Genomic DNA, 72,089 nt, shown 5'->3' with positions numbered 1-72,089 from the left:
GAACATTTAAGATCTACTCTCTTTGCAACTTCCAAGTGTAAAATAGAGTATTGTTCACTATACCAGGCTGTATATTCGATTCTCCAGAACCTTTCTGTCGTATAAGTAGAACTCTGTGCACTTTGACAAACACCCCCCCATTTTGCCTACCTTCCAGTCCCTGGCAACTGCCATTCTACTTTCTATTTGTGTAAGTTCGGCTTTTTTAGATTCTACATATAAGACCATACAGTAAATATCTTCCTCTATCTGACACATCAGAATAATATCCTCAAGGTTCACCCACATTGTCCCAAATGACAGGATTTCTTTTTTTCCTATGGCTGAATAACATATCATGATATGTGTGTGTGTGTGTGTGTGTGTGGTGTGTATGTATGTAATATATATTATTATTCATATATACACATATAACATATATATGTGAGATATATATATGTATACACACACACACACATATATGTGACCATATATATATATATGTGACTATATATATATATATATATATATATATATAGTCACATTTTCTTTATCCATGAATACATCTAGGGACACTCTATCAATCATTATTGATAGAGTCACATTTTCTTTATCCATGAATACATCTAGGGACACTCTATGAATCATTATTGATAGAGTCATTCGAGTAGAATGATTTATTTCTTAGGCATATAAAGAAGGCTGAACTCTTTTAGGACTTATAAGCTCATAATAAATATAGATATTGTCAAATGAATGTTATTACAAGACTTGAATTACAGTGACTGCAATTCTCTGAAAAAATATATATCTACTTGTCTTTCAAATACAGAGATTTCAAAAGTTATGGCAGATTACCCCTCATTGAATGCTACAGACTTGAAATTGCAATTCACTGCAGGTTGCATACATAGTCATGCTGTGTATTAATCAAAGGGATTAGTTTAACCCATGATATTGTTAAAAATAATAGTTTAAGGAAACTGACTTTAACTCCAAGAACTATGTCAAACAGATATCTAGCATTGCTTGATCCCTAATCTCTATCGACATTCTTCTTATCCTTAAAGTTTGTTCTAAAGTTGTCCTCTCTTGCAGCTTTAGGCCTGGTGCAGTGTATGGGCTGGCTTCTCACAGGTAGGCATCATTAAATAAGATTGCTGGGTTTTAGGAACACACACACATACACACATGCACAAACTCACAAACGGTTAAATCTGAATCAGATAAACAATGGATTTTTAAGTATAAACATCCACGATCCTGCAATTATTCAATATTTATCAGAAATTCAAATTTAACTGAATTTCACATTTATATTTTATCTTACAACTCTAGTTTAAGTAACTTTTATTCCATAGTTTAAGGATCAGCACTAAACAGCTCTTCTTGTTGATTCTACTGGTTCTTAATCCCTGAAGCTGATTTTTAAATGTTTAAATTAAATTGATTCATTCATTGATTAGTTATTTAATGGTCCTTATCCATTCTAGAGAAACTCCCAGGCATTTTGGTTGCTTTTGAACTGCAGCCTTGCCAATTTTTTTACTATCCCTTCAAGTAATCAAAGTTCTTTCTTTGAACTCAGTGAGTTGGCTTGAGGCATGATATACACTGATAGAATTCCTTGAAGTGACTGACTTTCTGCCAACTTGCACTGCATAGTACCACCTGCTCCTGGGTTTATGTCACCACATTCTAACACCTTTTAAGATACACAATTATTTCATGTTGAATTCTCTGATGTCCACTGCCTAGCTGAGCTACACTTGTTAGCTGAGGCTATTACCCTTTGGTTCTGTGTTCTGGTTAATGGTCTGCTGTAGATAGCTGTAGACATTGCTGTATACTCAGCATATTCCCCACAAAATGGGGATGCTCTCTTACCTCTCTAATAATCAACATTTACAGAGTTTGATCAATGTATATTTGTCTTTCTTTCACTCCTACATTCTTCCGATGCATTATCATTTTTAATGTCCCTCCAAATGTGGACACAATGCACAGGATAACCTCAGGCTTAGTGCTCTTTCTACCATGTTCTGAGGCCTCAATGGCCAATAATAAAAATAGAAAAACCTATCTGACTGCAGAGCAGAATGCTCAGGCAATATTTTAGTAGCATATAAGAGAAAGAGTTATATTATATAGACAAGAGAGAGTCAAAGGAGCATGAAGAAATAAAAATAGAAGGCTGAAGATAAAAATTGATTACTGTATTTCATAGTGCTCTATGGAGTTAATTCTGTTGTAATCTCACATTTCTCTAAGGCCTTCCAAATTTTATTATTTGTACATGTTACTTGACTATATGTTTTCCACAGGTTCCATAAGCTTCTTATTGTTGCACATTGAATGCATGGCTTCGAATGACAGAGGGACAACATGGAAAAAATATTTTTCATTTTCTAAAGCTACTTAACAGAAATGTTTCTGATCACAATAAAAATAATATTTTGGACATATGAGAAGTTCTTTTCATCTCTATAAATGTCATTTCCCACTTTCTCACTGAGGACAAATGGTGTGGTTTTAATTATATTTATCTAGTAATACGGTGGGGATAATAAATATTTGATGAAAATATTGTCATGACATATAATGCAAGCTGTAATTGCTAACTCATCTGAACAAATAATTTTCTGGCAATATTTAATTCACAGATGACACTTACCTAAAGCTTTTCTAAAGAAATCTACCTTGAATAAGGCCATGGGGAAAAGTTACATTTTTGAATTAGGAAATATAATGGTACTTTACCTTATAAGAAAGAAATATGTATTACTGTAATTTTTTTCTCTTGCAAACCAAGAACAGTAACTCTTCATCTCAAGCTCTATTTTTAATCTCTCCTTTTCTTAGCCAGAAATTTAGATTTCGATTTTTGCCCACATATTAAATATTTTCTGTATTTTGTTAAAATTTATCTAAAATTATTTTGCAATTAGGAAGAACGAAGTCAGTAGAGGATACAAATGTTATGGCTTTTTATCTTCAGATGGACCTCTGACTCTCTCTAGGTAACTATAAAGGAACTAAATTATGGATTTGACGAATTTTATCTTCTATGTCAAAAGCATGACTTTTTCTTTTACTCTTATTAGCATTCTAAGACCAACCACATTAAGGGCTTAGAGCCTTCATAATACTTAAATTTTGCCTTTTATGAAAACAGGAAAAACAAATCTAATATTTACATTCGTATTTTGGTAGAAACCAATTCATATTTATGAATTAAATATATCCAATTAGCTTTTAAAGCTATTTAACTCAAATTGTGAATTATAAGCTAAGTTTTACATTATAATAACAAATCTTTAGACATCAATAAACCAGAGGGGATGTAAAAGGCATGGATATTGGTATGGGTATTGATAAATACAGGTATTATATATATGTATGTGTGTATGCACATATATATGTGTATATATATAAATACATATATGAAAGCTATAGGTGTGTGTTAAGGTGGACCTTTGACTTCTCATATATAAGAAACAAATTGGGTATACATTAGGAATATATGTAAACATAAACAAAAGAAAAACAAAGAAGTACCTATTCATACGATATAGATAAACTGATGTAAAGTTGAGAAAGAATAAACTGTAGAACTGAAAGTAGTTCACTTAGGTAGGGTAAAGGATCCTTCAAGGAAAATGGCATGTATTGAGTCTTATTGATAAGAATACAAAGTGAATATACTGGAGGAAGTGTTAGATTAGAATGAGTTATTGACTTAATCGACAATCGATTTTGAAATTTACAGCTGTAAAAAAAAAAGAGTATAATTTCGAAAGCTCCCTATTTTGCCTGATTTAATAATATTTATTTAACCTCTTTTATATATAATTTACAGTGTGTTTTCCAGAGATTACTGAGATACAAGCGGTGATGTACTAGAGCCAGCTCATATTAGCTCACTGGAGCCAATTATGCACAACTGTTTCTAACACCATTTTAAGTGACACTGCTTGTAGCTTGAAATTTGCCATGATGGACATATTTGTGGAAATCTATTTAAACTCAGGGCTTCTTTTTTTATTATTAAAAAAAAATTAATGGCTAGTTAAATGTGTACTTCTGTCTCACTGAGTTTAATAGTCATTAATTAATGTCTAAACTAATATGGTATATACAACAAAAATTTTCACTTGAGACTGTTTTTTATATTAAAATATTTTCCATTATAGTTTAGTTCTCAATAATGCTAATAATAAAAATTTAATATCTTACCAAATTAACTACATTAAATGATAATATAGTTTTCAATATTTGTATTTGTACCACAAAAGAAAATAAGTTCCTATGAAAGCAAATAAAAATATTTTTGATGATGATAATTAAGGACAAAACACAGTAGCTCAAAAGTAAACTTGAGTGTTATTTCAAATTTCTTGTCTTTTAGATTAGCACTAATAAATTAGATACAGTGATGCTGGTCTGTGCTGCAGTGGGATGTTGGAAAACTTTAAATCAAGTGAAAATTTTTGAAAACACAGTGAGGCCACTTGAAATTTGAAATATTCATGTTTATAAAACATCACGGTAAATAACTTATTTATAAAGAAGGAGCAGCCAAAAAGTTTGTCACCCTGCTGTCAGTTTATGTACTTCACAGAAATGTGGAAACTTTCAGAAACAAAACATGTGTATTCTGCAGTTATTGTTCGATCACTACAGTATGACCCAGATCTACAGCTGCTATTGAAATCTCTGATCATGGAACAGCCAAAATGCTCTTCTTCCTTCTGTCTGACATATGGTATTGTCTAACCATTCTGTTTGATTGCAGAACACGTTTTTATTTTATTTATTTTATTTTTACTTTTTTAAATTTCTGGGCTCTATGGCTATCACATTGGAAAATATTATTCATCTTGAGACAAGTCTTGGCATCCATTTGGGTTATCTAAATCCTGCCTGCAGAGATATCTTTCTAGATGACCATTATATCATTTTAAAAGTAGTTACCAACACAGTCAGCAAGAACAAAAAAAATATAATAAATCCTTTCCTATTTTGTTCTCATAGAGTTCAAAATGTGTGGGAGCCATGGATGCTTTTGACAATTAAACATTTTCTTATTTATCAATAACATAAAACATATATTTCCTCCCTTGCCTGTCTCCATCAGGGAGTTCTCAAAATACTTTAATGTCTGTTAACAGGGCCTTATGTCAAAGAAGTTCCATATTTTTCACACACCAATTTTTAAAGAAAAGACAGTGCTTTTTAGGTGATCCAATACCATTTTATTTCTATTGAGGAAGTCTATTAATCTCTCAGTAAAATTTTTAATAGGGTATTATTTTTAATTTCTCCTTTAACATTTTTAAAGTACAGTGGGTTTTTTTTCCCCAAAAAAGGTATTATTTATTGTTTAAAAGTTTATATCTATAACAGGCTAGAAAGAAACATTTTAAGTATTGGTATTCTGATGTGCAAGAAAGAAAACTGCCATCCTTATAAATTCAGATGTGTGTTACATTATATCTGAAAAGTGACTATGCCACACAGTATTGCCTTTCTTAATTTTTTACTTCATTTATACAGAGGTTATTAACTCATATTTTATAGATATTTTGTAGGGATTCATTTAAACTAGGGATATACAAGTTTTGAACACTGACTGGAAATAGAAAATATTTCATAAATCATTATGATCAGATTTTTTCATATATCTAGTAAAGAAAAGCATCATCAAACTCCAGTTAAAAGAGAAGTGAAAGGATAATCAGAGACTAGTTTACATTGCCTCAGAGTTCTTCAGGAAGGACTCACTTTATTATTGCACCACTTATTTTAGCTCTAAAGTCACAGAGGCACACACTGCCTCTCAACATATGTCTGTTGGCGAGTTCAACATATTTGTCTAAATTCAATTTCTATTCTTCTAGCTTACAGATAATGAAGACAAATAGGTTTCATATGTCAAATTCTGTCACTGCTTGGTGAGGACTGTTAAAAAAATCCATCACCCATTGCTTACAATCATTATTTTAAATATACAGAAACTTCTTCGGCTCATTGTTTTGTGTAAATAAGGAGAAAACATTTGGTCTTTGGATTTTTATATAAGCAGATTTTTCATCCTTTCACATTTATACATGCTTTTTAAATTAAAGTTTGAACTTTTTCTCCAAGATTATAGCTTAGGTTGTTGTCTAAGTGTTCATTTTGAGAAAAAAAAATACTTTATGCACTATTTTATTACATTGTTTTTATACAGACATTAAGTTTACATAATTTATTTTCCTCATTAACTTGTTTTATGGTCTGGAGAATTATTTTTAATTAAAATTTATAAGAATGCTAAATATATATTTGATGTTGGGTTGGGTTGTATATGTACTTTATTTATTTTAGATATTAACCCCTTATTGGATATATAATTCACACACACACACACACACACACACACACACATTTTTTTTGCCCAAAAGTCTAGTGCAGTTTGAGGCTTTATATGGCTTACTGATTTCTCTATTTATACCACACAAATATTCTCACATACTCAAGAAGAATTTTTGTCTACTCCCATGTTGAACTAAGCAACTCTTTTCAGCATGCATGCCTTATTATCATTTTCCCTGTTTCTGACATGTGCCACTCTTCCAACAAATGCCCCTGACTCATATTAACAACTTTAGTTATAAAGCAATTCCCTCACTCTTATGGGATGCATTTTGCCCCACCCCACCCATTCATAGATTGAAATTCTAACAACTGGGAACTCAGAATGCAGCTATATTTGGGAATAGTCTTTAGAGAGGTAATCGACTTAAAGCTGTATGAAAAGAATGGGTCCCTGATTCAGTACAACTAGTGTCCTTATAAGAAGGGGATAGGGCACAAGAAGGGTGCATTATTAGAAAAAAAAAAAAAAAGCTGTATGAGGATAGAGGGAGAAAGGGGCCATATGCAACTCAAGCAGAGAGGTCTCACCAGAAACCAACTCTGCCTGCACCTTGATCTTGGACTTCCAGCCTCCAAAACTGTGATAAAATGTACTTCTAATGTCCAAGCCTCTCAGTTTCTGGTACTTTGCTATGGCAGTTCTAGGAAACTAATACATTGATCAACCCTGACTTAGAAGTAGAATTTCTACAAAGTATGTTTCCATGTTCTTTCCTTTTTTTAAGCAATCACTCTTGGCTCATGCTGTCGATGTTCTTATGAATATTATATCCCAAAATGATTAATTACTACCCCAAATGTTTTATGAGTTACAGTTATTAAGCTGCCTTAAACCATTAGTGCAAATAATGAGGAGGGAGGTTCTTCATTAACTCCATTTGCAAGTCTCGTTCACATGTACATTTCCCTGTAAACCATGCTGGTTCAGTTCTACAAACATCTGTGTGCCAAGCTTCAATCTAGATATTAGGCTCCTAAGTGGTATTATTTAGACTCTGTGACTAGGAACATAGCCACATATTATTAGGCAACACAGAGAAGGGGAATCTGTATCACAGCAGGCTGCTGCCTCTGTTGAATGCAAATAACTAGTGACTATGAGTTTGGCAGGTGAAATAATGAGGAAATGAAAAGGGAACACTAAGAAGAAAGGCATGGAATTTCACTCTTTTCAATTCTTCTTGGCTAGAGACTAGCTTAGCCACCCAGAACTCACAGACAGGCTTTTGAGACATAGGCTTTCCAGCTGCTGACATTTCCTATTTCTGCCTCTCCTGAATAAATTATAGAAACCGCATTGAAATCTTTATTATGTAGAAGAAATTTAGAGTAGTAACATTTTTTGCTCTTCCCATATCTCTTTCAGAATCCAGGGACCAGCACCTGGAAGCTCTTCTCTTAACTAGAGGTTTTTACCCTGTGATAACTACTTAGGGGAGAGGAGAGGGTTAGAGTATGTTCCTTGTGATGAAAACCTTTATCCTTTCTCCATGTCCTTGTATAATCTTAGTCTCCTAAATTGATCTATTATTTATCTCACTTTATTCTTATAGAAAATGAGTTCCCAGTATGTGTATGTGGTCCTTTAACAGGTACCTAATTCATGTACATAAAATATAACACATGTACGTATAAATGTATATATAATTCTTATAAATAAAATTATTCTGAAAAAAAAGAGTAAGCTGGCCAATAAGTAATAGAGCCAGGAACCAACACCAATTCAGTTTCCTCCAAGTGGCTCATCCTTCTAAACCTATACTGTGCTTTCCACTTTATATATTACTTCTTTTAGATATCAAACTTTCCTTGTGATATTATTATAAGGCACATATCATTTATAGAAGGACCACCCTAGAAGGACCAGAGCAAATATTAGTCCATCATTTTCTCCTATGTATGAGAATTTTACTGGTCATTAAAAAGTAAGTTTACTCAATTACAGGTACTTTAAAGAACAACTACGGGTGTTAAGAAATACATATATCATTTGAAAAAAAAGATGAAACAAAAGTTAAAAAGGCTTTACAATGGAAAAATAACTTAAATTAGCAAGTCGTCTAATACAGACTAATCTATATTTCCAGCTGCAATTGACCTCATACATTTCATTTTCTTCTGGATGCCTTCCAGACAAACCAATCGACTCAGGAAAATCAAATTAATTATGTATCCTTCTCCAACCTCTTGAATACCATTTCTTGTTCATGGCATTATGCTCTGCTCTGTCACCAAACTAAAAATCTTGGAGTCATCTCTGACTTGTCCTCATATTCTCTCCCTTTTCAACACAGGACAGGGGGCATAAGTGAATGATACTTAACCCTCACAAACATATCAAATGAAACAGTAGACGACAGCCTTCATGTTAAGACTTAATGCTTTTTTTTTTAATGAACTGTTATAGTAGATTAAAAAACAACAGCAACAACATTTGTAAATCCCTACTAGTCTTTTTCCACTGCAACTTTTATAAACCTCTTTCTCTTGCTTTCATCTTCTCACTCATGCAGTTGACCTTCCTATACTCTTTTCCTCTAACCCTTGGCAATTCATTATAAATATCAATGTCTAATTACTTTCTCTGAAGCATAGATCTGATCATGTCACCTTCCTAAACTGAGTTCAGTTACTCTCTAGCTAAAGTACGGGGTGCATTGTACTGAGTGTTGGAACATTAGACTTGTACAAAGGTGTGAAGGGCCTTGGAATGTACACAAATTAACACCAATTAACATTAGGTTGTGTTTGTATGAGATGAAGTGCCTCCTGAATGGAATATCATTCACTGTGAACTGGCAATAGGCACAGCAACTGTGTAGAACACATAATTTTTCAGGAAAGTTGGCAGTTTCTATCAACAGTTAAATGCACAGACCCTTTTAGGAAACAATTCTATGTCTAGGAATGTATTTTGCAGGAATCCTTCAAATGCAAACAAAAGTATATTTTCAGTGGTATTCTCTGAGGCATTCATTCAGTGAATAGTATTGAGCACTTACAATATGTCAGGAGCTATAGCATGTACTAGGAATAAAATGATAAGCAAAATAGATCCAACATATACCTTCATGAAGATTATAGATTACTGAGTAGAAAAAACAAATATCCACACAGATGGGTAGATATAAACCATGAAAGTAATATGAAAATACATACTGCTATAGAACATAATGATAGAGTGTTTACACTAAGGTACACTAAGGTGACTACTGCTAAGTTGGTTACAATTAGGCTAACAATTCAATGATAAATAGAAGTATGGTAGGGGTTAGGATCGAGTAAAGAGAGAAACCTAAAAATAATGGAGCCCAGTCTGTGAGATCAGAAAAATATCCCCTACGGAAGTGAAAAGGGAGAGAGGAGAGAGAGAGAGAGGGATGTGTGGAGAAAAATTTTCAGATAAATGAAACTATATGTGCTAAAGTATGAGGAAAAAAATGTGGTGGACTAAATGAAGGTAATTGTGGCTTAAATAGCATATCAAACTCTGACAGAAACCCTTAAATATGATTAATAAAGATATATTATGTTACACCTAATATGCAATACTATGAACAGAGAGCGATAACAGATGATCTATTGTTAATTGAAAAAAAAAAATGAATCTCAAAATACTTGATTTAGAAAAAAAACAAATGTATGATAGCCTATGTTTATGAGACAGTGAATATGATAGCATATATTTGTGTGTATGTGTGTGTGTGTGTGTGTGTGTGTGTGTACAGTCAGTGATTTTAAATTCCTTCATGTATGAAAATATTTTGCCTTCATCATTATTTTTCGAGACATTCCATATCCTACATCATTACTTAACCCATGATGAAGTTTTTTCTTATGTTTGGCAGTTGTCTAAATAGAGAATAGAAATCAGACTTCAAATATTATTCAGAGGAATATGATTTGGGTATTTATTCCAGAATATGAATGTTTGAATTGCATTGTCAGTATTCACAAGATGTTGACCAATTTCCAATGTCCCATCTCTCTTTTATTCCAGATGATAAAATCAAAACTATACTGCCATAAAATCTGACTTTGCATTGTATAATTCTGCATCATTATAACTGAAACATTTAACAAAGCAGATGACAAAAGAAGTAGGTTTGAGTTAAAAATAATAACATACATTTGGGAGAAAATTAATTTTATTATAGACCACTTGACTGTGAATAATGGTTTTTTGTTTTGTTTTTAATTTTTTTTTTTTTAAATCTAGGGTTGGATTAGTCATTGCAACAACAACAAAAATGACAGGCTGGATTATCAATAGATAATGTTCTATGACACTTAACTGGAGATTCTTAGCCAAGTTGACATGTGGTACTGAAACTCGAGGGGTAAGTAAAGACAAATTCTTAAAAAATGGCTTAGGACCTCAGAGGCTAAAGTGGAGTCTGAATTTTTGCTAAAAAGAGAGGGGGGGACAGAAATTTAAACCAAAATTTATCGATTATAGGAAACAAGGAATCTATATCACACAAATTAAATAAGAGCAAAGAATTTGGGAATATACAAGCTGTGGTGAGGGTATCCACAGTATGGGAATCAGGTTATCCTTTAGTGTTTGTAAGATATATTGCAACACCTAAGATATGTAAAAAAATAAAGGCCCAAAGTGGAAAAGAGTCACTAGCACATAGATGGTATCTTAGGTCACTGGAAGGGATAGGCAGGGAGAGCTTCATAGAAGAAAGGGCCTAGTATCTACCTTGTTCATTCAACAATTACTTATAGAGCATCTATTATTGCATGGAATTATTTCCTTATGAGTGAAACAGCAGCTAAAAATACTGTCAACTAATGCACTTTTATGGAATTCATATTCTAGTGGATTAAAAATATTATGATAAAAACAAGTCTAGTGAGCCAGCAAAAAAGTATGGAAAGAGGCTACTAGAGAGAAGTGAGAAAAATGCAGAATAAATGTGTATCATTCTGAGGAAGGGAGTAACGAAGGGAGGGAGGGGGAAGAAGGATGATAGAGGGAGAGAGAGAGAGAAATAGAAATATTGAGAATAGAAAAATGTAGTCATCTCTACAAATGACTACATTTGTCAAATGAAAACAGATCAAACTGAAAAATGTCTCCCAGATTGCTCCCCGGGGCCTGGGAGGTCATGTGACCCAATGATAAGGGTATTGTTAATAAGTATAAGCACAATCATTATCATCCAATGCAAAAGACTGGTATGTACCATATAAGAAAACAACAGCTGAGTAGCTTCATAGGGAAGATAAGCATAAATGTGAGAAAAGATGCCCATACTCCAGCTGCAGAATTAAGAAGTATAGTTTATGAGCGTATATATGCCACAAGACTGAAAGAGCCAGGTTCCTTAAAAAAATGTCTTTGATTATAATTTCTCAGACCCTGTAATATGCAGTTTTGCCATCCTAAATGATAGGAAATAGCTCTATGACTCAACATTGTCTTGATTGCAAGAGTTTAAAAAACAAACAAACAAGTGAAGAGGTATACTGCATATTTTATTGTGCACCCACCCATAACTCAAAAGTATAGTGTGTCTATTTTAAGGTGGTTATTGATAAGCAAACAGAAAAACAAACAAAAATTTAACATGACTTGAGGTACTATGAAAGGTAAAATATGTAACATTCAAGCCGTAAAGAATAAATTAGACAGGCTATTGTTGTTACTGAACTGGCAAGATCAATGCATTAACCCTTACAAAACAACAAGAAGCATCTGAAGAACTTTGTAAGAATATTAATGTGATCACAGTGAATCTGGAAACCTGATTAGTTTGTTCTTTATTAAAAAAAAAAAAAATACTCAGCTTGTTGTGAAAGGTGTTGGCATTATCCCATAGCTAGTTTGACCCTGTAAGTAAAACATCATAAGATTTTTTTAGCAAACATGCATCCCAATGAGCCATTACTTTAGCAATGATATCATCTTTCATGTATTTATATCTGTTTCAGCATATGATACTTTGAATATGTACTGCTAAGATTTATTTGATAGGGTATTGTCTCATTTTTATTGCCTCGTCTAGTTTTTTTCTTTTCTTTCCTATAGATAATATAAATCAAAATCTTAGTGCCATAAAACCTAATTGAACATCTTGCAATTCTGCATGATTATAAAAGAATGCTATACATGAACAATGTTTTATGTATTTGAGCGGTTTATTTGCCTCTTTTGTAAGATAATACAAATGACAATCAGCTTAGGAACCACACATGGCAGATTTTCATGGTACTATTCTATCAGTTTAGGTGCTATATATGAAACCTGATGAGCCTAGTAATAACTTTAGAAAGAATGGTTATCAGAGGAGTGCCGATTTCAGCAGGAAAGAGAATCATCCACAACTGGCAATTTCTATAGACTGCCAAATTACCCAAAATTCTATTCTGCAAAGAGCAGTAATCTTTAATGTTCCAATAAAAAGTAATGCTTTTTTGGATTGCTATTGTTCTTGTAATTGTACACTCAGAAACTAATTTACATAATATTGCAATGGACCACAGAAAAGGTATTGATAAAAAAAATAATTTAAGGTGACCTGAAAGCCTTTTGTGCCTATGCTACTCTGTGTTCATTTATTCTTCATTCAATTATCAAGTACCTACTCTGTGCCTGGTACAACAAGTCACTGGGAATAAAGATATATAAAAGAAATACACTCCTAAAAGGAGTCCATGTTTTAGTGTTAAGACAGTAAATGGGCAATAAGAGCAGTGTGTGATATTTCTCACCAGAGAAGTATGTATCATGGATATTTGTGGGTAAGGATGGGAAGCTTAGGAGTGATGAGTCAAGGAAGTTACTCAGAAGAGATGGCATTTGATGAGTTATAAACAAAGATGAATAACTGGAGAGAGAAAGGGCATTCTATGTGGAAGTGTTCTCTATAGATTCAGGTGCTTGTTCAAAAACCTTTAACTCAGGAAACACTTAACCCATTTCAAATACTGTACTAGAGCTCACTCTTATACAAATCTATGTGCTATGGTGAGAGCTATCGATGCATATAAAATAAAACCATAAAATATTTGTTATTATTGAAAAGCTCAGCAAAATTTATCACCAAAACTAAGAATAGAAACTCAGAGATAACTTTCAGACATAATATTAAAGTTGCAACATTAGGCTATTGCAGAATGTTGCTCAGAACGAAAATCAATGTCTGCAAAATTAAATTTGCAAGGCAGAACAGTTATTATATTGAATTTAGGCTAACTAGTGATCAAAATCAGAAAATGAATTTTTTGTGTCCTTTTATTTATGGCAATAAAATTTCTAAGATTATTTTTGTTTTATACTCTCATCTCTACCTTAAAAAAATAAACTAGCTATCCTTAAAATCTGCTATCACTCATGACTTTTATTATGATTTTAGAGTACTGGTTCCATGAAAAACACTTTACACATAATCCATTGTGTATAAAAAAATATGATCCCCTTCTCTCTTCTTTCAATGCATAACTTGACTCAGAGGGCACTGTTTTCTTAGTAGTTTACTACACCTGTTATCTAACTTATTTTTAAATCACTTATTATGCCCTTTTGTTATTCCACCTTTATTTAGTTGTATTATCTAGTGTGAAATTACTGTTCATGTGAAAAATACACCTAATTCTAATTTATTTTTACCTTTCCTTTGCAATACTTTAATAGTATATTGTCTGTGGCAACATTATGAGTCTTGCCATTATTTGGAATTCATGCCACTCCTTACCTCGGATAGATCGTGAATGAGTAAAGGCATTTAACACGTAATACAACAGAATTGAATGTAACCATCTGTCCCCTCACCTGAACAATTTTAGTTTGGTCTCCATTTCACTCACATTATTTTAGATATTTTAAGTGATTTTTCTCATCTCTTTTCTACCTTTAAAAAAATCTCTTTATTGAGGTATATTTGATATACAAATAGATGACAGATTTAATGTATGCAAATTTGATGAGTTTGGATACATTTATGTACCTATGAGACCATTCCCATAATTAAAGTAATAAACACATCTAACACCTCCAAAAATTTCCTTCTACCCACCCTTTTTTTTTTCCTGTGGTAAGAACAATGAACATGAATTCTATCTTCTTAACAAATTTTAAGTCTACATACTGAATTGCTAACTATAAGCGCTATGTTGTACATTATATCTTTAGAATGTGTTCATCTTGCAAACTGAAAGTTTATATCTGTTGGACTACTCTCCATTTCCCGTTAACCTCAACCCCTGGAAGCTGCCATTTTGCTCGTTCGATGAGTTTGTCTGTTTTAGATTTTTTTTTATGTAAGTGTAATCATGAAGTATTTGTCCTTATGTGATGGACTTATTTCATTTTCTTGGCTCTGCATTGGAGTTTATCCACCTTGGAATTATCAGAGTAACTTTCTTCTGAAATAAAAATTAACCTGTCATTCAATGGCCATCTGGTTAAGAATACTAGATTCAAGACTAAAAAATTATCTTATATTGGCATTCACCAAAAGTAACAAAAATATGATACATAAGTAACAAAAAATTTAAGTTCTTTGAATTCAAAGAATACAATTCATCAAAATACTCATTGAGGTTAAGACCATAGTATAGATTTTCTTACTTGCCATTGTGTAATAATAGTTCTATTGAGAACTATTCTAGCACTGTTCTTATTCTAGCTTTGTTGCTATTAGTTGAATGAAGTTCAAGAACTTATTTTCTACCTCTGTCTCTTTCTGCATCTGCAAAATGTTAATATTTTGGGCAAGATCTCTGAAGTCTGCTTAATGCTAATACTTTGCCTCTATTTCTCTGTGTTGAGTTTTATTAGAAAGAGATAAACATAAAGACAATGGGAAAAACTGAACCAGAAAAAAATATTTTCTGGATGGAGACTAAATCAGGCAAGCAGATAAAATTGCAGGAGTAACAAAAATAATAGATCACAGACGAATGATAAAAAAAAAAAAATCTATGAGCTTGAGCTATGTTTATACTATCTCTAAATATTTTTACAAATTTATTTAAAAACAGACACTTCTCTTTATGTAGAAATAGGAAGGTTATAGTTGGGGTTCTGAGAATATGTCAGGAGAGTTAGACAGATGAAGCACAAAAGGTAATTTTGCCTACTAATCCATTGTATAAATACTAAAGCCATCATTACACTTAAGGAAATCTTTGCAGCATTCATCAAATTTAATTTCTAAAGCTCAACAAACTTCACAATTTTTCAAACCCTTTCACAAAAACTTAACCCTCTCTCCACTACCCTTTCCCCTGTCTTTCTCTCTGCTGCTCCCCAGAAGCTCTCATTTATTCTTCTGACATCTTTTCTCTCCATCTTTGCAAACATTTTTCCCCACAGGATTGACAAAGGACACATAATCTTTGAAACTTCCAGCTTGGGGTTATTGATTTTATTTTTCTGTAAGTCATATCTTCCCGCTGCTTGTCTCTGCTTAGCCAGCACCAAGCTTTCACGTATGTGAACAGACTGAAATGAATAAGCAAAATATTGACCTTCAAAGAATCATAAAGAACAGAAAAGCAGACCTGGGAAAACTTTACTACGTCCTCTAGTCTAAAATCCTTCCTTTTATAGATGGATAAATTGAGTCAGGATAGGAGAGGGAACTTGCCTAGGGTCAACCATATTGATTAAACTGAGTCAGATACAATCTTTCAAATGTTGTGACCTACAGGGTTTGTCATAACACAGTGAAAAGCACCTCCTGGAGCTATATTAAGTACTCTGATTCTCCTATGCTACCTATCTATGGGCTTCACTATATTCAGCCTCACATTTCAAAAGAAAATCTGGTGTTAGGAGATGTTTAAAGAGCCCTTAATAAAAAAACTTAATATCTGAAATTTGTTTATACCTGTTTCTGCTGGATATTGTTCATGGTGTTTCTTTTCTTATTTTGCTACAATTATGAAGTATAAACTCATCTTCCTTGTGCTCCTTGTAACATTTTTGTGCTCGTTTACTTGTGCCTGTTGGCACACTTGATCAAAAATCATGGTAATTAAATTCTGATTTTTTTCCCCTTTAGACTACATGTAGCTTGAATTTTGGTGACTGATTGAAAAACCTTACAAAATTTGGCTTGTGGTTATTGATTATCACTTCTGACTTTATTTCCACTGAAGAGACTGGGAATTCCTTCCTAGTCCCTTTACCATACTGAGTATATTTTCCATTCACTCTCAAACCAAGAATAAAGATTTTTGGGGCTTTATGCAGAAGTAAATTGTTAGATTGTCATTTTTGGTGAGTCCTTATGTTTATAGCCTGTCTTACGCATCTCTCAAAGCTGTAAAAACAGAACCTCAAGGTCTCCAGAATTTGGTAGGAAGTCTAAGACTATAATTAAGCTTTGAAATTCACTTATTTTACCAAAATTACTTTTTCGCTATATTGTTGGGCTTTGTGGATTCCTTAGCTTTGTGAAATATATTTTAAAAGTATTTATTCAGCATATTATTTGTTTCTAGTTCGATTTGTATTTTGGTTCTAAGTATTCAGTAACCCTGCTAGTGAAAATAGGATCACTGTAATTTCCACCGGGAAGAGTAGAATCAATTGCCAAAACAAACCTGATTAAAATAGAAATAGATCAAGCAGTCTGTAACAGGGATGAATGCTATAGCAAAGTTCAGTAGACTGGATATAAAATGTACATTTGGATCAAGACATTAATATAAATATTTGTAATAATCCTTTCACTAGAGAAGTTACAAAGAAAGTCAAATTATAGTACAATATGAACTCAGTGGTGATTTTCCATATAACTCCTTCAAGAATTATGGCAGTATGTAGGAAAATAAGCTCATCCATTCGAGAGCCTTTTAGGTTCATAGAAAAAATTAGTTCATAATGCCATGATTTGGGGTATCTGTAGGCCTTTGGGTAATCTCCAAAGAAGTGAAAGAGACAGAATATGCACAATCTAAGGAGAAGTTAATTGGAGGGGGCTGTGTTTGAAGGGATATCAGGGAATAGCATTTGGCAATCTATTATTCTTATTTTATTTCTTTTTCTTTTGTGTGTCATGCTAGATTTCTGCCTATAGCTGACTGCATTTCAGGGAAAATTAATTATGTTGGGTTTAACTATTCGAGTCTTATTTTACTCTACAATTTACAGAGAGGCAGTTGATTCTACACTTTGAATTATTATTTTTCTTTTATTATTAAATACAGTGTTTCTCTGCTATGATGTCGGTACTTTCAAAGCTCACTAATTATAATTTACTTAACTATTTCCTATCATGTAACTACAGATTTTACTTTTTACTGAACACATACATTTATATTTTTAATTTTTTTTCAGTTTGAAAGGTCTTACATATATTTGTATTTTTCTCGTGACATTGAAATTTGTATCTGAAGGGACATCTTCCATTTTACACACAGACATAAAAAGCTTCTGCAAAGCTGTGTACTTCACTAGACCACTGGACTCATTTTCAGATATTAACAGATGAGTGTATTCTTTGCATTTTCACTCACTTTTACTTTTGTTTAAAAGCAGTAATAATAACAGTACCATTGTTAATTAAATTGCTTCACCAAAATTTTGAGCATATGCTATTAGTTCTACTTTTAGGACACAAAGTCACACAAGAAAGATAACAGCTATAGCTCAACAGAGTTTATGATGTCTTGCTGGAAATGGATAAATAATTACAGTAAAGGGTACATATGCTATGCTCTGGTAAATATAAGGTGAGTATAAAATGATTGCAAAGATGTGCTTTACAGCGAGACAATTTCCAAATCTATGTGGATGCTTCAACCAGAACAAATAGCATGTTATAAGTGCTGGAGAGAGAAAAATCATGTCAAGTCGAAGAATAAGTTTAGTAGCACTACTGAGTTATGACAGATAGATAAGCCTGAATATAAAATATATTCTCTTATATTGTTTGTGCCATGTATAATAGAAGCAGTGAATGACCCTAATCTTGTCCATAACTTACTGTGTGTTTTCAATGGAAATGGAATTCTTAAATTTGTTTTGTTGTTGTTGTTGTTTATTTTAGAAAGAGTTCATCAAAGAAAAAATGATTTCCTATGATTTGTACCTGAATCATGTGCTTGGTAGAAAATCTTTTCATAACAGATGCGCTATATAAAGAATATCAGGATGTACTGAAATCATTCATATCCTTTCCTTTTGACATGATTGCTCAGTTAATTATATCCATCTTAAACATGTAAAGAAAAGAGAACAGATGGTAAAGGCTTAGTTAAAAAGAGATAAGTCCGTGAAAATAACTTTACTCATCATAACTGAAATTTCCTTGCTTAAATTATTTTGTTTTATGGATCAGAAAGATGATGCTACTATTGAAGAAAAAGGAAATTGAAGAGCACTACTGTAATATCAGAGTCATTAATGCATCCCAACAAATGCCTCATCACTGCTATTGCTACTGAAAAACAAACAGAAAGCAATATGTCTTAAATGCCCATAGCGAAGGAAACTTTGCTTGAAAGAAGACAGTAAACATCTGGGCTGAGAAGACACTATTTGAAATTTTAGAATGCTTTATAATCCATACATTATGGAAATAAAATTATAAACACACTACATCCTCATTAATCCCTATAATACATAGATCATATGCTTATAAGAGAGGATAACTCCTCCTTAAAAATACATATATTCCACAAAAAAAAATTTAAGCTTTCTTTGCCAAGCTTTTCTAATCTATTAAAGCATACTCACAGCCAACCATTTGCTCATTCAGAGACCTGATGTCATTTTATTACTTCTTTCTGACAGCCAGGCTCATCAATTCAATTTTCAAATTACACTACCTTTTTCCAAAAGTAATCCTCTAACTTGTCTCCTTGAATCCATTCTTACCAATCTATAATCAATTTTCCTCAAAGGTTCTCAAAACTTCTTGGGGGGTTTTTGCAACTTCTATGGTTAGAACTTTTTAATCGACTGCTATTTCCCTTAGGAAAACCCAAATCTCACTAACTCCTACATTTTTCAGCATCTGCCTTACTTTGTAGCTACTTCTGGTATTCTATGCTCAGCTCACCAGTGGCATAAAATAAAGATTAGTGCAAAGATTTTTAGAATCAAAGTTAGTGAAACTCTCTAAACTCAGTTGCTTTAATGTGTTAAATGGATTATTAATAATAACTATTGTATAGGGCATTTGCAGAGATTCAGTAAAAACTGTCAATTTTTTCCTGGTAGAATATTATTTAAATTTCAGCTTTATTTAGGCATAACTGAACAACTGTAAAATATTTTTTAAATCACTATTAAAATTATGGTTATTTGAGATATACATACACTGTGAAAGAATTCCCTCCACCCATCTAGTTAATTAAAACATCTGATGAAACATCCTTAATATACAATCTAAACATTTGGGTTTTTTAAATAATAGGATCATTTGCTCTTTTGTAAACTTGAGTTATCTCAATTACATATATTCATGATAGTTTGAGTACAAGATGGAAAAGGGCTGTGCTTCATTACCATTACTTTCAGATGCCTCACCCACTACCTGTCCCAAAATAGACAGTCAAAATACTCGGTCGAATGACTGAATGCCAGGAACAGAGAGAGCATACAAGTATAGAATGGGGCCTAAATATGTCCTTAAGTTATAATGTTCTCTTTTAGGACTGAGGATTAGAGTAATTCAACGCTTGTTTAAGGAAAACACTGATTACATTTCTCAGACATATGTCTGGCTAGATTCCCTGGCAGACGTACTGTCTCTACTACAGGGAATCAAACCTTTCATACTACCTTCTCTTAGCAGCACCATGTCCTTTAGCAGCTTGCTTTATTGTTACCCTGCCTCACCTAACACAAGGGAGTCAACAGGTTTGTGCTGAGGAGAACAATGGCAGAAAGCTGTTCCATGAGAGTAACTGAATTCCTTGCAGCCCCCAACCTTCCTGCTTCACATTTACAAGTTCTGGCCCTTTCTTCTGCCATTTCTTCTGCCTTGCATAATGTTGCTTTTAGCACAAAGTGGAACTTAAAAACATATTAAAAGGAACACACGGGTCATGGAATCCATTGTCCTGATACCATTTGTACCACATCTTACAAATGGCCTTGAAATCTTTACACTTGCTCACAGCACTGTTCTACCTTTGATTTGCTTCTGCTAGTACAGGTGGGGGTGAAGAGCTGCTGTAGTAGCCTGCGTGCCGGCTCCGTGCCTCCAGGCGGCAGAACTGGATTTATTTTGCTCCCTACTGTTTGTTCTAGAACACATGACGGTAGAAGGAAGAGGAACCTCTAGATCCCCTACAGAATTTTATTAAGTCTGTGCCAAGAGGCAGGAAACAGTTCAGTTCTCTGTAGCTTCCAACAGGATGAGAAAGAGGTCTTGGAAGCCGCTGGCAGCTTTTCCTTACCAAGGAATCAGTTTTCTCTCACAATATGAATGCAGGATCTCATAATTCCCAAAATTCATTTTTAAATTTTGTAAAATATGAAGCTACTTGAACTTTACCCAATCTGAAAGCTAAAGCAGTATTTCCATGATCAGGCCCCAAAGCTACATGTACTCCTGAGCTTTGGAGCCCATTATATCAATTTTCATTTCATGTGGGTCTGGGATTAGGTTTGGGCATCCCATCATTTTTTTCCTGCCCACTAACTCACTCTTCTACTTTGAGGCACATAGTATCTTTCCTCTCAGCTACTTGGACAACTGACTTTTTCTGGCTCTTCCCTGCAGCCTGAATCTTGGGCTGCCCTTACTATCACAGGCTACTTTCTCTGGCCTCCCTATTGGCATCCTACACCTGGGAAGCTTCCAGGTATCAAACATCTGATGGGTGCAATATAATAAAATTAGACTTTCAACCCTGAATTTTAGAGATATAAAGATGTACTCTCTACAGTGCCCCAATGTTCAGTTTTATTAAAGTAAAGCTATTCTATTCCTTATGATCTGCCAGCTAAGAGAACTAAGTGTTGCATGATTTGGTGATGACTCAGATAGAAACAAGATATGTAACTGTTAGGATGTGAATGCAATTAGTTTTTTAAATTCCATTTTTGTCACTGTGTCACTTGCCTGGTTGGAGGGCTGTTTTTATGTGAATAAGTGTGTATCACTGATATGAACAGATTACATAATAAATACACTAGACATATCTAAGACTTCAGAATTCCTTGACATGTTTTAATGGGACTTCTAATGTAAGGAAGACTCAGGTAAAAGTGTGATACCAGACTATTAGTGCCATTAAATCTCACTAATTTCCATATCTATAACTGTTTTTGGAAAGTGGCTTACAATCAAATTTCAGGCATTGCTTTAGAAGTTTTTCAGTGCCCACACCATTTCTCTTATTAACTACTATATGGAATAATAGGCATTTCGCTAGAAATTTGAATCATGTAGAGTAACAGTAGAACAAAAATTATGAATTCTATCCTAGAGACTACAGGATTGTCAAAAATTTCTTCCAGGTGAATGTGACACAGATATCATTTAAGATGTGCAGCTATACTCTATGCAGAAAGCAGATATGTGAAGACAGGAAACCACGGCAAAACTTGCACTTCCTTCCCCCAGGACTTTTAATAGATACACTTTTCAACAAGCTCTAAATATATTTATTTCTGTTTCTAATATTTCTATGGCATAGATATGGGGCTACAATATTTCTGGATTCACTACAACATTTAATTCACTAATGAGAAAGAAAAAACTGCCCTCAGATGACATAGGAGGAATCAAAGGTCCCATTTTCCCTTTCTGGCTTCCATTTGTAACTGTCTTGGCTTTCTACTTTTTACTTCCTCCTCTATTCCAAAAATAAATGAATAACAAATACATGTCACCAAGGGCCAAGTCATAAAAAGTTCATATTCACATTGAGATTTTCAAATCATTTCCTTTTACTCGGGTGGCAACTGCATCCCAAGGATTTTTGTCTTTGTCCTTTTTGCATCATCTTCATCTGTTGGCCCATATTTTCTTGTTGTTTTAAATACAAGAGGAATGTTGTGGTCCTGTCTTGGCCTTGAGAGATTAAATGCTTCTCTGTAAGTTTTTCTACTCTTTATGTTATACAGAAAGCATGTCCTAAAATCTTAACTGTTTTTTTCTTGAAATTACAACTACCACAATTATAACTTTATAGGTAAATATCCAATTCATGCTTTAGGAGGGTAGTTAAACTACGTAAACATTAAGGCCCTTTCCAACCCCAATATTATATAATTTTATATGATTTTCTCTGAAAAGGAGGTACTGTGGTGTGTGTGGGGAGCTTCTACCCATAAGTCTCCAAATTTTCTCTGTCTAGTGTAAAAATGATGACTGAACTACTCTGTATCTTTGAGAAAGAAAAAGGAAGTAATACTTTCATGCCTCAGTGAAAAATTGTGACCCAGTTTTAAAGTGGATATACTAGAAATTGTGACCCAGTTTTAAAGTGGATATATTAGAACGTTACAAGATAATTACACTCAGAGTTTCTGTTTAAATATCTTATTTGCATATCTAGTTTTTTTTTAAGATAGAATAATATTAACTACTTCTACACCTCCATTTAAATAATTTGTTACTTGGGGAAAGTATAACAGTTTAGAATTTAACCTGCTTTTAATGTAAAAGCAGGTCATTGAGAAAGAATGGGGTTTAAATATTGTTTAGAGGCTTCTAAGATCTGAAGAAAACTGTTTCTTTTCACCCATACCCTCTCTGATTTCCTGATCTTTTTTTAAAAAAAAAATGATATTTGATACTCCTCAGAAAGGCCTGAAGTTTAGAAAAGTAAGTATCCTCTCCCACTCTATACAAACACACACACATGCACGATGTAGTCGATGTTGTCGTATAATACAAATAAGGAATTTATCATTTAACTGCTTTTAAATGTACAATTCAGTGGCTTTAAATGCATTCAATATTTTAACTATATTACGTACACTGTTATACAACCATCACCACTGTCCATCTCCAAAACCACTTTCATATGCAAAAACGAAACTCTGTAACCTTAAACAATAACTCCCTATCCACCCTCCCTCGGCTCCTGGAAATGGCCATTCTTTCTAGCTCCATAAATTTTACTAATCTAGGTATCTCATATAAGTGGAATCATATAGTATTTATCTTTTTTGTGATTGGCTTATTTCACAAAGCATTATGTCCTTAAGGTTTATCTATGTTGTATATATTTCAGAATTTATTTCATTTTTAAGGCTCAATATACCATTATACATAAATGTAATACTTTTTTTTGGTTACTGTAAATAATACTTCTATGAACATGAATGTACAAATATCTCCTTAAGACACTACCTTCAATTCTTTATGGTGTATACTCAGAAGTAGAATTGCTGGACCATATCTTAATACTATTTTTACTTTTTTGAGGAACCACCATACTGTTTTTCCATGGAGTCTACATCATTTTACATTCTTCGTGACAGTACACAGGGTCCCAAATTCTCTCCACATCTCCACTAACACTTATTTTATTTTTAGAGACCATCCTGATAGGTGTGAGGTAGTATCTCATTATAGTTTCAATTTGCATTTCTCTAATGATCAGTGACGCTGAACATCTTTTCATTTGTTAACTGGCCATTTATACTGCTTCTCTGAAGAAATATTTATATAAGTACTTTACCCAACTTTAAAATCAGGTGGTTGTTGTCATTTTGTTGTTGTTGTTGTTGTTGTTTGTCATTGATGGAATTCTTTATTTATTCTGCATATTAACCCCTTATCAGATGTATCTTTTGTGAATACTTTCTCCCATTCTGTGGGATGTTTTTTTCACTTTACCGATAGTGTTCTTTTGTGCATGAGAGTTTTAAATTTTGATGTAGTTGAATTTATGTAGTTTTTCTTCTGTTGCCTGCACTTTCAATGCCATATCCAAGAGATCACTGCCAAATCCATTGTCATGATTTCCCACTGTGCTTTTAAGATTTTTATAATTTTAGCTCTTATATTAAGATCTTTGATCTATTTTTAGTTAGTTTTTGCATACTCATAAAGTAGAGCCCAATTTCATTCTTTTACATGTGAATATCTAGTTCTCTATTTTATTCCATTGGTTTAAATATCTGTCTTTATGCTGTTACCACACATACTGCTTTTTTTTTTTATCCATTACAGTTGACATTTAATATATTACATTAGTTTCAGGTGTACAGCGCAGTAGTTAGACATTTACTATATGACGTGGTCCCCCTATAAGTCTGGTATCCACCTGGCACCATATCTAGTTATTATAATATTATTGACTATATTCCCTGTCCTATATGTTGCCTCCCCATGACTATTTTTTAACTACTAATTTGTACTTCATTATTCCTGCACACACTGCTTTGATTACTGCAGCTTTGTAATAAGTTTTGAAATCAAGAAGTGTGAGACCTCCCATTTGTTCTTTTTCAAAGCTATCTAGGCTCTTTGGAGTCTTATATGCACTGAATATGTGCACGCTCCCCAATACCAAATTCATATGTTGAAACACAATGCTCAATGTGAAGAAATTAAGGGGAGCTTTGGGGAGGTACTCAGGTCATAAAGGTGGAGCTCTGATAAATAGGATTAGCACTCTTACAGAAAGATCTAACATGGATGGACCTTGAGATAAGCATGCTAAATGAAATCAGCCATACAGAAACAGTTGAAAACCACATGATATCACTTATATGTGGAATATAAACCTAAAAGCAACAAAGAAACAGACAAACAAACAGAGACTCATGGACATGGACAATACACTAGTAGTTACCAGAGGGTAGTGGGGAAGGGGAATATGGTAGACAGGGTAAAAGGGGTCAAATATGTGGTGACAGAAAGAAATCTAACTAGGGCGGTGAACATATAATGCAAAATAGATGACTTACCATTGAATGTACACTTGAAACTTACTGGATTTCAATAACCAATGTCATCATCATAAAAAATAATAATAATAATAAAAATAAAAACTTCATAGCACTCCTGAGACCCCATAGAGCCTAAAATATTTATTATTTGGCCCTTTACAGAGAGTTTGCAGACACCTGATTATGAACATAGAAACTGATCTTTTGATTATGTATTTTCTCTCTATGAAATCCTTCCAGTAAGGTACTGTTTTACTTATAAAGTGATTAAATCTCCAGTCAACCCTCAATTATCCAGATGCTTAAGGACAGTTTTTGAACGATGTGTATTAGATTTTACTAATTTATCAGCGTTTATTGACCTAATCTCTTGAGGCCTATTGTATACATCTACTGAAGGCTGATACAGACAACAGCTTTAAACTATAAACTCAGAGCAGAAAACAACAAATTGGTCAATACCATATGAAACCCATGATCCATTAATTACTATTATGGGTTTAAAAGCTCACCTACACATAAGCTCTTTCCCTAGCAAGGTAAGATTCTTCTCATGGGATGCAATCCAGTAATGTTCAAATACTAGAAGCCCGCCAGGCATAATCAATCAATTTAAACCCAATTGAACAGATCTACCTCAGGTCCTACAAATCAATGACTCAAATGAAATAAGTATCCTGCAACAATAGCATGTGGAAATGTTAAAAGATTTAGTTCCTTTTAATACAGCTAACCCAGCATTTGATTTGAAGGAATCCTGTTTACCCTTATTAGAAACCACCCTAGAGTCTTTCGTGTATCTTGCTCTGGTTCTGATTGCAAAACTTTCCAGACTGATTAACTAAAGTGAGTCTACCAGCCATTACTATAGTACTTTTCAACAAGAGTCAGACTTTATTCCCCAAGAAATACTACCAGGCAGTGCGGCATTTCTCAGTAAACGATTTCAGCACTTAAGTTAGAGGCTTAACTCTTTAATGGACCTTTGCCCTCTCAAGTAAAGGTACTTATTATATGTTTAAATTAATCACGCTCACCTCTCCTAAAGATTCACATTGAATGAAAAGATTTTGAAAACATGGGGCAGTCTTCTCAATATGGACATAATGTTTGTGGAATTTTGAGGCGGGACATAAGGCTGACTAGTTTCACAAAAAGGGGAGTGGGAAAGATTAACAAAAAAGTATAAAAGATCACATTACTGTGATTAGAATAATTAATGTAATATAGTGATATCTCAATGCTCATAGAATGGATGTTGAATAATTTTTGACTTTTTTTTTACTGGAGTTCTTATTATTAATATTTATAAGTTGCAAAATATAAGTTGGTGAAAGGATGTGGGCCATTTACTGGATCTCAGTCAAATAAAATGCTATGTACATTTCTCTATTTCCCCAGAATGACTATTTCTAGCAAAATAGAAACTAGGCAATAAAAATATACAAATACATACATACATACATACACACACATGTGTGCACACACAGACCATGTAGCAATGCCCTTCAAAGGAAGAAGATACTGATGCCTCTCTGCTGTTATCTTTTTTTTTTTTTTGCCACTTTTTAAAAATTTAAATCTTTAGTTTCCCAATAAGTGTATGCCACTCAGTGTGGTAGTCAAGATAGAATCAAGGGTCATCTATTATTTTACCAACTGAATCCTGGAGTAATAAGGAGGGTTGCAGTTAGAAAGAAGGGAAGCATGTGAGATTTAAAGAAGAGAGTAAAAGTTTGATGAAATCACCAGTTTGGAAATGTCTACTTGGCCATCTCAAGAAGGGATATATCTTTAAATAAGCTATTATTTTTCTCATTATTTTCATGTAGTGATGACCTATAAAATACTTAAAAAATAATTTTAAAAAGTGAAAAATATATGAAAAACATGTATGCTTGTTTTGTTGGAACCAAAGAAGAGAGAGAAGCTTGGAAATATTTCTGCCATTGGATAGCCAGGCTTAAAAAGAAAAGAATCTGCAGGCATCATGTCTGATGGGAGGCAGCTTAAGCTGGCATGAGAAGGTTACGTGGACCTGAGCAGTAAGTAAATAAACCTATGGAATTCCCAATATACCTGTATTTTAAAGCTAATTTTCAATGTTGTGATGAAGTAAACACAGATAGTGACCTCAGTGAAAGGAATGGCATATTAATTTTGAGGAAATCTAGGGTAATATTCAGTTCTGTTCCTTTATCCCAGCTAGGTGACTTGGGACAAATCATTTTATATTTTCTGGTAGTAATGGATTAAATGATTTTTGAGAGCTGTTCCTGGTTGAAAATACTTTGATGCTAGGAAATGTTTTACTTTAACCCAAATTGATAAAAACAAAATCTCAACCAAGATGCAAATAGGATGCAGCATCTGACGACAGAGTTTCAAATAACTTCCATCCCTCTGATAAGGAGACTAATGAGTGGGGAAAAGACTGATTGTAAGCAACAGATGGAAAACAGGAAAAAAAAATTCTGAAAAAGTCTATCATCTGGATAATCAGTCCCTTGCATAATTCACTAAATACTGAATTTCCTTTTATCATTGCCTAAACATTTAGCAAAACTCACTGATGTTACTCCTATGACTATCTTGAAGTCACTTTTATCAAAACAAATGCTCTTCCGTAATGGTCCAATACTAAGTAAAAAAAAAGAACAAAGGAGGCTTTCCCCATTTGCCATTACTGGTGATTTTGTACTCACCTAGGTTTTTCACTGCATCTTTCCTTTTGAAAGGGTTCTATTAGATCCATCCCTTTAGTCTATGTCACAGTACCTGTCCCATAGATTTTTTGCAGCCATGTCCTAACTGTTCACTCTGAATACAATTTTCCTTGCCATTGATTATGCGAACTACAAGAAAACTCTTCTAAAATATAAAACTCTTTTACAAATGTCCAATATATCTCTTTAGAGAAAGTGATATCCTCCAAAATTTTTATTATTACTTTAGACCTCCCTTTATCATTTAAGCACATTTCTTATCAATGCTACCTTTTTTACTCCAATAAGGAACTATTCAAGTTTGTTTACATTCAAAACTTACTTTATGTCTTTTATACAAATATATAGTTACTGGGGGAAAAAAAGGAAATAATGAGAGGACATGGTGAGAAATTTTACCCATTTAAATTGATTTCATGCTTTGAGCATAGTGGATAAAAATTCCAATTCCAGACATTGGAATATCCAAATAAATTGTGTTTAATAAATTTTAACCCAAGCAGGAAAGTAATGAAATTGTACACTTAACATAAGTTTTGGAAAATGATGTCTTCTTAGAAAAGTTGAGATACATATATATTATATATACACACATACATATACACATACATATATATACATACAAAAGATGAAACAATGATTTTCATATCTGATTCTGATAACCTAGAACTTAAAAAACTTGTTTGGTTTTTCATGATATTTGAGCTTACAAGGCTGTGAAGCACTGCTAAACTTTTGAGTTCTAGCAATTTGCTTATATATAGTAACTTTACTTTTACTTGGTTGACACTGAATTTACAAGAGAACAAACCATATTTTCTTTCCAATTCAGATTATTTTATTCTCTTTGTAAGTCTTCAAATACCACCATTTTCTCTGATAAAAGAGAATATCATTGAAAGCTAGAGATCAATACCTAGAAGACACTATATTCGTTTTTCAATAGAGACCAGTAGGTTTTTGATATGTAGAAGCCCACAATATTTTAAAGCTCTAAAGTGTTACTGAAATGCTAATAAATGTAAATGCAACAAGCATTATGTAATGAAATATAAGAAGAGAAAAAACAGCTTTTTTACTACTCCATTGCTTGAACTCAGGTATTTAGCAATTTGTTTCCATTTTTTGTATTACCGTCATTCCTCAAGTTTCTTATAATTAAACTTAAGAAACTGATGGCTCGGCCTGGGTCTTACTGAATGTCACATACCCATCATGCACAGCAGTCAGTACCTGGCAGGTAACGAGTATTCTGTAAATGTGTATGTAATTAATTCTGTGTTTGTTTCCTGGAGCTGCCATACATACGACCGCAAACTTGGTGGCTTACAGAAACAGAAATGTGTTCTTTCACAGTTTTGGCAGCCAGAAGTCTGAAATCAAGGTGTTACAGGGTTGGTTCCTTCTGAAGGGGCTGAGAGAGAATCACTTCTATGCCTTCTCCTAGTTCTATGGGCTCCCTAGCAATTGATGGCTTCCCTTGGCTTGTAGACACTCCAGTCTCTGCCTCCATTTTCATATCGTCTTTCCCTTGTGTCTCTGTATGTCCTGTTTCGTCTAAGAATGTTCTCATTAGATTTAGGGCCCATTCTAATCCAGCATGAACTTATCTCTAGTTTTACACAAATTACATCTACAAAGGCTCTATTTCCAAATAAGGTCACATTCTGAGTTTCTGGGTGGGCATACATTTTTAGAGACTACTATTCAATTTACTACAAATTTCATAATGAGTTGCTTTGGCTAAAGTATTTCTAGGCATTTTTTTCAACACTCATCTCTGAGAAAGAAGACTAATTTAAAGTAGTGAAATCTCAGAGAACTCACAATATATAAAGTATAAATTGCACTGCATAACAAGGTTTAAGAAACTTTAAATTGTGAATGAAATGTCCTTAATAGTCATGGGGCTGGGGAAAAAAGGGCTTTTTAATAACCTGTTTCATATCTGAAGAGTTTATATGTTTTAACTAATTGATCCATTTCACTTGAGTTATCAAATTTATGTTTGTAGAAATGTTCACAGAATTCTCTAAATATCTTATTCATGTTTGCAGGATCTGTAGTGACAGACCCTATTTCATTTATGATATTGATAATTTGTCTTTTTCTCTTTATCATGTTGCTAGAAGTTTGTGAACTTCATAAATCTTTTCAAAGAAGTAGCTCTTTGCTTCAATAATTTTCTCAATTGCTTTACAATTTTTAATGTCATTGATTTATGCTTTTATCTTTATATTTTCCTTCTGCTTGTTTTGGGTTTACTTTTCTCTTCTATTTCTAGGTTCTTGAGATGAGGACACAGATTATCAATTTGGGAATTTTCTGCTTTTTAAATTGTGTATTTAATGCTATAAATTTCCCTCTCATGACCCCCCAAATTTTGATATCTGTATTTTCCTTTTTATTTAGTTAAGTGTATTTCTTTATTTCCGTTAAGACTATCTTTCTGACACATGGAATATTTAGAAGTATATCATTTGTTTCCTAGGTGTTTGGAGAGTTTTCCATTATATTCATGTTGATTTACATTTTGAGTCTATTGTGGTCATAGGCTATACTGTGTATGATTTCAATTCTTTTGCATTTGTTTTGATTTGTCTCATGACCTAGGATATAGTTGATATATGTTCCTTGGACAGTTGAAAGTTTGTCATCTCTCGATACCACATCCCAAATTTTGTCCACAGCCTCCGTAACATACATATTAGAGGCAAAAGAAAAATCTTAAAAATATCCTTCATAAATATTTGTGGGAAGTTTTAACTCTTGTATTTATAAAGGTAATCTCAACATGTTTCATCTTCCGGAAACATAATTCAGAAAAAAATGTAAAGTAAAGACAAGAGCCAACACTATTATAGAAATGAGTCTTATATTATTGTGTTCATGTGTGACTCATAGCCAAAATTTTAGAATAAAATCTATACGATCTCTGTTTGTATGTCTATATATAAATTTATGCTCTTTTGTATAAATGTATAATATACATATGTATAATATGAGATATTATCCTGCCTCTAGATGCTATTATAAATTAATTTATGAAATTTCTTAAAGGATTTCATAAAGGAGATCTTTTCTATTTGGCTTAATGATAAATAACTACTTATATAAGTTAAATATTCCTAAAACTACTACATATATAGAAACCAAAATATTTTTCAAGTACACATAATTTAGGGCAATCTTTGATAAATAAAGCTAGTTTAATATTGTTGGCTTAATAAAAATAAAACATGGTTTGCAGATGGTTGCCTTTTTATTGTATTCTTGCAGAGACACAGACAGTGAGGGTAAAAGAGCTCTATGACATCCCTTTATAAGAGCACTAATTTCATTCATGAGGGCTCTACCTTCATGACTTAATTACCTCCCAAAGACCCACCTATGGATACTGCCACTTTGAGGGGTTAGGATTTCAACATGAATTTGGAGAAGAACACATTCAGTCAGTAACCATCTTCAAAACCATATATGGCATCAGGGACTGTATCATCTTACTAATTCTGCTGTTGTCACTTGTTTAAAGGAAATTATGACAAGATAACATCCTGAAAATTCAGTAGCAGGAGAGGATGAACATAAATATATATTGCTTTGGGCTATGTGGAGATAGATTATAGAATAAGCTATCACTTCCCACTCATTTTCCCTCAGGACACAGCGTTGTGAGGGCATAGTTGGTTCAATTTCCAACAACTAGCATATGCATCTGTTTTCCTGAAGGATTTCTCTGCCAGCTGAAACTGTTATACTCACATGCTCAGAAGCCAGAAACACTAAAAATTTAATACTCCCTGGGGACAATATTTATTGGTGTCTAATGAGAACCGAGGTATATATACCCAAAGTACTTGTCCCTAATGTGAAATAACTCTGAGACACATGTCCTCAAAAAGATTCACATAGCTATTTGTAATGGTCAGCAACAGGGCGTATGTTTGTTTTGTTCACTGAGGTAGCCTGAGTGTCTAGAATAACGCCTAGCACCTCCTAATAGTCACTCAATTAAAAATTGTCATATAGTAGAAGGTAACGTATCTTCTATTCCATTAAATAAATTAATTAATGAATGGATTTTCTACAAAATGACACATGTCACAGATAGGCAAAGACCTGAAGACATATGTCTATGAATTCTATTAAAATTGTTATGTTTTTTTTGTTGTTTTTGGTGGTGGGGGGCATGGATAATATTTGTATCACTCTATAAAGCACATTAATTTGTCAACCAATGCTATGGTGAAGAAAATATGCATGGAATCAGTAGTCCCTGGAGATAACACAATCAAATTACAAATAGTTAATAGATGTAATTAAGTGAACCTGCCTATTGATCCTTGCTTATCTTAGTATTGAATAGTGAAAGAACAAGATTGAATAGTCTCCTAGTTTTAGATACTTACCTGTCTGAAGGCAAAGGGATGGAACTAAATGATTTATGAAGGTCTCATAGCTCTTTGAGTAAAAGTTTAGCACCATCCCAATTAAATGCTAGAAGTTCTAATTTAAAATACAATTTTATTTGCAGCCTTTACTTCTCTTCCAACTTCTTTCTATAATCTCTCTGAGGAAATAAGAAAAAAGAAAATTTAATAAACACAAACAAAAATATCTACAAAGCCTTTTTAACTCACAAGTAAGAAAAAAGAAAACCTAATGCTAGAATTTTGAAGAACTCTTACAAATAGATAAAACTGAATTGCAAAAATGTTGACCTAAGTTTTCTTTCATGGCCTCTACAAGCTTCGCTTCATAAAACAGAATATTTTATAAAATACAGAAAGAGATTTTACACCTTAGCCATCTCTTTCTCGGACACTAAGTCCCAGAGTTTGAAAACAAACAAACAAACAAACAAACAAACAAACATGTATGAAAAATTGGGCAGCCTTTTCTCTATTGTGCAAATAATACTATCGGAGAAGTTCTACTCCTGCATCTTCGTTTTTACAGTTTTTCTACATTCAGTCAGAGAGAACAATTTCTTCAAGTAGGATATGTAGAGGGTACTTCTTCCATCATAAGTGTGTGCAGGGAGAGAGGAATCTAGTAGCATTTACTACTGGAATAAGATCAGTTCAATGCATCTGAGGGTACATCAATTCTTGGTGAAATTTAGCTCTATGTATTTCATAATCTTTCTCAATTCCACTGTTTCACCAGAAACACTTGCCCACTGCAGCAGTGTCCGAACACCCCCAACTCTTTTCTTCTTTTAACCTTCCTTTTCTCAAAGACCTTTTGAAAAACAAATCTTAATAGATAAATCCTTGTTTAAAACCATTCAACGGCTTCTCAATGATCTTAAATAAAATAAACAAATGAACAAATTTAGCTTATGTGGAAATGAAAGGCATGGTCTCATCTATGTATTAAAACTCATCTCGTGTTCCTTTCTACTCCTTCTTTGCACCTAAGTCACACACACTGACTGGTATACTTAAGTTCTCTAAACATAACATCCTATCTTTTGCTTCATGTCACCATATATGAATTGTTTCTTCAGGGGATTCTTCCTTCCACCTGTCCTTTAATTTAGATCATTTGCAGTCACTTCCTTGAAGAAGACTTGCCTGACCACCAAAACTGGAAAAGCCTTTTCTATGTTCTTATATTTGCATCCTTTGTGTTATTTTCATTATATATTTATATGATTATCATTGTGTGTTGTACTTTTAATGCACATGCTAGGAGATCAGATATTGTGTGTGTGTGTTTTATTCACCATTTTATCCTCAGCAATTAACACAGTGCCTAGTGCTTGGAAAATGTTTTATACACACACACACATATATATATATATATATATGTATACATATACTTATACATATACATATGTGTATATGTATATATATACACACATATATGTAGTGAATGGATGAATGGAGGTAATGGAAAAAGCTAAAGTTCTAATAAGTAAATCTGCATTAGATGAAGCCCTGCTAAGAAAATGATAATTATGCCTATCAAGCTTTATTATCAGTTGTAAATTAGAAAAAGAGAATTGTCACCTCAGAAATGCAGACAAAGTAGGGGCAAGGGAAGGTGACACATTATATATAGGATCTGATTATATATAACTTATTTGAAGGCAACTTAATGTTCAACATAAATAACCTAGAGAAAGTTACCACAGAATGCCCAACTGAAAGAACAGAATTAGAGCACACCACTGAGAATTATCTATTTAGAACCACGTGTAAAATTAAACTATTCGTGAATATTTAGCAAGTTTTAATAGAATACAGCAAGGAATGACTATTAAAAATGAAAAGAAAACATTATGGATAGGACCAACACAGTTCAAAATATGAAGGTTTGAGATGAAGAGACCAAAATAAGATGATACACATGATGGATGAACCAGCAAGGAAGATTACAAGGAAAGTAACCACATAAGAGGACATGTAGTCAATAGCCAGGCTACCCTGAACAAGCCTGATCCCATCTAATCTCAGAAGCTAAGCAGGGCTAGGTCTGGTTAGTACTTGGATGGGAGACCACGTAGGAAGACAAGGTGCTGCAGGCATAAAAAAAAAAAATTAAAAAGAGCACATGTAATAGGAATACAGTAAAATATACTTCAAAGTAAGAAAAATAGAACATGAGACTGATGGTCATTAAAATCAATAATCATTGTTTTGAGTATATAAAGAAAATTGTGAAAGAAATACCTGTTAGAAAAAAGGTACACAATTCTCCATCCATCTGTGAAAGTGATATTGTCCTAGAAATTCATGTTAAGAACTGTGAAGTTTTGGAGATTTTAATAAGCTTGCCACAATTCCTTGGAATCTAGCAGAAGATAGGATACTCTTGGGTCAGAGATAAACTTATTATCATGAAACAACATGCAGCATGAGTTCCATGTTTGCATCAGTTCTGTGACATTCCAAGTCCCATAAGTGTGATATAAAGTGGCCCAGATAGATGCTGCACACAAAGTAGGCTGTGTTATAGCTGAGAAAGCTAAGGATTAGGAAGCTCCAATCTTTTAAAGGAGACATTTAGTAAATCTTCCTAATCTTTGATCCAGGGGTAGACAAAATCTTTATTTTCCCAGAAAGCAAACAAATCTGATGTCCTAGAGAGAGACACTATCTCTATCTCACAAGGCTGTTAGCTATACAAATATCTTTGACAAGACAGCCTGTTAAAAAACAAACAAATAAACAAAAAATGTAATGCCTCTGCTCTACGGATCAACCCAAGGCTTCTATGGAGAATGGGCTGGTAACAAAAAACAAAACAAAACAAAACAATAAACCACAAAAACTTATAAAAGTTTTCTGCAAATACAAGATAAAAAGCATTTAGAAATATATATATTTTATTTGTAGATTGAAAGTCTCAGTACTGTCGATGAGTACTTTTTCCAAATATGTCTAAATTTAAAACATGTAAATTTTAAGGTACATAATTTTTTTCCAAGCACTTCTAAAATTTAATTAATAAAATTTGCCAGGAAAAAAATTGCATTAAAGGCTATACAGAGAATTTTTGTATCTTGAATAGGAAAGGCTTTATTTTTAAATATTTTCATATTTTTAAAGAATATTAAATATTTTTTAAATGTGGTATGGTAACAGAAACAAATAATTTCTTCAGTTGATCAGAATATTATACCATGATCTGAGTATCTCTATCTCTTCTATATATATTCCACATAGATTCCTATAGGCATATCTATTTTCTAATGTACTTCAAAATGCATTTATCTTAGTTCTAATATATCAATTTTTTCACATTTAAATATATCTGAATTCAAGATGCCTCTTAAAATTAGCATAATTTATAGAAAATTTACATTTTCAAAAGATAGTTATAACTAGATTATATATTTTACAAATTAGAAGAAATAAGAAAATACAAAACATGTGCTTATTTTATATAAAATAATCATTTGAGTTAATTTAGATAAGTATACTCATATAGTTGACTTGTATACACACACACACACACACACACACACACACACGCGCACACACACACACACATCTATCTGTCTATCACCTAGCTAGCAATCATCTATACATAGAGGGGTCTCTAGTTTAAACCAAAAGGGAATAAACTGTTATTAAATCTTGGAACAAAGATATCTAATTCCACTTGTAGACTTTCACATTTAAAAGACAGACTGTTGAATTTAAGACCTCTTTATGTCAAACAATCATAAACAACATTTAAAAATACACTAACTATATGAAGAAGTTTCGTACTATAGGATAAAGTGTTAATTCCTTTAATTTTTTTTTGTATTCTTACAAGCCAAGTAAAAAAGGCCAAACTTAGACACAGGTAGAAGGCAGTCATATACATGCTGAGAAAATACCTCTCAACAGAATTCAAATTTGCCAGCAACTTTATCAAGAACTTCTAGGCTCCAGAACTATGAGAAGATCAATATCTATTGTTTAAGCCACACAGTCTGTGGTATTTTGTTATGGCAGCCTAAGTTCAATAATACACTTGTAGATACTTTAAATATATTTGACAAAATGTCATCTTCATTTTGATTTTTTTTTAAATCATTAAATTGAAAGTGAGATGTTTACTAGCCCTGATTAATAATAACCAATAGTGTAAAGATTGATCTAGGTCGACAACTAGCAATTCGATGAATTAGAGTGTAGAGAGCGCTCAGTCAAACATGTCCTTTAGAAATTTAGGAGCACCCAGAGACTATGAGAAATTGATGTTTTTTCATTTTTATCATTTTTTTTCTAATGCAATTTCTGCCTCACTTTTTAAAATCAGTCCATATATATTTTCATGCTGATTTCTGAAATTAATGACCACATGACAGCTTTTGGATTGAAACACTTTCTGAAGTTCTAACACTAACATTTTAAAAGGTCAGCCTTTTAAAAAATGCAATTTAACTTCAACATTTCCTGCAACTGAATATTTTCACTTACAGTATATTGAAAAAGATCCTTTGAGATGTCGTAATTTCAATATCATGATGGAAATAAGTCTAATAAAAGTGAAGTGATGAAATAGGGCACATATTCTTAATAAAAGAAATCACTCAAAAATATTTAATAGCAATTTGGCTCTTCATTTATATATTTTAATTTGTATAAGCAAATGACCATACCATGTGAGTACACTATTGTCCTTACTCAATGTACCACATAATTCTCTGATAAAATATTTATTTTGTATTTCACATATCATATAGTTATTGGTAAGGAAGTTCCTTTTTATTTGAACCCTTCTTCACTGATAACACATTCTCTCTCTGTCTGTCTGTCTCTCTCTCTCTTCCTCCTCCTCCCCTCTGTCTGTCTCTGTTTCTGTCTCTATATCTCTGTTTCTATCTTTCTTCTCTCTCCATACAGGCACATATATAAACTATCTCCTTTTACACAGAGTTCTTTGAGGTCAAGGATTACTCTGTTCTCTATTTCCAGTACACACAGCACAGTGTGCCAGGTAAATATAAAGTAATCAGTAAATATTTGTTGAGTTTATCATTACTTCATTTACTTAGGATTGGTGTTGTGGTATAGGTATTTGGAGTTTGAGATTAAACTAAATTTATCATATCTAGAAGATTGATAAAAGATAAATGACTAATAAGAGATAATGTTCTTCTGCTCAATTCTTGCAACTAACATATTAGCCCTAGAAAAGGGAAAAGAGCTATGAGTAAAATCCATAAAACTACATGATAAAAAAATTTATTTTGCCATCCTTTCTTAAAATAATTTTTTAAAAGTAGAATCCATTATTCTATTCTACCTTACAATGACTATGGCAACTTGCTATGTAGCTACTAGTTAAATGCTACTGAAGAGATAATAATCTAAAAAAAAAAATTCTGAGATAGTAGGTTTTGATTATTGAATAATTGGACCTGCATATGGGATAGGATGAAAGATACTGATGGCAGAAGGCAAAGCTCATGAGGACAAAAATACATTAGAATGGAAGAGTAGAAATTAGCAAACTCCTGGATAGTTATATATGTCAAAGGCCAATTCCCAAATTACACTAACAGTATATTTTATAGATTCTCACCAATGTATTTGTTCTTTTGAAGTCATCATAATCTATTATTGTATATACTACAGATATGATACACATTTTTAAAGTGCTTTTTGAATGCTCATAGTTTAATTTATATTCTCAGTAGATTTTATATCAAAGGGAAGGGCGATACATATTTGGAATGGGGGTGGGGACTTCCAAATAACTTACTTTAGATTTGGAGTGTCAGGTCCTATATCAACTTGGAATGCAGTATTTATTGTCTTGCCATATAACTAGACACCACTTTTGTTTCCCAAAATGAGATTTTGCATCAACTCTCTGGGTAAGTGTCCTATAGTGTAGTATATTACATAAAAGCAATTAACGTATTTTTTTGCACCACAGGAAACACCTACTTGTTAAGTGAGTTATGAAAATGAAAGTGTTTTCATACATATTACAAGAATTGATTAGTGTTTTGTTTGACTTCACTTGCAAATTTCCTTCTGGTTTCCCTAGTCAAAAGGTGTCTTAGACATGAAAAGCATTTAGTAGGAAAAAAAGGCTGCAAGTTGTTTCCCCACTTCTATGGCAAAACGAAACAAAACAAAACAAAACAAACAAAACAAAACAGAACAGAACAGAACATCAAAATTGGCATTTTACCTAGAGAAGTTAAGAGACTAACATAGTATAAACAGGGTGGATGAGTCATAGAAAAAGTCTCTTTGAAAAGGGTCAAACTGTTTCTGCTGTTTGAGGGATGATACATAAGAACTCGGAGAAGAACTTTCACTCATTTTGTCACTTTTGCTGACACATTCTCTTGACTTATTGTTCTCCAAACTGCATCTATTATTGCTCCATCTTTAAATAACGGAAAATGTCCCCAAAAGAACTGTTCTAGATATCTAGATTTCTGGAATATCTTCAAGAAAGGGAACATAACATTTCCTTCCCCAACTGAACAATTCTCAATTATTGGATGTATTTAAGATATCCTAAAAACTGGAAACAGGAGATTTGAAGTAGCTTGTTTGAAGGTAATAATGAGAGCAAAACAAAGCTATATTTCACCTATTCAAATCATTCAATAATTATTTATAGCAGTATTATAATATGTTGTCATTTCTTACATATCACCCCAAAACCATGACTGTAAACTGAGAAAGGAGAACAAAGTTGTAGGTATCATGCTACCTATATCAAACTCTACTACGAGGCTATTTTAATTAAAACAGCATGGTATTGACACAAAAATAGACACACAGATCAAGGAAGGAACAATCTAGAAAGCTAGAAATAATCCCATAACTATATGGTCATTTAATCTATAACAAAAGGGGCAAGAATATACAATGAGGTCAAGATCGTCTATTCAATAAATGGTGCTGGGAAACTGAGTAGATAACATGCAAAAAAAAAAAAATGAAACTGTACCACCTTCTTACACACGAGAATAAATTAAAAATTGATTAAAGCCTTAAATGTAGACCTGCAGTCATAAAATTCCTAGACAAAAAAAAATTGGTGGTAAACTCTCCGATATTGCTCTTAGTGATATTTTTTCTGATATATCTTCTCAGGCAAGGGAAACAAACACATATAAACAAATGGGACAACATCAAACAAAACTTTAAGCACAGCAAAAAAACAAAAAAACAAAACAAAACAAAACAAAAAAACAAACAAAAAAATCAACCAAATGAAAAGGCAACCTACTGAATGTGAAAAGATATTTTCCAATGATATATCTGATTAGGGGTTAATATCCAAAATTTATAAAGAACTCATAGAACTAAACACTGAAAACAAATAATCCAGTTAAAAAATAGACAGAGGACCTGAATAGATATTTCTCCAAAGAGGACATACCAATGCCAAATAGATATACAAAAAGATGCTCAATGTCACTAATCATTAGAGAAATGCAAATTAAAATTACTTCACACCTGTCTGAATAGTTATCATTAGTGAATAAAAAAAAATAGCTATCATCAGTGAAGATGTGGAAAAAAGGAAACCCTTGTGCACTTTGGTGGGTCTGTAAATTGGTACAGCCACTATGGGGAACAATTTGGAGGTTCCTCAAGAAATTAAAAATAGAACTGTCTTTTGACCCAGCGATTCCACTTCTTGGTATTTATCTGAAGAACATGCAAACACTAATTGAAAAAGATATATACACTCATATGTTCACTACAGGGCTATTTACAATAACCATGTAACCTAAGTGCTCATCAGTAGATGACTGGATAAACAAGAGGTGGTATGTGTGTATGTATATATATATATATACATATATATATGTGTGTGTGTATATATATACACACACATATATGTGTGTGTGTATGTATGTGTGTGTGTGTATAAATGAATATTATTCAGCCATAAAAAAAGAAATAAAATCTTACCATTTAAAACAAGATGGATAAACCTAGAGGGTATTATGCTGACTGAAATAAGTTAGAGAAAGACAAATACCACATGGTTTTACTTATTTTTGGAATCTAAAGAACAAAATAAATGAACGAACAAAATGGAAACAGATTCCAGATACACAGGACAAACTGGTGATTGCCAGATGAAAGAAGTATTGGGTGCTGAGTATAAAAGGAGAAGGGACTACGAAGTACAAATAGTCACAGGGATGTGAAGTACAGCATAGCAATATAGTCAACAATACTGTAATAAGTATATATAGTGCCAGGTGAGTAATCAGGGGGAATCACTTTGTAAATTATATAAATGTCTGACCACTATGCTGTACACCTGAAATTAATATAAAATAATGTAAATTATTTACACTAATATAAAATAATGTAAATTTTAACTGAAAAAAATTAAAACTTGTATTGTGGATCATGACCAAAATTTTTCGAATTGCTATGCTAAATCATTGGGTTTTGTGAAGACTCGGATTCTTTTGGGAATCAGATGAAACTTATATATGTGCAACATTTTCATACCAATTAATTATGATTTTCCTAAAGGTCTCCAAGAAGTAATCTCTTCTTTAATTGGGAAACACAGGTCAAGTAATGATAGACTACTTGTTTTTCTAGCTTTACATGATTTAATGATGTTATTCTGAAGTTATTAAATAGCCTAAGTAGGAGAGAGGTAGAAGCTGAAAAAAAAATGAAAATAAAGAGGGGAAAATAAAATAGGAAAAATCTCTGGAATTTAAGCTGAAATAGAATTAGGTTGATTGGATTAAGTTAAATTGACAGGCGTTGAACATGTAGCTAAGTTCAAGAAATAATAGATGGGGTCTAAGAGATGTGTACTGATGAGGAATTAAATTCAGTGCCTACTGTATGTTGTCGAAAGGTTGGTGATCTTCATTTATTCAATATCTATATATTAAGCATATACACTACATTTCAAGAACATAATAGGAACTAGTGATAAAGCACTGAAGAAAATATAAAAATCCTCCCTTCGTGGAACTTGTGTTCTAGTAGGACTTAAAGGGGAAAGTGTATAGATGATTTCGTAGTTGAAAGCTGACAAAGAAGGCAAACATACTATATATAGTAAAATGGATTTTGTGGGAATGGTACTATGAACCAGAGGAAATTTAAATTATTTTGGTAACCTTAACAAGAAATATAGGAAAATACATTAGAATTTGTTTATAGATACTTAACATGGAAGAAAGAAAACAATGAAATTTTGATATAATTGAACTACCATATTTGTTGTAAGCATATTATTAAAATCTTCACTCAGGTTATAATTCCATTCTAATCCAACAAAATTGAAAGGTAAAAAAAGATTATTTTAGGGCAACTTAAAAATTATTTTGGAGAAAAGACAATAGGATTATCAATCTGAGAGAAAAAAATCCATATCTATTTAAAAATCTAGATGAACCAATAAAATGGCTGAAATAAAAACATCTTCAAACCACGTGTCCCAAGATTGTGTTGTCAAGTATGTAACTTTCAAATAATAAATATATTTATAAAAGATTTTAACCCTCAAATTCATTTAAAATTACTTGCTTCCATGTATTTCTATGTTAATATATTCAAGGATATTTACTATAAGTCTCATGTTTTCCTATCGTAAATAGCACAATTCCTGATGTTCAATAGAAATTCATAAATGTTTGTTGTATGAATGAATAAACTGGATATCTGTAATCCTATAACAAATGATCCAGCTAAAAGTGGTTGCTCTAGAATCCCATCCTCAGAAATAACAATGTTTTGACATTCATAGCACAAAAGATAGTTGGATTTGATAGATATTTGTATTTGTACAATAATCCTCAAACAAATTAAACAGAAGTATATTAACACCAGAGTTGAATAGTGGTTTGGAAAAGAATATATATTTTTTTAATTCTCAAGACAATGTATTTGTTCTATCGTTGCCATTATATCAGAATTTTCCTTACTAAGCATAGAAGAACAACCGAAATTTGCATGTGTTATATTTTTGGATGTGTGCTAAATGTTACCTTCACTGAGTTTTATTACTGTCACTTAAGTAAGGAAAATAAACTTTGAAAGGGGAAAAAAAGTACTGAACCTAATTAAATTCATAGCAAAGGAAGAAGAAGAAAAGCAAACTTCTAATTGTGCCACTTAGATGATTTTCCAAACTGAAAATATGTTTTATGGATAAATGCCATTGATGATAAACTATTCAATAGCATTTATATTCTCTTGGTAACAGAAATATAAAATATACAATGTATTGAGGATGAATTAAAAATTCTTATCTATAATTTATTTTCCTAGGTTACTCCTTATGAAACAGTATTCCAAAGTGAGTTAATATTGAATGTGGACTTTTATTTTAATGCAGAAGAAAGACCTATTATCAGTTTTCTACAAAAAACAAAAAGACAGTGTGACTTGTTATTACTGATACATGTTTACATATAGCAATAATGACTCCCTCTTATTCCGATAATCTGTTATAACAAGATGAAATCATTTAAAAATTTATCAAATCTTAAAATAATTTCATCTTGTTATAAATGAGTAGGGGAAGACCGATGAGGTAAAAAAGGGTTCAATATGTGATGACAGAAAGAAATCTATGGACGGTGAACACACAATATAATATACTGTTGAATTGTACACCTAAAACTTACTGTATTTCATTAACCAATGGCGACGTAAAAAAAAAAGACAACTCATAAAAATTATCAAATCATATTAATATAGCTAAAGCAATTTTTTTCATAGTGTGGTCCCTTGAGTAGAAGCATTATTCTCAACTTGGAACTTGTTAGAAATGCAAACTAACAAGCCCCACCAGAGAACCATTAAATCAGAAACTTTGGAGTTGGATCCCAATAATCAATATTTAACGAGTCCTCCACATGATTTTTATACATGTTAAGCAATTATTCCCAAATAAAAAAGATGCATATTGATATCAGAATTGAAAGGAGGAGAGTAAATGTATGATAATACCTGCATTTAATGGAGCACAAGCACCCTAAACCAGTTTCAGACATCTTAAGTTCTTAGATGATCAATTAATTTTGTTTATATTTATGGATAAAAATTTAAGGAAAAGAACAGTTACATTTTTTATACACTGATTCAAGTTAGCCCACATTTTGCAAATAGCTTTATCTATGGCAACATTTTTATTTTTTCATCTGTTTTATGAGAGTAATTTTGTACTTACTTTGCAAACATTTGGACATGGGGGTGGCAAGCCAACACTGACTACCTCTTTCAAATTCTAAGTTGTATTTCCAGGAAGACTATGACTGAAGAATCTGGCACTTATACATCTGATTCTTTTCTTTTTAAATTATTTTGATTTTCCAATTACAGTTGACATTCAAAAAATTTTTTTATATCAGTTTCAGGTAAACAAAAGAGTGTTTAGACATTTATTTGATATCTTATTCAATAATTTATTTGATGTCAAATTTATTAATTAATTCGCTTTGCATATTATAAAAAAGAATATTCTTGAGAGCCAGAGAGGTCTACTTCTTGAATTTTTTAAATTTCTGTGGACTAGGAGCAGGCAGTTTCTCAAAGGGTATTAGGTACCTTCAGATTTTAAATATAGAGCTACTGATGCTTTTATTCTTAGCTAAATTTTACATTATTTGTAGTATTCTCATTAATCTTTTACACTTTTATAATCACCCTTATTTTTCAGATATATTATGTATTTAGTAGTAGAATCTACATCAGATTTTTGAGTGAATCTATAGAGTTCAGTGTTTGAGAGGAATACTGAGATCCTGGGCATGCATTATGCCTGATACCAAGAGATCATTTTGATCTTAAAGAAGCTTTCACGTGTTGATGGACTTTTTGTTACTTATTTTGTTGAAGGGACCAGGAGATCCCAAAGTATGACATTGGTGAGGATACCCCTGAGAAAGTGGATTCAAATAGCATTTGCAAAATCATCTCTTCTACCTTTCCTTCTAATGCTTTCACCATAAATTTATAGAGCTTCGTTAACTAAGAGAGACTGTTTACCTGATTCGTCTACGCTGGGCAGGAGAATAATAATTACAAATGTCTTATGACTAAAGAGATGTGAATAGTTGCTAATAAAATGTACATGGGAACACGTGGCGGATATTTACTGACAATACCTAGCACAACTATATCAATACATAGACCCTGTTTATGTCCCATCTTTCCACATTAGGGGAATGTTTTAAATCCTTTACATGTATGTGTAATGTGAATGTAATTTTCACGTGTCTTTCTAGATTCTATTTTATCTTAGTTCATTAATATTTTTACTGTCTCCTGTGAACTCTGATTTTTGCCAAGTTGGTGCCTCTGTTTGCACTTATATGATTATTGTTGAAAATTCTTACCCTCTCACTCTATTGCATATAGTTTACAGGTTTATAAATCAAGTAATAACATTATATAATACATAAGACAAGACTACATGATAAAATAACTTAGTGTGAAAACAGGTCTGACTGAAATTACAAAAACTGCTTTAGATCACACTCTCCTCTGACATCTGCCGGAGCTGGGGCAAGAATACAGATAAAGGCCCACATGTCCTATGTCTAAATATATGACTTGTAAATCAAGTTAAGACCATGGCTCAGCCTGCATTCCTTGGTACCCAGTACCAAGATATCTGCACTTTTTCTGATCCAAGAGATGAGTCTGTGATTTTTCTCATCCCGACTCCTCACTCCTCCACTCCAAACTCATAAGTTCTTTGGAGAAACACATATGCACACACGCATTCACTCTCCCAAGAATTTTGTTTGCTCAATTGGTTATTAAACTTTCAAAACACTCTACAAGACCAAAATGAAAAAAAAATTAGAAGATTTTGTATTTCTGTTTCTGATCTGGAGAGTCCTCTACACATTTCTTTTTTAGGGAGATACAAAAACAAACATATGGCAAGTTTTGTAACAATAAAATACATAAACATACATATGTGCCATTTAAGATGATTCCACAAATGTGAAAGAGAATACAGAGGTATAAAATATTTTGCAGGCACAGAAATTATTGTAGCATCACATTTGAAAAGGTTGTTGTATCAAAATGTTTTAAACATTGTCATTTTAATTTGCAATCTGATTCAGTTGCTTGTTTGTATGAAATATGAATACATCTATAGAGTGTTGACTTTTCTATTCAGTGTTTTAAATTCAGACTTAACAATTATTCATGTCATGTTCTAAAGATATTTTCTATGTCCCTCAATGTGTCTGCATTTATTAATTGGATTTCTTCTCTAAGGAAGAATTGTTTCTTCTCTCCTCCTTTATCTATCCATTTATTTATGAACTCATGAATATTTATTCTATTTCATAGACTATAGTCAAACACAATTGTTATTTATTTTGTTGCTCACATTGTTCCAGGTTGGACTAAAGAAAGCTCTTTCAGTTTGTTTCCTGTGTGCTTTCAACCTATCCCCATCCTTTTTAGGGAGCAATTCAATTTTCATTTAATTTTAATCATGCAGGTGGTACAATATAATGATAAGTTCAAAACCTATACTTATAAAATTGTATTTACGATGTGATTTCAATGTAAAAAGTAATTATTTGTAAGGATAAATTACATTCCATTGTTTAAAACTCTGCTCAAAATTTAGAATTATTTTTACAATATAAACTATATATTATTTCAAAGCCGTTATCTTTGCAAGGTGGGAAAAATAACAAATTTTATGATGTATATTTCTGTATTTTAAAATTATTTTCTAATGTAAGTTTTTATTTTATAGTAAGAAATATTTTAAATTGAAAATAATTATGAGATTGGATAAGAGGCAGTCTTTTTCTTCATTTTTGACTTCTTGAATTTGACATTATGTATGGGACATTTAAATAAAAAATAAAACAAACAAACAAAGGAATAAAACCAACAGCAGGCAGTGAGTTCCCATTAACATTTAGATTTCTAATATGAAGAATCAATTAAGGCTCCTCAGAGAACTGTCTGATTTTAGAGCCAGGGCAAGGAAAATATCGCTAGGCCAAGAGCAATGTGTAGTACAAAAAGGAAGGAAATACTCAGAGGAAAAGATGGGGCATGTTGAAAACACACACTACAGAAAATTCTACAAAACAATAGGCCAGTCAGTACTCTTTAGAAGTCATGTCGAGGTCATGGATGTCATAGAAAAACAGAGAAGTTAGCACAGATTTGGAGACATGGCATGAACCTGGGCTTGTCCTGGAACAGAAAAATACGTGTGACAAGTCTGATGAATGTGAATAAATTTAATAATACTGTACCAATATTAACTTCTTGGTTTTGATGATTGTACATGATGATAATATTAATTTTGGTCATGATGTAAGGTGTTAATATCAGGGGAACTGGGGTGAAGGTTAAAGGGACATCTATATTATTTTGCAATTTGTTGGCAGTTCTAAAATTAGCTTAAAATAAAAAGTTAAGCAAATTCATAAATCCACTTGTGACTTTTTTTTGACCTCTGGGATATTAGAAGAATTTTCTTCAATTTCCAAATAAGTGGCGACTTTCAAGATATCTTATTATTGTTATCTAGTTTAATTCCATTTTGGCCGAAGAATACACTTTGTATGATGTCAGTTCTTAAGATTTTTTTTTATGGTTGACAACGTGCTCTATTTTGATGAACACTGTATATTTAAATGAAAATTTGAAAAGAATAAGTATTCTCTTACTGTTGGATTGAATATTTTAAATGCAAATTAGGACAAGTTGATTAATAGTCTGTTAGATCTTCTATATTCTTAGATTTTTTTCTATTTTTCCTACTGATTATTAAGAGAAGAGTGGTAAAATGTGCAACTATAATTTCAGGTTTGTCTATTTCTCCTTTTGGTTCTATTTGTTTTTGCTTCATATAACATAAATTCTGATTTTAAGTACAAAAGCATGTAGCAATATTATGCCTTCTTTATGTGTTAACTCCTTTATCTTTATGTAGTATTCTTCTTTATCCCTGGTTATACTTCTTGCTCTGATGCCTAGTTTGTGCAAGGTTCATATAGTCATTCCAGGTTTCTTCTGCTTTCTTCTGATTATTTAGGTTCCCTTCTTTTTTTTAATATTTCTATGGTCTGCATAATTTTTTATGAAAAATTCATTGTAATTCTTAATTGTATTCTTTGGTACGTAATGTTTTTTTTTGTTGTTGTTGTTGTTGTTTTCCTGGATCTGCCCTTTCACCAGATTTCCTAATCATTAACAATAAGGAATATGCAATTTAAAGCAATAGTGATATACAATCACACAACTTCGGGCCAGCTAAAATAAAATAACTCATAATAATGTGGTGTGGTGAACACATCATAAGGTCAAACCACTATGTTGTACACCTGAAACTAATATTATATTTTATATCGATATATTGTACATTGTATTATATTGTATATATAATAAAAATTATATATATATATACATATATGTATATTTATATATAATCAACTAACCAATCAGTCAATATGTGGAAAAATAGGGGCTCTCATACACTGCCAGTGATACAGGCACTTTGGAGAACTGATCAGCATTATCTAAAGTTGATTATCACTATACACTATGACCAAGTACTTTTTTTCCCCATTCCCCTCCCCTTTGGTAACCATTAGTTTGTTTTCTGTATATTTATGGGTCTGTTCCTATTTTATTTTGTTTATTCATTTTTTTTCAGATTGCATATACAATGAAATCATATAGTCTTTTTCTCAGTCTGGCTTATTACACTTAGCATAATACCTTCTAGGTCCATCCATGTTGTCACAGATGGTAAGATTTCATTCTTTTATTTTTTTTTTGCTGAATAATATCTCATTGTGGGGTGTGTGTGTGTGTGTGTGTGTGTGTGTGTGTGTGTGACATCTTCTTTATTCATTCATCTATTCATAGACATTTATATTGCTTCCATATCTTGGCTATTACTAGTAATGCTGCAAAGAACACAGGTTGGAATATATCTTTCCATATTAGAGTTTTTGTTTTCTTTAGATAAATATCCTAAAGTTGAATTACTTGATCATATTGCAGATCTATGTTTCATTTTTTGAGGAATCTTCATACCTTTTCCATAGTGACTGCACTAATAAACAATCCTATGAACACTACACTAGGGTTCCCATTTTTCCACATCCTTTCCACACTTATTTGTTGATTTATTAATGATAGCCATTTTGAAAAGCGTAGGGTGATATCTTATGGTTAAAAGTTGCATTTCCCTGATAATATGAACAAAAAAAATTAAAAAATGCTATATACCAGAATAAGTATATGATCGTGTCTTCCAAAATATACATATAAAATTGTTCATAACAAAATAATATCTGATATTTAATAATTTTAGGTAAAATAAGTGCTATCCATTGTAGAACATATAAGTAAACTATGGTATACACATGTAATGCTTATAATACCACAAAAATTTTCATTTATGGAAATTATGAAGGAACTGCAGCTATATGCAGCTATAAATTTTAAAAATGTATACTGAAAAAACAACATATGAGAAAATGTTATTCTATAACATTATTAACATAGATTTAACAGAAGGTAAAATTAACAGTTATAAAACAGAATAGTGGTAGTTACCTATGGGTAGGGAATAAAGGGCTACAAATTGAATAGATCATAGTTACTAGTAAAAATCTGATTGCAACTCAGATAGTTGTTAAAAAGTTTGTTCGCTTTCGAATAATTTATCATGCTAATCATTTATAATTTTACTTACATTTAAAAATAATAGAAAACAAAAACTAGATATTTGGACAGATTCATGGTTAATTTTTATAATAATGATACAAACTATTATGCTATACAAAATATATTAGAATGCATTAAGAATTTAGTTTTACATTTATATACCCTTGTGTGGTCTCCTAAATCCTTTATGTAACACAGAGGGAGATAATTAAACTGATGATATATGAGTGGACAAATTAATAAATAGATATAAAAATCATATATAGATACATATGTATAGGCTTACATATATAGATATGTGAATCACTGAAACCATCACAAGTTTGAAGAATCTATTTTAGTTATATGGAGATTTTATGGAGAAAAATATATAACATAGTTTAAAATTCATAACATATTACAGAGTCTTAGGAAATAACTATGGATATCAAGGGCTAACTGTCTTTAGGTTTCAATGTGCTATTACAAGAAATAAATGAATCAATATATACAAATTATTTAATAACCTGTAAAATCCTTAAAATACATTGTATTTTTAATATTTTTATTATATATGTAATATGTATATTTGAAGACATGCTTACTAATCTCAATGGCCTTTTAACAGAAAACAACAAAAATGCTTTTGTATGTGATCATAGTGTTGCTACGAGTCAGACATTGGCAAATACGAGGTCGTCAAATTAATATATATGAGTATGATATATTTCTAATAAGCCTCAAATACTAAAGCAAGCCTTTCCTGTGATTTTGGCTTTGTAGATAGGAAGAGCTCTAAGAATGACCCTCCAACAACCCTTTCTTTTTAATTGTAGGTGGGACTTGAAAATATGAAGAAATATCATTCCCATGGTGATGCTGTGTTATGAGGTACAGGTGACCTTAAAATGAAGAGATTATCTAGAATGATCTAATGTTATCACCTGAGCCTTTTAGAACAGGGGTCCCCAACACCTGGGCCACAGTCTGTTAAGAACCGGGCCACACAGCAGGAGATGAGTGGTGGGCCAAAAAGCAAAACTTCATCTGTATTTGCAGCCACTCCCCAGAGTTAGCATCACTGCCTCAGCTCCACCTCAGATCAGAAGGCATTAGATTCACATAGGAGCACTGGTCCCCGGTGCCAAAAATTTGGGAATGCTGTTTTAGACAACAAAATTTTCCACAGCCGAGAGCAGAAGCGGAAAACAGAAAAATAATGGAAATTTAAACAATGAGAAGGACTCAATGAAACACTGCTGGTTGATGATGGAGGGGGTCATGTGAGAAGGAATGTGGACAGCTTCTAGGAGCACAACGCGGTCCATAGCTGCCACTGACAGCAAACAAGAAAACACAGACATCGGAACTATAGCCACGAGGGACTGAATTTTGCCCAGTGGAATGTTGCTTGGAAATAGATTCTTCCTCAGAGTCTCCAGATGAGAGTCCAGCCAGTAAACCAGTCAGCTCAATATGTGACACACTGACAGGAAGATCCAACGGAATTTGCCTCAGCTTTTACTATAGAATCATAAGATTTCAAGTGTGTTTTGTTTTATACCACAATAAGTTTGTGGTAATTTGTTATATAGCAATATAAAAATAGCACAGGCTTATTATAAAGAGATCTTTACCTCTCTTGGATCTTAATAGATAATACATATTTAATTAAGAATGACAATAAGAGATTAATTCAAGAGGTCACGGTGCAGAAGGCAAGAATTATTGTCTGCCCATGCATGATTTGGATCTTACTAAAGGTTGACAGAAGACATGCACTGGGCAGAGATACTTTCATAAACCAGGTATATACTATAAAATCCTACACAAAATGCCGTGGATTTAGAAATCACACTTTATGTATTGCATCACCACTTGGTAGAAGGACACCAGCATCCACAGTGTTAAGTTAGGGGACAGTAAGCAATTAGTTCAGAGAAATCTCGATTCCTAAATCACCATATGGAAGGTTCCTACCCTAACCCCTCGAGAAGTTACCATGGTCTGAGACATGAGAGAAAAGCTTTCATTGTGAAAAATCACAGAGATTTTTGTAGTTTATCTCTAACAGTGGCTGAAGTGTAATAAATCTATTCTGTAAGGGGGAAAAAATCAGTTGAAATTCCCTAAAAAGAGCTAGGTAGTGGCAATGTGTTCACATACTACTCTATTTAAAATTTGTTTTCATTGTTACTGGGGTGGAGTGCTAGGTGGAGTAAAAGTTAACTCAGATCTATGAGTAAGTTGATAATTTAATAAGCATCGAGCCTTCTTGAAAAGCTTGTATCTGTGAGCAGCCCAAAAGGTTAAGATGGGAAAAGCAATGTGAAGTCAGGCAAATAATTGAACAAAAGACACGTGACTGCCAGTCGGAAAGTCAGGATTGCATCAGATTTTAACAGGTAAATGCTGAAATGTATACCCTCTTATCAGTCAATAACTTAAAACTACATGAAAAACTGAAAGGAGTTTTCTTTAAGAGGTAAAATCAATGGGTCACTTTAAAACTACCAGTTGTATGTAGTCAGTAATAACGAGTGAAAGTAAATACCAATCTTAGATTGAATATTTGAAACTATTAAAACACAAGTAAAAGTGGATCCTTTTGTTTTTCCCTTTTAACTACTGGTGTGGTTGGCCTCTTTATGATGTCACATCTCAACATCACTAATCTGAATTTACAGTGCTTAAGTCCTGGCAAATCATAGGTTGGGGAAATGTCTGTACCAAGATTGTAAGTCCTCTTGTCAAGTTTTATGTTTTAAAATAACTGAAATGCTATAGTTAGCTTTATATTTATTCTCTTTAATATCAAGAGATGTTCATGATATTATTATGGTGCCATTGATAAACAAAAGAGTATGTGTTTAGCAAATGTATTCTCAAGGAAGGCTGTAGGTTGTTTTGATCCAAGACTTAACTAATTCACATCAGTAAAATATAGACATGGCTAAGATAAGTCTTTTTCAATGTGATTCTTCATCTTTTATCATATTGTATTTTGGAACATAAAAAATGAAATAATTCATGGTTTTCATTCAGGCAACTATCACCTCCTTAGGCGTCATTTGGAAATTTATGGGAGCTTTTTTTCCTTTTATGTCACAGGGACTGAAAATTACACTGACTTTAGAGGGTCTGGTTCAAGGGTTCTAAACCTTTGCTAAAAAGTGGGCAGCCCAACAGAAAAAAAGATCAACTAAATGCTAATTGTATCCCCCCATGAGAAATACTGAGTATGCAAAAGTAGTTTGCAATAAAAAGAAGATAATCCATATGGGTAATTTGATGATAGTTGTTTCCTGATACTTAATTTGTGTTAAAAGGAGGTAGAGGAAGGAAAGCTTTCCATTGTGTAAACCTTTTTACTGTGAGGCATGGAACAAAGGCAAAGGCATGGAACTCTGAAATAAAAAGCTAAGTGTAACTGGGTTTTCTTTGGAGGGTACTGTTAATGAAAAGATAAAATACAAATCTTGAAAATAAACACAAACAAAACAGGCTTCTGGTGACTACCTCATTATATCATAAAGGCCATAAAAGTTTGAATGTATCTGTCATGATTACTTCAGAGGCTGAGTGAATTGTTGATTATTACATAGTAAACAATGTTCAGGCATATAACAGAATTAACTGTGTATTCACTTTAAAATACTGAAGCACAATAAAATATTGATGTCATCACTATTTTCATGAGCATTGCTTGGCTTTCAAAGAACTTCTCCACAATGGTTAAGAACTTATTTCTGATTTTATGACTATTTCTACATGGTGTTTTCTGGTGTAATCCTCAAACTCTCATGCTATTGTAGAAGGAAAGTGTGGTTAACCTCAAAATCAAATGGCCTGATTGTTAGCTAATGAAACACACACACACACACCAAATCCTTAACGTAAATTCTCATTTTTCCTTGGGTTCAAGTGGCAACTTCTAGTTCACTTAACAGAGACTCTGAAATGCAGAACATAACTTTCTACCCTGCCTTTCCTCTGAATTCTAACAATGACAGGACCTTAATTTTAGACTTATCATTTCTGCGCCATGGCACCCAACTTGTAGTTGATAAAGAAAATTCTCCTCTTTTAGTTCATTTTCCCACGCCACCCTCTCTTTAATACCTTTATCCATTCAAATCTCAAAAATCCCACTCAAGAGTTTCACCTCTTCTTGCCTTTGCCTCTAACTCAGGGTACTTGACTCAACTTAGTCTTTCTATTTTTAATGTTGAATACTAGGTCTAAAACTTCTGAAGGAAGTGGAAGAAGTTTTCATAAAGATTTGGTATCAGATAGGGAGAAAAACTTAACTTTTTGAATGCCCGGTGTTAGCTTCCAGATTTCATACCTCCTGTACATTTTATCTTTGTCCCTCTTAAACTGCATTAATAAAGCTCATCTCACTACCTTGGCCTAGAAATTCACCTTGATATAGAACAGGGTTTATCGACCTTGGCACTATTGACATTTTAGGCAAGATAACTCTTTATTGGAGATAACTCTTTGTTGGAGTTGAGAACTGGGGGTGGGGAATGGTCTTGTTCATTATAAGATGCTTAGAAGTATCCCCGGTTTCTACCCACTAGATGCCAGCATCAGCACGCAAGTGCGCAGGCATTCTTGCCTATACACAATTGTGATCATTGAAAATATCTCAGACTTTGCAAAATGTCCTCTGGGGAAAGGGATTCAAAATAAGCCTGGTCTGAGATACACTGCTCTAGAAATGTTAGAAAATGACAGGAAATTTCATCAAACATACACATTCATCTCAGCAAGACAACAGCCATGTGGCAGTTGAACTTTGCTTTTACGTAGAGACTCCTATAGGAAATACAAAAGTGACCTAGGTCCCAGTAAGTCCTTGGAAAACATTCTGCCAAGTCCTTTACAACCTCATTTGCCATACATCCAATGCAGAATACAAAAATCCAAAGTCTGCTGGCAGGATATCTTGGGATACCCACACATACAGATTGTCTGTGGGCATTTCAAATGACACTGGAGGAGATGTCACATTATTGAGCCCTTTTCCTTTGAATTTATTATACATTTTTTAAAACATATATAGAGATACAGTTAAAGGCAAGAGTAAATAAAGGTATATTACGTATTTAGTTTGAAAAATGTGAAACTAAAGATTCAAATTTCTTTCCGGGGGTTATATAGAAACATAGAAATAGGATTCCCTCCTAAAAAAATAAAGTTCCCCATGTTTCCTACTTTGGGATCTCGACTTGTATTTAGGAAAACTGAAACCTAGCTTCCCTTCCTAAGCCATAAACATGCTACGTTCCAAAATGCTGACAGTAGGTACCTCATTACTGAAAAAAAAAAAAAGCTCACAGATACTGAGATAGATTTTGAAATGATTGAATGTGGTGACCTGAAGAGAAGGCAGACTTGTGGCTTATGTATTCTATATCCCTTGGTTAAGATGAAGTATTAGCTATTGGGTTTCCTTAAATATATATATCAAAGACCTTAATTCAAGATCTAGTTGTATAGACAAAGAATAACCTTTTTATGACATAATTGTTGCATTTTTTCTTCATTATTAGAGTATTTAAATTGGACCATTTTCAATTTTAAAAGGATGGAAATAACATATATTAATATAAAAATGGTTTTAAAATAAAGATAAAAGGTACACTAACAGTTGTTTGTTTGTTTGTTTTTAATTAGAAACTTCAAAAATGGAATTTAATGCATTGTGTTCTACAAAATTTCTTGACCGTCGCAGAGAGGCAAGGGAGAGATGCTGTCATCAGCAGAACCACACTTATAGGAAAGAGTGAGAAAATGCTATCTTACATGAAAATAGGTTTTCTCCCGTTGATAGATGCCTGGGATGTTTAATTTTGGTTATTATGAAGAAAGTTGCTATACACATTTCATCCGAGTCTTTTTATGGGTACCTGTTGGCTAAGTTACTAGTGGAAAGGCTTATTCATACACAGCGTATGTGTAAGTTTAATTTCATTTCAAAAATATCAAATGATATTCCAAAGTAGGGGTACCATTTCTGCACCCACAACCAATGCTGAATATGTCAGCTGCTCTACACCACTGTTGACTGTCGGTGTCATTACTCTTTCATTTTCTCTGTTCTCATTACTATAAAGGTTATCTTCTTTAATTTCTCTGAGGAAAATTTTTAGTTTTCTTATGTATGTCTTGCATATATTTAATAAACTTATTTCTAAATATTTTCATGTTATTGCAAATTATTCTTTCTTAAATTTATATCTTCCCATTTTCCTAGTTATAGAGATATTCTGTATATAATTACCATTGTGTCACATAATTTTATTACATTCATGTATGAGCTCTAAATAATTATATTTGTAGATGTCACTGGTAGTCTTTTTACTCAATCAAGTCTTTTGTGGATGAAAACAAGTTTACTTTTTCCTTTCCAATATTGATGTTTTTATTATCTTATGGAACAAAATAGGGTTTGGATTACAATGTTAAAGAGGAGATTGAGCATCTTTGCTTTGTTTCTGATTTATAGAGGAGAGTCAATTTTCTATAATAAAACTAAATTTAATTTGGACACAATATATCTGCTTGAGGAAGATGTCTTCTATTCCTCATTTTCTCAGTTTTAATGGCTACTGTTTTGTTCGAAAATTCTTCTGCATTTCTTGAGATGATGAGACAATTTCCTTATTTTGTTATTTAGAGTGATTGCATTGTTTGATTTATATGTGTTAAACCAACTTTATATTCCAGACAGTAAACTTCCGTGGTCATGATGTATTAGACATTTTATATATTGTTCCATAAAATTAATAAATTGTTAAGGAATTTTTGTATCTGTGTTTATTCAGAATATTGGTTTATAATATTCATTTCTGGCAATGTTTTTAGAGGTTCCTGTGTCAAGGTTATTTATATTTATCTCAAAAATTAGCTGAAACACTTTCCTCCTATCTCTTGTTTCTGAAAAACTTTTGTAGAGGTAGTATTTTTCTTTAAATTTTTGATTTATCAGTAAAACGGTCTGGGCCTGTGCTTTTCTTTCTGAGAAGGATTTGATAATAAATTTATTCGACAATTACAGGGATATTCACATTCTTTATTATTTCATCATGTCAATTTTGGTAAATAAATTGAGCTCATCTATTTCACTTAAGTTGCTGAATTTATTAGCATAAAGCCCTTAATGATATTCTTCATTATCCTTTAAAATCTATATTATTATAAAACTTGCACCTGTCCTAATATTGGTAATTTGTTTTCTCTTTTCCTTCATCTGACTTTCTAGAACATAAAATTTGAATAGTCTTAAAAAGAAGACCCCCAATTTTTTTTAAATTTAATCTAATTTTATTTTCTTTAATTGATTTTGACTTATCATTTCATTAATCTCTCCCCTTTAACTGTGATATTTTCCTAATTTTAAGCAGATATTTAAAATACTGTTTTCGATTTTTTTCTAATATAAGGAATTAAAGGTATAAATTCTTCTGTATGAACTGTACATAGTATTCCACATTTTTCAATATATTATTGTTTAAGTGCTTCTTTTTGAACAACTGTTCATAATGATTTCTGTTTGACCACTGGTTATGCCGAAGGAGCTGTTCATTTTTCAAATATTTGTATTGTTGCTACATTCCACTGAGTTGGCTCAGACTGCAGAATACTCTATGAATGAATTATGTCCCTAGTGTCCTGTCCTCAACAGCCCTGCTCAGCTCCTGTAGACTCATTCCTGGCTCTTTTATGGAGTCAGTCCATCTCATTTTTGGTCTTCCTTTGCTGCTGCCTTCTCTTTTTCCCAGCATTACTGTCTTTTCCAAAGAACTCTGCCTTCTCATGATGTATCCAAAGTCGAACAGCTTCAGTTTTGTTATTTTTGCTTCTAGCAATGTTTCAGGTTTAGTTTACTCTAGGACCCACTTGTTCGTCTTTCTGGCAGTCCAGTGTTTCCATAGAGCTCTCCTACAACTCCATATTTCAAATGAATCAATTTTTTTCCATTGGCCTTCTTCACTGTTCAATCTCTATGTATTTGCTATATATTTTTTTTATTAATTTCCAATTCAATTGCTTGGTGATCAAAGAATATGTCCTACAGATTATACAAGGAAATAATGGACCATGCCTATGTAATATTTTTTACATAGGCATTTAATAAGTTTCATGAACCTGAAATATTTCCTCTTTCAGAGCAATTAAAACAGAGAAGTTCATAACCATACCTGATTACCAAAATTTCTTCAGCAGTATATAAATGTACATTGGCTAGGTCCAAACCTAGAGATTCAGATATTGTGGGACAAGTAATTTTAATGCATGTCCTCATAAAAGAAAACACCAGACTAGATAATTTATTAGTGAATGCATCAATAAATCCTAAATTTTGTCTAATTATTTAAATTCTTAAAAGTGACAATTTTTAAAATATACCAACCAGGTTTAGTGTTAGTGATTAGAGTTTTAATGCAGTTATTGAGATACTTTATAAAAATATAATTTATTATTAATGTTTATGCAATGTCAAAATAAGTAAGCAAGTGGGTAAGCATGTGTGTTTGTATTTCTGTGTGATTGTATAACAAACTCATGATCAACAAAGACTATTTCTATAATATGATGAAAAGGTATAAAATAATATTTCTCTAAGAAATCTTAATAATTGTCTTCCTTATAAATATATAAAAATTAGATTATAAAACTACCTTCTGTGGGAACCAATATGTTTATATAGTACTAAACCAAATGGAAACTTATAAATGGAAGAAAATACTTTGCAATATAATTTTCTCAGATTTTCTTAGGGGAAAAAAGATCAAAATTCAGGTCAATACTGTGGTACACACAAATACACACACACACACACACACACATACATTCATAGACATACACATATACTGCTGAATAATCTGAATTTGATTAAGTTCTGAAAATATTTTAAGATCTAATCTAATTTTACTTAAGCATAGTGTTTTCAAAGTACAATCTTAGTCAAAATCAACTGAAAAGAAGTTGAGCATGAGGTGAGAAAACTGAATTCAATCATGGTTTTACAATTTGAAAAAAGTCTCTATTTTAGATATGGCAGGTTGATAAGATTTTTTTCTTATGCATTACTCCCCTTGTTTTAGCTCTGTTGAGTCTCTCCTAAAAAGACACGTTTGCTCATCTCTGTTTTTCTGAGACCAAGTAATCTTACATAATAATGGAGATCGGAGAATACAAAATATTTCTCTAGTTGGTGGTGGCAAGTGCTTATGAATAATACTGATCATTAAACTGAGTGACTTTGTACAAATTAATTAAAACCATTCTCTCTTATTTTAATAGCCAAAAAGCAAGCTTTGGGACATGTGATAATTACATTCCAGGTAGGAAAGAGTTCAATATACTTTTTAAAAAGTATGTACGATATATTTTAGAGATAAGAAATTATCCTCCATTCAAAGTGATAAAGCAGTAGCTGTCATAGAATATTATTAAAAATTGACTTTTTATTTTCCAAGGAACTTCCTTCATGGCTCAGTGTACACCTCCTAAAGATATTTTTCCTAAATCCAAAAATGATTATGCAAGTATACATAGCACCATAAAGGTGAATATGTTTACATGTTAGTAATCATTTAATCTGATAATCTTATAGTTGAAAGGTAGTGAAGAAAACTGGCTAAAGAAGTTCTCACCCATGTCAGAAATGTCTTCTACTACTACATTTCTGATAGATTGTATCTGGCTTACAATTGGCTAAAAAAAAAAAAAAAATCATTCCTTGACAAAACCAGTCATCCTGATGTTGAAGGACTTTATATATCAAGTGATTTTTCCCTCATATATTGATCTAAAATATGCCTTTCATTCTGTATATTTTCTCGATAATCCTGCTTCAGGCTTTAGGAGATTCACAGGACAAGTCTATTTCCTCTAACATACAATATTACTGCACATATTCAAATATAGTGAGGATATCTCTCTTACTGGCCTCATCGGTAACTAAATGTCTTGAACCACTTCTATCATGTTTCCCAGGTAACTCTACCCTCCAGTCACAATTCTGTTGGTATTCTTCATTTGTCTGTTTCTTTATTAATATGCAACCTATAGCAATGCAGTTCTTGGGGATATAACATTCATGCTTGTAACTTGGAAAATGATTACTAAATAAAGTGATCTAAAATATTAGCATTTATAGTCCATTGTATATTAACTAAATATTTTATAACAGGCACTACATTAATTACTTTGAGGGCTACAGAAGTAGTTACCGTATTTTCTGTCCTTCATAGAATTGTATTGTAACCAAAAGAGTAAACAGCAAAACTCTAGACTGGATTAGATAGAGTAAAAGGAAGTAATTGGTTTCTTTCCATTTATATTACTTTCCTGTAAAAGTGTTAAAAATAAAAAAAAAATCAATTTTTATTTTTTCATGGTAATAGCAGAGAATTTCAAACATTACCAAATAGATACAGAATCTGAATTGTTGGTTTATTCATTTACATAAAATGTAATACCTTACTGTCACTTTAGTTCTGATGAAATTCTCTTTCCTCTAAGGTGTAAATTTAATGTTTTCTTATTTTAGTCAGTGAATTAAGCAAAACATCATGGAATCAGCAACACTTTGCCCTGGTATTTCCCAAACCACAGAGGCCAGGAACAAAAAGAAGATCACTACCTTCCCAACTACGAGATAATACAGTTCCTGTGAGTATTCAAAAGATCATATAATTTTATTAGGAATAAACTTGTAAAGTCAATGAGATTTCTGTGATGATGGAACTATTTTAATATTTGCATCCCAATGTGGCTATTGAACCCCTGAAATGAGGCTCCTGAAACTGAGAAACTGAATTTTACATTTTCAATTCAATTTAATTCACATGAGGCTTTTACATGCCACACTACCACAGTTAAAAGTAATTCAAATTATACTACCTGAAGAAAGTAGATATTTTATTTGTTCCACTGTTTAAAAATTTCCCTCTTATTTCCTATTAACTATTTGTTGTTCAGTAACCCCACATTATAGAAAATATGTATCCCAAAGTATAGAAATCAAGAGATCCTAATGCCACAGTTAAAAAATGTTTACCGGCTAGAGAAATCCCTTCATTAGAATCAAGGAGTTAGTTACATTATACTCTAATCAGGTTTCGATGCTTCCTCATTTCCTGTAATATAAATTCAAGATTTTGAATACTGGAAGATACAATATTTCCCCATGTTTCTGAAGTCAACATAGTACATGAAAATGTTCAAAGAAAAGTTTCCACAAGATGAATGTATTATTATGTCTTGTTTATCTTAAGGAATATATCCAATCTGTAGTGATCCAGGTTCATTTGTTTTATATTTTAATTTTCTTACTTTACTCAATTTATTTTTCTATTAACACTTTCTGTTAATATTTTTTCCAAAATTTCCTATTTTCAGTTAAGCTTTCGCAAATATTAGGTTATGTGTTAAAAACAAAATGTTCGATCCACACAAATTAATATGCGCTGAATATTACAGCTTTTATTACTACAGTTTCCTAACAGGTGGAATTCCAGGCTTTTACTTTTAACCACAGTTAGCACTGTAAATTCTAGAAACAAAATAGAGAGCAGGATCAGACTGAACACAAAACTATTAGATATTAGAAAATATTAGTTTCCAAGTTAGCCTAGAAATGGAGGCTGGGCAAGATATTCTGAATATCTCAAAAACAGAGTCAAAGAAAAAACAAGCACTGTTTTGATTGTGAAGAGAGATTCTGATATGTCATTAGTAAGTGAAATCCTATATCAGTTTTGACATAAAATCATGAGGGAATTATAAAGATATCTTAAATTGAAATTAGATCCAAAATGAGACAAGGTTATCTATTAGTTCAAAAAAGAATAAAAATAAAAAAGCAGAGTAAATTATAAAATCTATGATTTATACACTATTTATTAAAATCTAAAATCTTTTTGTGATATTGTATTTGGATTCTGATAATAAAAGGTGTGTAATTCACACAAGTTATTCATCATTATTCTAACAAATATTTCAGAAATATGATGAAGACAAATTAAAGGGAGATTCTAAGCGACCTTTATGGATGTACCAGTCTTTAATGAGTATTTCCGAAACACCATCTGCTTATTTAGCTGCCAGGAGACAGTCCCCACATAAAACAACTTATCACCACAAGGGGGATGTTGAAGTAGCAAGTGTAAAGAAACCTTTATCCCCAGCAATTGATGAGACAGGTAAAAAAGACAAAAAAACAGACAAGAAAGACAGATTAGAGTCAGAGACTGCACCCAAAGTTTCACCAGACTCAAAAATATCTAAGGATTCACAGAAAGACAAGGATTCCAAAGCAGTAACTATAGATGAAAAAGACATTGCAAAACCAGATGCTAAAGGAGACAAAAAGAAGGCCAAGGAGTCAACTACAGAATCAGAACCTGGAAAAGAAGGCACAAAGAAAGATTCCAAAAAAGATAAGAAAGTTTTAAAGAAGGGCAAGGAGTCAGGTACAGAATCTGAAGATGAAATAGAGGACACAAAGAAAGATTCCAAAAAAGATAAGAAAGTTTTAAAGAAGGGCAAGGAGTCAGCTACAGAATCTGAAGATGAAATAAAGGACACAAAGAAGGATTCCAAAAAAGATAAAGATACAAAGAAGAAAAAGGAGCCAGCTACAGAATCTGAAGATGAAATAAAAGACACAAAGAAAGATTCCAAAAAAGATAAAGATACAAAGAAGAGAAAGGAATCAGCTACAGAATATGAAGGTGAACAAAAAGATTCAGAGAAAGATTCCAAAAAAGATAAAGATACAAAGAAGAGAAAGGAATCAGCTACAGAATACAAAGGTGAACAAAAAGATTCAGAGAAAGATTCCAAAAAAGATAAAGATACAAAGAAGAGAAAGGAGTCAGCTACAAAATATGAAGGTGAACCAAAAGATGCAGAGAAAGATTCCAAAAAAGATAAAGATACAAAGAGAAAGGAGTCAGCTACAGAATATGAAGGTGAACAAAAAGATTCAGAGAAAGATTCCAAAAAAGATAAAGATACAAAGAAGAGAAAGGAATCAGCTACAGAATACAAAGGTGAACAAAAAGATTCAGAGAAAGATTCCAAAAAAGATAAAGATACAAAGAAGAGAAAGGAGTCAGCTATAGAATCTGAAAATGAAATAAAGGACACAAAGAAAGACTCCAAAAAAGATAAAGATACAAAGAAGAAAAAGGAGTCAGCTACAGAATCTGAAGATGAACAAAAAGATGCAAAGAAGGACAAGGATAAGGATAAGAAAAAAGATAAAAAGAAATCCGATGAAAAAAGTGATGAATCAAAGGGCAAGAAAGATTCCAAAAAGGATGCCAAGAAAGATGCTGACACAGAATTGACTGATGCAAAGCAAGATTCAAAGAAGTATTCAAAGAAGAACAGGAGCATACATAATAAAACAATTTTAATAACTCGACATTAAATCTATACGAGTAAAACAGGTGATTCGAAGCATCAAATACATTTAAAATTGCAGCAAACAATACAAAGAAAGATTCAGAAAAGCTCCAAAAAATATGTTAAGAAAAATTAACAATGAATCAATGATAATTCATTGAAAGACTTCAAGAATACTTATACTAACTCTGGGAATATGAACTATGAAATCAAAGGTCCCTAGAAAGATTCAAAGAATATACAACTAAGGATGTAGAAGTTAATGATGCTGAATCTGTGAATATGGAAAAGAAAAAAAAATCGATGCAGGCTTTGAAACAATTCAAGAAGGCAAATGTTGAATCCATAGATTCAAACAATCTGAAGCTCTATCTACAGATTTAAATGAAGAACCACAGGGGTCATGAGAGGAAGTCAAGAGATGAGCCAAATAAATTTCAGAAAGCTTACTTTCAAATTAATACAAATACAAATTAAAGGTACCATTCTTTAAAAAAAGAAAAAGAAAAAAATATTATTTCTTCCTAATGAAACTACATTATCATCTCTGAAGTGTAAATAGCCATGACCGGACTGATGGATGTTGAATGTTCCACTTTCAAGCACATTTGGTAAGTTAGTTTTGTTTTATTTTAAGCAAAGTTGAATTAAACAATTGGAACAATTTAAAGGTTTGAACTGACACTGTTCTCATAAAATCTCTGTAATATGCTGATTAGGTTTTTACTAGAATTTTATTAGGTTTGGGCTTTCTTGTTATAAGAAATATTTAAAACATTTGATGAGAACACCACCTAAATGAAGTTTTAAAAATGTCAATGAAAAGGCTAAGAGAAGTAGAATTTTTTTTTTTTTTTGACGGAGAAGAGACTGGCTTATGGTATATGATAACCCTAACGATTACTTAAGAGTTTTTTTGCTTTTAAATAGAATATAGTGGCCAACTTTTCTCCATTTAATAGAAGATGGAAATCAAAATTGTCCAAATTACCAACAGGAGTAAATTTAAATGAGACATATTACAGAGATTTCTGATAAACAGCTGAATACATGCAGAAACCCAAATTAAGCAGAATTTAGTCTAACAGACTGCAAATATCTACATGATATTACTTAGATGTAAAAACAATTAACTTTATATCTTCATACTATATTAAACTCTGTCGTGACCCATAAGGCCTATTAATGTAAAGACAAATAAAAAGCAATAAAAAGCAAAATGCAAACTATCGGACTTTCCAAGTAGTGGCGATTAAATATCTTCTGATTTAAAATGTTCTCTCTCAGATAAATTAAATGTTCTCTCTCAGATAAAATAAACAGTGATTTTTTCTTTCCCCCTTATCTTTCCCAAATAAATGTGGGTAGCAGAGAAAGCTTGACATTAAAGAAAGGGACACTTATTCTACATGTTCCGAAGAGCTTTCTATGAACGGTGAGGTATAATTGATTTGTCTGTTCTGTTCTTCGAACATCATCTCCTGTCTCCCTATATCTATAAGCATGGTTATCATAACTCATAGTTTTCCAGAAGGCCCTATCTTGCTGATCTGGATAAGCTGTTGTGACAAAGGAAGTCAAATCCTGCCCCACCACTCTCTTCCACTTCTAGGAAATTTCTGATTCTCCATCTGCTTATAATAAAATTCTATGTTCAGATTTTCAAAATTTTTGAAAGTGGTAGCATCTCTCTGAAGATTCAGGGAACCATTTTAAATCTTTTTCGTGTTAAAACAAACAAACAAACAAACAATACAATGCAAGCCCTTAATATTATCCTCCAATGTGGTATTCAAAAGTCATGTTATAGATTAAAATTTAATGCATAGTGAAAGAACAATTGAGCTTGTCTTTACCATTCTACTGAAATGCACCAAAGACACAAAGAACCTCCACATAGCAAAATCCAACAGCAGTGTCTTTTTATCCTAGCCCCTCTTCTCTTTTCTCCATATATACTTCTCTAAGTTAGTCTATTTCCATGGCTTTATATACCATTCTTATGCTGTTGAATCCTTCATTTCAAAACCAGCCTTGCCTTGACTTATCCCTCACCTCTAAATGAATACACCCAAATATTAAAGCATCTACTTGACTGTCTTCCAAGCAGCTCAAAATTAATATATCCCTTGAAAAGAAACCTCTCTAAACAAACATGGTTTTCTCCAAGTTTTCAACAGCTCAGTAAATGAAATGAACGTCTAACTTATGATTTAATCCTAAATTGGTGGGTCATTCATAATTACTCATTTTTCCTCACTCTGCTTATCTTCCTTTAAGTCTTGCCTGACTACTTTTAAAATATTTGAATTGCTCTACTTCACTTCATTTCTACCACTTCTACAGTACTGTAAGTCCAATCAAGTTATTTTATCTCAGAAACCCCAAAAGCACCCTAAATGCAGGTGAATCCCCTATTTCACCTTTCACCAGCACCTACAACCCATTCCCCACACAGAAATCATGATGTTCCTCCATTACTCTAAACCTTCTAGTATGTTCATGCCACATTTAGCATGAAAGTTTCTTCTGTTTTAGCTTATAAAACCTATAATTATCTGGCTGCTGAATACTTCTCTGTGCTCATGTGGTATCAAAATTGTATACCATGTTTACGTAAGACTGGATTTCATTTTATATTTAACTATACAGATCACAATGGTTGCAAAGCTTCACACTTCTTCCCTCTGCTTATACAAAATTCTCCCAGAACTTCACATTGCTGATTCTTTCAAATCATTCTCAGCTCAATTCAATCTTTTTTCTTTTCAGACATTTTAAAATATGTTTTATTTTTAGAGTGGTTTTAGGTTCACAGAAAAATTGATCAGAAGATAGAGAGATTTCCCATATACTACATACAACCACAAATGCATACCTTTCGCCATTAGCAATATCCCCCAGCAGGGCAGTACATTTCTTACAACTGCTGAATGGACATTGAGATATCATTTCCACCCAAAGCTCATCGTTTATATTAGGGTTCACTTGGGTGGTATACATTTTATGGGTTTTTTTAAAAAACATAGTGACATAGACCAACCATTATATATCATACGGAATAGTTTCACTACCCTAAAATTCCTCTGTGCTCTGCTTATTCATCCCACTCTTTCCCCTCACGCCTGACAACCACTAATCTTTTTAATGTTTCCATAGTTTCCTCTTTTCAAGAATGCCATATAGTTGAAATCATATAGTATGTAGCCTTTTCAGACTGGTTTCTGTCATTTAGTAATATGTATTTAAGATTCCGTCATGTCTTTTCATGACTTGTATGCGTATTTCTTTTTTGGTGCTGAAAAATATTCCATTTTCAGATGTACCACGGTTTATCCATTCATCTACTGAAAACAATCTTGGTTGATTCTGAATTTTGGCAATTATGAATAAAGCTCTATAAATATCCAAGTGCAGGTTTTTGCAGGGTTGTAAGTTTTTAACTCCTTTGGATAAATGCCATGGAGTGCAATAGCTGGATTGTACAATAAGAATATGTTTAGTTTCATAACATTATTGTATTCTATATTAAAATTTTGCTGAGGATAGATCTTATGTTAAGATTTCTTATCACACAATAAATTATAATATATAAACAGGTGTGAGGAAACTTTTGAACGTTACAAGTCTGTTTATGGCATAGGTTGGTCAGTCGGTTTCACAGAAGTATACTTATCCACAAACTCATCAAGTCATCATTTGCATATATTAAATATTTGCAGCTTTGGTACATATATTAAATATTTGGTACATGTGTATATTTTTGGTATATCAAAAATATACACATGTACACATATGTATATACATGTGTACATACTTGCACATCATACAAAAGAAACTCCCAAACTGTCTCTTGTAGTGGCTATATCATTTTGCATTCGCACCAGCAATGACTGAGAATTCCGTGGCTCTACACCCTCCCGAGCATTTGGTCGTCAGTGTTTTGTATATCAGCCATTCTAATAGGAGGGTAGCGGTATCTCATTGTTGTTTTGATGTGCATTTTCCTGATGACATAAAATGTGGAAATTTTTCCACGTGCTTATTTGCTGTGAATCTTCTTTGGTGAGTTGTCTGTTAATGTCTTTGGCTCATTTCTTTATTCATATTGTTTGTTTACTTAGCCTTGAGTTTCAAGCACTTCTTTGTGTATTTTGGATAACAGTCCTTTATCAGATACATCTTTCGCAAACACTTTCTCCCACTCTCGGGCTTCTCTTTCTAGTCTCTACACCATGTTTTCACAGAGCAATTTTTGAAAATGTTAATGAAGCCTAGTTTATCAATTCTTTCCTTCATGGATCGTGCCTTTGGTGTTGTATCGACAAAGTCATCGCTAAACTCAAGGTCATCAAGATTTGCTCATATGCTGTCTCCTAGGAGATTTCTAGCTTTGCATTTTACATTTAGGTCTGTGACCCATTTTGATCCAGACAAAGTTCGTGGCCCATTCTATCACTCTTCACTTCCCTATACTCAGCTATTTCTATTCTCTAACATTCTTCTATGTAACATAGAAAACCACCTGTCTGCCTGTCTGTCTGTGCCTGTCTAATCTAACTTCTAATACAATTTATCTCCACCTATCTACCTACCTAATATAAATAACTTATTGCATATTGCCTGTCTCCCAAACAAGAATACAAAGTTCCACCAGGAAAAGAATAAACTTAGATGACATATTTACTGCTATATCTTCAGTGTACAGCACTATTTCAAAATGAGTGTAGCATACACTATTTAACCATAAGCAGATCAATGGATAAATACAATTTAGAGTACTCAGTGGAAATAATGACTTACTTGGGATGAGTCTCTCTAAAATCCCAAACTAAAACCTACCAGTCTTAGCAAAGTCAAAGTAAAATAATTACCAGCGTCCTTTCAGAGGGGAAAATTCAAATGAAGGTAATTTTGAGAGTTAGTGGCCATTTGGAAATTAACATATGACTTTCCCTTATTTTAATGTGATGATATACAAGAAATTACAAAGTATGTAGTGATTCTAAGATTGTGTCTATATATGCTGGCAGAATTTTCTTTTTGTCTCTGACAAATTATGTCTATTTTTAATTAATTAATTTTGTTATTGTTGAGAAATTTATACAAGCATTTTAATTAAATTATTGCATGGAATATAAAATTATTGTTCAATCATTGTATAGAATCACAAAATTATTCTATAAAATTATATAGGTTATAATTATGATTACAGAAGTATTACAGCATAAAATTATATTATTTATCATATGTATTTTTTATTATTATTGCAGAGAATGATGACTACTGAACATTGCAAGATTCCTCATCATGGAACAAGAATTTACTTATGTTCTTTATTAAGGTGAGAACATGGATTTATTACATGGTACATTGTTCTGTTTTCCTTAGAAAATTTGCAACTTTCTCAGGTTTTGTAACTTGATAATTAGTACTTTTATATTACTGATGCTTCTAATAGCATTTAAAAAATACAGAAATACACAAAGAGCCAATTTTCTCCTTTACTCCACTCCCACCTCCATTGACGATTCATATCTCTTTTTAAAAAGAACTTTCCAATTATTCGCCAATTTATTCGATGCATTGTCATATTATTGAATTGTAAAATGTTCTTTATGGACGAGATTAGATTTGCCTCTTTGAAGGGAGAGGAAAGATGAGAGGGCAAAATTATTGACTGATCATAAGGATAAATATGTTTCTTTCTCTGATGAAAAATGCCCTCCACTTTAGAATGTGGTATTGAACTGGACGATATAAAATTGAAGCTGGTGGGCCTACCGAGTAAGAAGGGTAAAGAATATAAAAATAAAAATGAGTATCCTCCTTAACTTCACAATCTCAAGATCATCTCTCAAGTTTTTTTTCCTTTTCTGCCCAGAAACAAAAGTTATTCTTTTAACATTTGAAAGCAGATAAAGCTCACAGAGTACTACCCATAAGGCTAATTCTGCAATTGCTATTTCACACACAAGGATTACAGCCCAATCTCATTTGACAAGGTTTCTCTCCAGGTAACTATGCTGAATTTCAAATGCCTAGCTCAACTTGGAAGTTGTTACCTAGCATCATACCCTTTTGATTTACAGACTGGAAAAGTAAGTAAATTTTAAAAAGAAAAAAAAAATTCCCACTACATAAGAGCAATGAAGGATTTTAACCCCTCCAAAATACAGGAAAAGAAGTACAGGTGCAGTTTTTTGAATCTGTACATGTAGCCCTGATTTCTGACCTAAGGTACTCAATAATTCTACAAGGACCTCTAGGATCACCTAAAAATGATTTACTCATCAGTTTAGATGGTGACATATGGTAGAGGATCTTGACTTTTTTCCAAAGCTGTATTTTATAACCCAAATGTGGGTTATGAGTTTTGACTTAGAAATATATGAAAATGATTAAAGAAAAAAATTAAAATTACAACACATAAGAAATATAGGTTGTTGGTCATTAAAATAAAAATTTCATAATAAAATAATATAAAATTCTCCAATAAATGAGAATTAATACCAATCTCTCTTAGAAGTATCCAATTGTCTTTTAGGTATTTGCTAACTTATTCCTCATGCATAACAAGTGGCCTCAGATATGATTAGTTATTTAACTTAGATTGTTTCTCTAATATTTCTTTGCCTGGTGCCCTTAGTACCAAGGCTAAAAGAGAAGGTGAACCAGGATGGGGGATGAATTCAAAGGTAAAGACCCATCCATGTACAGGGCAGCCTCCTACTCAATAATCCTGCCATATGTTTCCATTCTCAATTTTGGCTTTTCATCACACAATGTATATGTGTAACATATTTTTCTGGTTTTACTGGTTAGTTTTCCCTTGAGTAAAACTTAAAAATGAAATATGGATGTTAAAAAATTGTTAATTGTGAAGGCTTGTTGGTCAATGAACATATGACTAAATTACTGCTGCACTGCTGGTTAAAGATATTCAGATGCGACTAAAATCACTTTTTTAAATGTCACGAGACAAAAACAAATGTCCCAAAAGAAATGTGTGAGACCTCTGGACTCCTTATGTGGAAAATTAAAGTGGTACAATAAATTATTATTAGTTATTATTGATGTTATAACATTCTATGAACAAGCTACAATATGACTCATATTCTTTAATTGCATGGATATTATAAGGTGTTTTGGATTTCAGTTTTGTTACTCTTCTGTATTGCATATGTGTGTTTATCTGTCTGTGTTTGTGTATTATTGTCGATATCAAATAGAATATAAAAGTATCATGTAAGATACAATAACTGATTGATTTAAACACTTTGGGAGAATTCTGTTTTTGTGTGTGTGTGGCTATGACTACAAAACTCACATTATGCTCAATATAAAATGTACATTGATTTTCTGAAATTATATAAACTTTAAGTATTATCAATTTTCTTTAATTCCAATAAAACCACTATCATCAATAATTCCAATACAAAAATAAGAGTTTATCTAGTAACTATGTTTTGCACTAAAAACAATTATTTTCCACTTGTGTTTTCATAGAAATGAAAAGAAGTGCCACTTCTCTATTTTATAGATTTGATTAGTTCAAGATACTCATGACTTTTAGCATGCTGTTCCTACGGAAAAATTTACTTATTACCTATATCACCTATATTACAATCTACACTATAGCATGAAGTAGACATCTGATGATTAACATGACTCTTCCATGCCATTCACCATTTCCTTTAAATTGCTAGTGTTCATGAGATACTTATTTCTAAGGGTTATACTTTATCTTTCTGTGTCCTCAATGATATCCACATTATAGGATATACATTAACTCCTTACGAAACATTGCTTTAAAATAATGAATAGAACTCATAGAAGCTGGGGCACTTTAGTGGGCAGGAAGCCAGACCCTTCCCCTGCTCTAGTACTGAAGGAGGTACTTTCAGCAGCAAGCAGCTGGTCTCAGCTTGCATACTACCATAGGCAATTTTGGGGTGGGAAGCCAGTGCCAGCCTTCACAATCTTTGTTAAACACCTCTCAGGGGTCTGTGGTCCCTAGGCAGGCGATGGCTGGCCTACGTGTGCTCTGAGCTTTATGGTGAGTGGCTCCAGCTTCAGTACCACTGCCAACTCTTAATATGCAGGAACCTGGCTCCTACCATGTAGTCCTGAACCAGTGACAGACAGGGGCTGAACTTGGATTACATGGGAGCCCTTTTCAAGAGGCCCCAGACCAACACACCTGGAAGCCAGCTTTGGACCACAAAACAGCACCACCAGGTAAGCTCCAAAAAGCAGTACACCAAACAGGTGGTCTTATAGGCACCAGAGTCCACTAGGGTGAATCCCACCCACATCATGAATTCAACCCTAATATAGCAGGACATATGCTATAGACATGGCCACTCCTCACTACTGGTCAGATTCATGCCAATCTTTATTATTTCTCCCTTCTACTAACTTAGGTCTCAGTTTGTCCTTCTTTTTCTAGTTCCCTAGGTATAAAGTTCCATGATTTATTTAAGATCATCTTTGTAATGTAGGTCTTTACTGCCATAAACATTCCTCTTAGTACTGCTTTTGCTTCAGTCCGTATTTTGGTATGTTGTGGTTTTGTTTTCATTTATCTTGGTATATTTTCTAACATCCCTTTTGACTTATTTGACCCAGTAATTGCTCAAATCTGTGTGTTGAATTTCCACATGTCTGTGAAAAACCCATGCGTATATCAGTCAACCAGTCTTTGACAAATGTGTCAATGAAGAAATGATACTTTCTCCAATAGTGTTTAAAAACTGGATATCCACATGTAAAAGGATAAAATTAAACATCTATTTTATATCACATACCAAAATTAGTTCAAAGACCTAAAAATATAAAACTCCTAAGTGAAAACATAGGAAAAAAGTGCATGACATTACTCTTATCAATCGTTTATTGGATGTGACATTACAACACAGTCAGCATAAGCAAAAAGTGGTCATGAGGACAACATCAAACTTAGAAACCTCTACATAGTAAAGGAAACAATCAACAGAGTAAAAGGGTGACCTCTGGAATGGAAGAAAATACTTACAAATGATATATCTTTTAAGAGAGTAATATTAAAACTATAAATATTAAAGGCGTAATATGGAAAACTGTTAATATTGAAACTAAGGAACTCTTACAACTCAACAATGAAAAATCAAATAAATGATATAAGAAATAGTCCATGGTTTGAAAACATTTCTTCAAAGACGTTAGAGAATAATGAACAGACATAGAAAAATTGTGTGACATCTCTAATCATCAGGAAAATGCAAATCAAAACCACAAGAAGCTATAATTTCACACCTGTTAGAATGGATATATTTAGGAAAACAAAAGAAAATAAGTGCTGATGAGACTGTGGAGAAACTGAAACCCTTGTACACTTCTTTTGAATGAAAAATGGTACCACCACTATGGAAAACAGTATGGCGGATCCTCAAAAAATTAAAAAATAGAACTTCCATATGATTCAGCAATCCCACTCCTAGGTATATATTCAAAAGTGTTGATAACAGGATCTTGAAGAGATATCTGTACTCTCATGTTCATTGCTAGAATTATTCATGATAGTCAAACTGTGGAAAC

General features: G+C 32.5%; 1 protein-coding gene and 1 pseudogene across 1 annotated transcript; both read left to right on the top strand.

Annotated features, from left to right (window-relative positions):
* Positions 1–34,370: 34,370 nt before the first annotated feature.
* LOC118600556 lies at positions 34,371–34,489 on the top strand (annotated as a pseudogene).
* Positions 34,490–51,796: 17,307 nt separating this feature from the next.
* Positions 51,797–62,535, top strand: LOC107504342 (cylicin-2). The gene is made up of 5 exons (XM_036239507.1): positions 51,797–51,813; positions 58,395–58,435; positions 59,647–59,768; positions 61,102–62,217; positions 62,257–62,535. The coding sequence occupies exons 1-5, from the start codon at positions 51,797–51,799 to the stop codon at positions 62,533–62,535; spliced, it is 1,575 nt and encodes a 524-aa protein (XP_036095400.1).
* The last annotated feature ends 9,554 nt before the right edge of the window (positions 62,536–72,089 follow it).

Source organism: Rousettus aegyptiacus, unplaced genomic scaffold, assembly GCF_014176215.1.
Source record: "Rousettus aegyptiacus isolate mRouAeg1 unplaced genomic scaffold, mRouAeg1.p scaffold_m13_p_3, whole genome shotgun sequence".
NCBI classification, from domain to species: Eukaryota; Metazoa; Chordata; class Mammalia; order Chiroptera; family Pteropodidae; genus Rousettus; species Rousettus aegyptiacus.
Note: the sequence above shows the minus strand (reverse complement) of the source record. Positions and strands in the feature narration are given on the sequence as shown.

Coding starts and splice junctions, on each gene's coding strand:
- LOC107504342 (XM_036239507.1), top strand. Junction 58,436..59,646: donor ATGTGATAATTACATTCCAG/GTAGGAAAGAGT, acceptor TTCTTATTTTAG/TCAGTGAATTAAGCAAAACA. Junction 62,218..62,256: donor CAAAGAAGAGAAAGGAGTCA/GCTATAGAATCT, acceptor GACACAAAGAAA/GACTCCAAAAAAGATAAAGA.